The sequence below is a fragment of the Micromys minutus genome, assembly GCF_963924665.1.
Source record: "Micromys minutus genome assembly, chromosome: 9".
NCBI lineage: Eukaryota > Metazoa > Chordata > Mammalia > Rodentia > Muridae > Micromys > Micromys minutus.
The window spans coordinates 40,845,696-40,901,884 of record NC_137978.1 but is presented as its reverse complement, the minus strand read 5'-3'; the positions used below and the strand labels follow the sequence as shown (position 1 = coordinate 40,901,884).

The 56,189-nt window shown below is 46.7% G+C and overlaps 3 protein-coding genes across 6 annotated transcripts; all 3 read right to left on the bottom strand.

Moving 5' to 3' along the window:
* Positions 1-4,685: 4,685 nt before the first annotated feature.
* LSM10 (LSM10, U7 small nuclear RNA associated) lies at positions 4,686-6,682 on the bottom strand. 3 transcript variants are annotated; one of them, XM_080922189.1, is made up of 2 exons: positions 6,633-6,682; positions 4,686-5,441 (listed from the first exon to the last, which is right to left on the bottom strand). In XM_080922189.1, the coding sequence occupies exon 2, from the start codon at positions 5,415-5,417 to the stop codon at positions 5,049-5,051; it is 369 nt and encodes a 122-aa protein (XP_080778315.1). In that variant the 5' UTR covers positions 5,418-5,441; positions 6,633-6,682; the 3' UTR covers positions 4,686-5,048. The 3 variants fall into 3 exon arrangements, with proteins under 3 accessions (XP_080778315.1, XP_080778316.1, XP_080778314.1); XM_080922190.1 differs by lacking the exon at positions 6,633-6,682 and adding an exon at positions 6,564-6,626; XM_080922188.1 differs by lacking the exon at positions 6,633-6,682 and adding an exon at positions 6,453-6,578.
* Positions 6,683-16,985: 10,303 nt separating this feature from the next.
* Positions 16,986-43,047, bottom strand: OSCP1 (organic solute carrier partner 1; the record flags this gene model as incomplete). 2 transcript variants are annotated; one of them, XM_080922155.1, is made up of 11 exons in its annotated part: positions 16,986-17,225; positions 17,807-17,870; positions 18,848-18,987; positions 20,532-20,601; positions 21,523-21,651; positions 22,432-22,535; positions 26,471-26,551; positions 26,981-27,148; positions 30,008-30,162; positions 38,304-38,333; positions 42,936-43,047. In XM_080922155.1, 11 exons carry the CDS (start codon positions 43,045-43,047, stop codon positions 17,109-17,111), a joined length of 1,170 nt encoding a protein of 389 aa, XP_080778281.1. In that variant the 3' UTR covers positions 16,986-17,108. The 2 variants fall into 2 exon arrangements, with proteins under 2 accessions (XP_080778281.1, XP_080778282.1); XM_080922156.1 differs by lacking the exon at positions 38,304-38,333.
* Positions 43,048-45,040: 1,993 nt separating this feature from the next.
* Positions 45,041-54,540, bottom strand: MRPS15 (mitochondrial ribosomal protein S15). Its single transcript, XM_080922157.1, has 9 exons — positions 54,347-54,540; positions 54,075-54,116; positions 52,855-52,933; positions 51,258-51,306; positions 50,364-50,448; positions 48,419-48,477; positions 46,890-47,081; positions 46,390-46,660; positions 45,041-45,172 (listed from the first exon to the last, which is right to left on the bottom strand). Exons 1-8 carry the CDS (start codon positions 54,474-54,476, stop codon positions 46,523-46,525), a joined length of 774 nt encoding a protein of 257 aa, XP_080778283.1. The 5' UTR covers positions 54,477-54,540; the 3' UTR covers positions 45,041-45,172; positions 46,390-46,522.
* Between the last annotated feature and the right edge of the window lie 1,649 nt (positions 54,541-56,189).

Here is a 56,189-nt window from a genome sequence, read left to right as displayed (position 1 = left end):
CTGACGCTACTGTCACAATTCATTTCACTTTAGGACCTTCAGAAACCCCAAAGATGGCCAAGATCATCTTGGACATCCCTAGAATCTTGTCCAGGGAAATTGCAGTGAAGAGTTCCAATGAACGATCTCAACCAGCTGTCTACCTCACTCCCTCCTGCCAGTTTCCGTCCCTTTCTCCTCCTTCAGCAGCCACGCCCTCCATGAATCAGCTTCTTGCACCAGCAGATGAGCCCTTTAAAGGGATTGCATCAGTCTGGTGACTCATTGGGGGCCCTCGAAAATCCTGGCTTCCGTCCACTGCCATGTAGAAACGGCCAGAAGGGCTCGGTGGCAGCAGTACCAGCGGCCATAGTCCTACTCCTTTGTCTCAGAGTTAACAAGTGTACTTGATGATTCTCTCAGCTTTTTTCATTCCTCTCCTGGGTCATTCTGTATCCACGTGTAGATACACGTGGCCACGATTAAGCCCTGCTAGGAGTAAGCAATTATTTGTCACATTTTCACGAGGTATTGCGGGGACACAAGACTGGTCTTAAATGAGGTCCCAGCCTGCATTCTTTCTTAGACCCTTTGAATGCTTGGTGGCCACTCAGCTGCACATAATGCTGAATAGTAATAAGAGCAGCTCCCAAGGCCTTGTTTTATGCAAAGTGAAGCATTTTTAGAGACCTGTTTACAAATGCAGAAGGTAGCACTCAGAGAGAGGGTAATCTTTGCTATAACACTCAGCTAATAATGGTTGGGCTGTGGCTTGAAGAAAGTTTTGGTGGATTCCAAAAGGCTCGTGCTTGAATCTTTGTTGTTTTGCTTACAAACTAGTTAACTTGGTGTAAATCCTGGCTGTCCAAATGGGGATAATACATCACACCAATTCTGGAAGGACCCAAGGAGTTTCACATCCAGTTCACCACACCCTATAAATGCCCACTGGTCTCAGTCAGGGAACCTCTAGAAGGCACATGACCCAAAGGCAGGGCATCCAGAAGCCAGGCCCATTTTGCTCCTCTCTCTGACAAAGTGGGGAGAATAAGGATTCCAGAAGTCCTGCCTTTGACAGGAATGAGTCTTGGGTTTTCCGGATCTCTCAATTATCAGTAAGATGAATCACTGGGCACTGACACCACCATCTCAACTTCCTGGCAGGCTTTCAACGGACTCAAAATATAGTTTTAACAAAGCAGAGGAGGAGAAAGAGGGTAAGGAATAAAAACTAAAAGTGCCAGCCAGAGGAGATAAAAAAAAAAAAAAACTGTCATCAGGACACCAACTCAAGGATCTCTGGGACATGCACGGGTGGTGACAGTCTCCTGCTGGCTCTCCAACTCTGGCTCACTGGCAGATGGTGCTGCCATAACAAAGTGACACCTGTCACAACAGCTCAAGATGGCTTCTTGAAGAGGGACAGGCAGATTGGACTATCGCAGAAGGAGGGGAGGAGATCTCACCCCCCAGGAGCTTCTTCAGACTATAGAACCCCAGCGCTCCCTAGCAGCTGGTTTTTAGTTTCTCTGTGTCCAAGCTTCAAGACCTGACTGAATATGGCAAGGTTTGTGTTGTTTTTGTTTTGGTGCTTGGGACTGAACCTATAGCCTTTTCTGTGGTAGAAGATATTTCACTATGGAATTTCACTGCTTTTGTTTTTGAGACAGAGTCTCAAATAAGTGGCTCAGGCTGGCTCTCCACTCAGTCTACTATCTGGCTTTGAACCTGGAACCTACCTCCACTTGCCCAGCAGCCTGGATTATAGGCCTGCACCAACAGATCCAGTGGTAGATCAAGTTTTGAGTGTCCAACTCACACTGAGGATAAACAATAGAATGCCCAGGGTCCTGGGGAAACAGAGGAGAGCCACAGTGGCTGAAGAAGTAGCCCAGATGGGACAATGCTGGCCCCAGCATGTGTGAAGTGCTGAGTCCCATCCTGAGTATTACAATACACAGCACCGTAACCCCAGTGTCTCCGGAGGTGAAGGCATCCTTCCTTCATAGTAGACTGAAGGCCAGCTTGGACTACAAATGGGATCTGATACTAGAGGAGCCTGACTTCAAATCCCCACTGTTGTTCACCTTGAGCCCATCACTTTATACTTCTGTCTGGTGAAGCTGTTAATACACATACACTGGGTAAGCCTGCAGCTCTGCCCCTTGTGGGACTCACCAAGTTCCCAACACGGGCGTAGCTGACTACGTCTGACCACCATTACGCTGCCCAGCAGCGCTCATTTAACTCAACCACTAGCTGGGGAAGAGTCCCCTCCCTTTCTGGAGTGACATTTAAAAACTTTTTTTTTTCCTTTAAAAACCATGTTTCCTCCAAAGGTCATGCCACGTCTTCCCGCCGCTGGAGACAGAGCCTTGCTATGTATCCCTGGCTTAGAACTCACTCTGTGGAGTTCCAGGCTGGCTTCGGAACTCAGGAAGATCCACCTGCCCCTACCTCTGAGAACCAAAGGCATGGACCACCATGCCCAGCTGACCGCTTCCAGCCCGAGCTAACAGCCATTAAGCTTGTGACCAGAACTAGCTACCTGGCGTGGTGCTTGCCTTGTTGTTGGTAGAACTCTACACCCTTGCAGAATCTAAGCTGCTCTCATCCCTCTTCACGAAATGTACTGTATCTCTGGGTCTTCCTGGAACACTAACGAGAACTTCGAGGGCCCTTGTTACCGTTGCCTACCCTTTAACCAGGGATGCCACACTAGAGCTCACTGGACTGGTGTAAGTGTGCTCAGCCATGCTGAGATGAGGGCGTAGTCTTGTCCCTTGCATGTTTGTGGCATGAGCCAACTTATGTCCATTCAGCATTCTGAATTTCTGTGGTCTCCTCTTAACAAACACTGATTGTGCCCCCCCCCCTCCCACAAACCCTCTTCTCTCCAGGAATGAGAGGTGAGTATGAACAATACTGCTTGAGCCCTCAGTTCTTGGGGGTTCTGCCATCAGCGGGACCCCCACTTTGGCTGGAGCTGCAGGAAGGGTTGATGTGAAACTTGGGCAAATGCCATGGCAGTCTAGACACCGGTACCATCTTGAAACACAATGCCATCTTGTTCCTGGGCCCCTCTGGTTCACAGCTAAGTCACCCCCCATTTGTTACCTCAGGGAACAGAAGACACAACAGAATGCAGAGACTATTTTTAGTTTCTGAATTCCAAAAGCTCAGCCTTCGGGAAGGAATGGAAGGAATGCCTGTGTAGAAACAAATTTAGAAAACCATGGAAAAGGTGGATATGGGAGCCTGACCTGTGTGTGTGTGTGTGTGTGTGTGTGTGTGCATGTGTGAGTGCACATGTGTATGTGTAAGCATGTATGTGTGTGTAAATATGTGTGTGTATGTGTGTGTGCATGCGTGTGTGCCAGCTGGGACTGGGACTCCGGCTGCCAGGAGACAGTAGCTAGCTCATTTGCCTCTGTAAAGCAACAAGACCCTCCCGAGACAGAGAGCTCTGGAGGTGTGGGTTGCATTTGGCCTAATTGATATAAGGTCCTAAGAGGACTGAAAGAGAGCAGAAAAGAACCTGATAAGTCTAATCAGCCTGCAGTGTTACACTCCTGCAACACCAACACTTGGGAGGCAGAAGCAGGAAGATCGTGAGTTCAAAGCCAGGCTGAGATGCATGAGAACATGTCTCAAAAAGTAGCAAGCAAAACTTTAACAGGGCTGGGTGTGGTGGAACTTATCTTTAACCCCAGCATTTCAGAAGCAGAAGCAGTGAGGCCAGTCTGGTCCATGTGAACTCCCAGGTGGCCAGGGATACATAGTAACACTGTCTTTAAACGAAAAGAAATTAAACAAAACCCTGGGCTGGACAGACAGTTCGGCACGAAGAACCTGGCTGCTGCACAGGACCCAGATTCAATTCCAAGTACCTACATGGAGGATCACTGCTACCCATAATTCCAGGGGAACTAATACGTTCTTCTGACCTCTGAGGACACCAGGTATACAGATGACACGTAAGCAAAACACTCATACACATGAAAAAAAGTTACAAAAAAAAAAACAAAAAAAAACCAAAAAAACAAGCACCGTGAGGTACAGCACCTTCTATACTTCCTCAGACCGTTTGTTTCTTTTTTTTTTCTTGTCCTGTTTTTGTTTTTCAAAATAGGGTTTATGTCCTGAACTCACTCCTTAGACCAGGCTAGCCTCAAACAGATATCGATCCGCTTGCCTCTGCCTCCTGAGTGCAGAGATTAAAGATATTCTCTACCAGTATTTGGCTAATAGCAGAGACTGAACTCAAACTCATGATCCCCCTGCCTCTGCCTCCTTCAGTAAATCTTACTGTGTGCACCACTACAACTGGTCTGTTTTGGTTTTTTGAGGCAGGGTTTCACCCTTAGCCAAGGCTGATCCTCGTGCCTTGGCCTCCTAAAAGCCATTATTATCCATGGGAAGCACTATGTCTGGCTGAGATCCATTTCTTGTTAGCTGAACCCTCCAGCCTGTGGGGAGGGACTGGAGTATTTGGACTCTCAGCTCTAGGAAATAGCAGTAAGATGAGAGTTTCAAGGCCTCTCAACAGAAAGGCTGATTTCTGTTAGATTTCTTCACGATAATCTGGAAAACAGGGCTACATTCTAGACCAAGGAAATCCTGGTGTGCTCCCCAACTTGAGACCTCCACCCTGCTTCTATGCAGGAGCCAGAAGCCCAGTATACACCAGGCATCAGGCACAGACGTGCATGTATCCAAGTTTGGTTTATATGAGTAAAGAAACAAATGCCAAAAGAAATGGGATGCCAGAGCTGATTCACTCCAAACACTCAGTAATCCTCACCGTCAGGCTCTGTGATGCATTGGGTCAACCAGTGAATGGAGATTCCAGATACAAATGATCAGAAGAGGGATTGTCACCTACCCCAAGGCCACGGGCAGAAGAAATTCTGGGTCCCAGGGTATGTCTGAAAAGTGGAACCCCTACAAAAAGCAGCTATGACATGTCTGTCAGACACCAAGTCACTGGTGGGGAAGGATGGCCAGGAGTTGGCTCAGAACATTGGAGGTCCCTGAGGTGGTGCTGGAACTTTAATGAGGACACAGTCTCATGGCCTTTTGGAGGGAAATTCTCGACGACCTTGACCCTTGCCACCAAAGTTGCGCACACGGTGGATGATCTGCAGCTGCTGCTCGATAGTAGCAGTGATGTTCACACCATCCGGGATATGGACGTATCGGACATTACGACCTGTCACAAAAAGGTCATCCAACTCCACCTGATGTCCCCAGCGATCAGTATAGGTGACGTTGGCCAGGCGGATGTTCATGAATGCATCAACGTTGTCAATGCGTCCTCGGGCCACGCTCTCATCTCGGAGGTCCACAGTGGTTATCTGGCCCTGGAGGCCTTGTAACAGGATGATCAGGCTGTTCTCAGAGATGGTTCGCTCCTTCACAGAGTGGCTCAGTGCCATTGTTCCACATTGGTTGGCTGCTCACTGTGGGTGGGAGCACACAGATAGATGTAACTCACCTTTGCCAAGCCCTGAAACTCCACACTAGTGGTCCAGATGCCTTGATGCCCTGGATACACTTGGGAAACTTTTGCCTGGTCTCCACATCCCAAACATCCCAGAGATCTTGATTCATTTGCCTGGGGAGGAGAGGCCCAGATTGTTTTGCTGTGGTTTTTAAAGACAGGGTCTTCCTTTATCTCCCTGAATAGGCTGGAACTTGATATGTAAACCAATGTGGCCAGGAACTCACAGAGATCCACCTGTCTCTTCCTCACAAGTGCTGGGATTCAAGGTGTCTGCCACCATATCCTGCAAGGTGTCCTATTTTTAACTGATTTTTGAGACAGGGTTTCTCTATACAGCCCTGGCTGTCCTGGAACTCTCTATGTAGCCAGGCTGGTCTCAAACTCAGAAATCCTCCTACCTCTGCCTCTCCAGTAGGATTAAAGGTGCATGCCACTATGCGTAATTTATACTTAAAAAAAATGCCCCCCAGGTAATTTTAATGTGCCAATCAGCTTGAGAACCACTACAGTAAAGTGTAGTTTATGTATGTCCTTCTGCCAGGCGCTTGTTAATAGGTAATCTAGCCAAGCATGATGGCACACACTTATAATGCCATTAAAGTCTGAAGCAGTAGAAGTCCTCCAAATGCTAAACGGGCCGGAAATACACCGTGAGCTCCAGGTCAACCTGGATTATGTAATGTTTCAAGACAAAACAAACCAAGCCTAGTCGAAATGCATGCATGTAAGTCCAGCACTCAGAAGGCAGAGGCAGGTGGATCTTGGAGTTACAGACCCAGTCTAGTATACAGAACGATCTTAAAACAAAATCCAAAAGGGCAGGCTTTGAGACCTCTAGGCAGGCCCAGCCTTTAGCTACGGCTGGCTCTGCTGCTTCCAGGAAGGGAGGCCTGCGGCTTGCTACTGTCCGTCAAGCTTGTTAGTCCCACCCGGGAAAGCCGGGTGCTGAGTACGTCCCTCTCCTCACCGAGCGTAAGGGGTTTGGGAAGAAGAGTCCGCAGCCAGTGAGTGCGCCAGAGAAAAGAGGCTGCCCGGGTCCAAGCGCGCCCAAGTCCCCGCACTCGACCGCCCGACCCACCGCGTGATGCCTTCCGCCTTCCGCGCGCTACGCCGCCAAAACCCTCTCCTGTCTAGGGGCGCCACCCACCGAGGCTCGGAGAAGCCATGGCAACCGCGGGCGACCCAGCGCATCAGAGCATGCGCCTTGCAGAGTGCGGACTACAAGTCCCAGGAGGCTGCGCGCCGCACGCCTAACCTTCTCCTTCTCTACTTTCCCACCTTTGTAGGCTCCGGGTTTGGAGCTCTGTACCCTAGTGGCCTGTTGAGCTGATGGCGCTGCGTGGGTGAGAGCGTCTGTAAAAAAAAATAATACGAGAAAAACAAAAAAACAGGATAAACGTTCTTCATCTGATTAAAGTTGCGGGAATGTGGCCGGACGTGGAATTAACTCCTTAATTCCAGCAACTCAGGAGACAGAGGCAGGCAGGTAGATCTCTGTGAATTGGAGAACAGTCTGGTTAACAGAGAGTTCCAGGATAGCAAGGCCTACATAGCTACCTTGTCACAAAGAGGAAAACAGGACTATGGAGAGAAGGTTTAGCTGCTAAACTTTAGCAATTAAGATCTCATACTATTGCAAATGGCCTAAATTTGGTACCCAGTTCGCAACTGCCTGTAACTAATTAACAGTTCAAAATAAAATCTAGAGCTGGGCCAATGGTAGCACACCCTTTAATCCTAGCACTCTGAGGCAGAGGCAGGTGGATCTCTATACTTCGAAGCCAGCCTGGTCTAGAAAGCAAGTGTTCCAGGTCAGCCAGAAATCCTGTCTCTAAAAACAAACAAGCAAACAAACAAATCTAGGAAGGTTTATTTTAACTGCTCTGTTTGTGTGTGTCTGTGTAAAGGTATGCTCTGTGTGAGCAGTGCTTGCCCTCAGAGCTCAGAAGGCAGCATCAGTTTCCTGGGGCCGTAGGTACAGCTGCTGAGAACCGAACTCAGGTCCTCTGAAAGAGCAGCATGTGATCTTAACACCCAAGCCACCTTTCTGGCTCCTAAAAATAACATCTTTATTTAAAATGTGAGTGTGTGTGTGTTGGTCAGAAGGGCTAGAAGAGGGTGTCTGATCCCCTGGAACTGGAGTTATAGTTGTGAGGCCATTGTAAGCTACTTGATGGATTTGAGTACTGGAAGCCCAATTTAGGTTCTCTGCATGAGGTGTAGGTGTGTTCTTTCGTTTTTTTGTTTTTTTGTTTTTTTTTGGAGGGTGGGGTGTTGCAATATCCTTTTTAACCCAATTGCCAATTTGTTGCATTTTCCTCTTCAACCTAAATAAACCCATTCAATGAAAACACCACTCAGTAATTAGGAAAACAACCTGTGGTCTATTTTGGGCAGATTTACCACTACACTCTATTCCCCTCCTAAGAAATCCCTCTCACTTGCCATGAACGGTCCAGTCCTCTGGTTCCCTTTTTGTCCTCCCTCGTTCTCTGACCCCTCCTCTTCCATTTTACTCCCTGACTCCTCCTCTTCCTTTTCCTCTCCTTTTTCCCACCTCCTCTTCCTGTCTAATCATGTATTGCCTTAACATAAATCTACAGTGGGATTTGAGATAGGGCCTCTCTCTAGAGACCCGGCTGTCCTGGAACTTGTTCTAAAAATCAGGCTGGCCTCAAACTCGGAGAGATCTGCCTGACTCGGCCTCCCAGGTGCTGGAATTACGGGTATGCATCACCACACTCAGATGGAAAAATAATTCTTTTTAAACTGTGAACTGTTTTTCTAATTTATTTAATGATGTGTATGTGAGTACACTGTACCTGTCTTCAGACGCACCAGGTCATCAGATCTCATTATAAGTGGTTGTGAGCCACCATGTGGTTGCTGGGTATTGAACTCAGGACCTCTGGAAGATCAGTCAGTGCTCTTAAACACTGAGCCATCTCTCCAGCCTATACTGTGAATTGTTTAATCTTTGTTCTGCATTTGGGTCTCCTGTAGCCCATTCTGTCTTGAATTCACTTTGTTCTGAAGAACCTTGAGCCTGATCCTCTGACTCCTGCCTTCCAGATACTGGGACGAGGTACATAGACCCTACTCTCTATTTGATCATAGTTACTAAGGCCTGCTTTGTTCACTATATGTTAAGCCAGTCACCAAAATGATGTGTTTTGGTGGGGGGAAGCTTATTCATGGGGCACCCAAAAATAAGACAAACTCCCCTCTCCCCCACTGTCAAACCTGTCTTCCCCAGACAGGACAGCTTGACCTGTAGGGAAGGCAAGGGAGGGGGGAGTGAGATGATTTGTGATCTGCACAGGGTGATCAGACTTCACCGATCTCCACAGGATATTTGCTTAGAACATTCCAGAGTATTCCTGCTGTGGCATATCTTCATGTCCAACTGGTACTCAGAAATCACCAGGGGACAAAATCACTTAGACTTACCAGAAGTAGATTTTTCTCATTTTTCTGCTGGTTGCTCCTGTTCCCTATGTTAGGTACCTTCAGTAATCACAAAGTCCCTCCTTCCTTCCCATGTACACCTCCCTCCCTCTCTTCACCCACTTTTATATTATACAATTTCTTTTATGTGTATGTGTGTACCTGTGCATGTTAAGTGCACCATTCGTGTGGAGTACCTGAGGAGGCCAGAAGGTGTCAGAGCCCCTGAAACTGGAATTACAGATGGTTATAAGCCACTGTGTGGGTTCTGGGAACCAAACTTGGTTGTCTGGGAGAACACCCTGTATCCAGTGCTCTTAACTGCTGAGCCAGCTCCCCCCACTACTCTGTTCCCTGTCATTTCTCTTTGGAAACAAGGTCTCATGTAACCCAGGCTGTCTCTAAACTTCAGATCCTCCGGCTTCTGACCCTAAGTACTGGAATTATAGGTCCGGCTTCCTATACCCCTCCTGGCTCTTTTGTTTTTAGTGCTGTCGTATCATACTGCAAACCACAGTTGCATGAAGAACAGGTGAGTGTCTGTAATATCTAGGCCAGCCAGGGTAACAAAGTAAGACCATGTTTCCGGTGCCTCCAATTTTAAAAGTTGTGTGCTGAGTGAGGGGGAGGGGGTTGCACATATAAGTGCAGGTGCCCTTGGAGGCCGGAAGGGGGTGTCAGATCCCTTGGAGCTGGAGTTGATTGTGAACTGCCTGACATGGGTACTGGAAACTGGTCTCTTGCAAGAGCAGGATGTGCTCTTACCTTTTGAGCCATCTCTCTAGAACCTAGTCTTGAATTTCTGACCCTCCTGACTTCACCTCTGAGTTCTGGGACCACAGTCCAGCCCTATTACACTCAGTCCAGAGCGAGAGCGAGACCTTGGGGTAGAAGAAAAAGCCTGGCTTGTGCTTTACTGATGTTTCAGAGGCTTCTACAGCCTTGGCAGAGCCAGGGGAAGAAGCAAAGGACTTCTGCAGGTTGCTAAGAAATACTGTGTAAGATGGTCTGTCACTGTCCCTTTTGGTAGAAGATGATTTGATAGATACTGTTTCTGGTCCTTCTTAACTACTCTATGGACTTGTGACCTAAGCTCCTTATGACTTAGCAGACTTTAAATCTGACCAATGACTGCCCAGCAGGGGCTGTTTCAGCTCAGTGCTGACATTGTGAGGGTTACATGTTAATGTGCCTAGGCTGGCATTAGTCCTATGTAGCTGAGGCTGCTCTTGAACTCCTGACCCTCTGGGCCTTTACCTCCCAAGTACTGAGATTACAAGCAAGCACCAGTGTACCTATCTTACCTTGTTTTTATTTTTTTGAAGTCAAGGTTTGGTTGTGTGACCTAAGCTGACCTGGAACTCACAACCCTCCCCTCCTCCTGCCTCAGCATCTTAAATGCTAGGATTAGAGATTGGAGAGGTGGCTCAGTGGTTAAGAGCATTTGCTCCTTATCCAGAGGCCCCAGATTCAATCCCAGCACCACATGGCACCAAACAACTGTCTAACTCCCATTCCAGAGGATCCAATGCCCTCTTCTGACCTCAGTGGGCCCTGAATGTATGTGGTATACAGACCAGACAAAATAGTCATACACATAAAATAACAAAACAACTTTAAAAACTGTTAGGATTAAAGATGTGTGTCACCAACCCCAGCTAAAGTTTTACCTTTAAAAATGGTTAGATATGGGCCAGAGATATGGCTCATTGGTTAGAGCACTGACTGCTCTAACCTGAGTTCAGTTCCCAGCAACCACATGGTGACTCACAACCATATGTGATGGGATCCGATGCCCTCTTCTGGTGTGTCTGAAGACAGCTACAGTGTACTTACATATAATAAATTAATAAATACTTTTTAAAAAATGGTTAGTTTTGTGGATCACTAAAAAAGACTTTCCTTCTAGAAGCAAGGGTTAAATACTTATTCTTTATTACAGCATTCTTTTTTGTCTTTGTTTGTTTGTTTTCAGAGCTGAGGATCGAACCCAGGGCAAGCTAGGCAAGCGCTCTACCACTGAGCTAAATCCCCAACCCCTACAGCATTCTTTGAGCAAAAGTGGTTTGTTTGTTTGTTTGTTTGTTGTTTTCTTTATTATTTACCTGTAGTGTCTCTAACTCTAAAAATAAGAGAGGAACAGTTTTGTTCATTTTTTTATTTCATATACATAAATGTTTGCTTACATGTTTGTTTTTGTGCCTGGTGCCTGTGAAGGCCAGAAGCAAGCCCTGATTCTGGAGTTACAGATGTTACAGACATTTGTGAAATAACATGTGGATTCTGGGAATCGAACTTGGGTACTCTGGAAGCAGCTGGTGCTCTGAACTACTGAGTCCTCTCTTCAGACTGTGCAGTTTAATTGAAAGGAGGCCATGGTCATAAGAACTGAAAGCACAGGAGGAAGCAGGGCAAAGACTGGGTGGAGGGAACCTTAGCCCCCTGTGTCTTGCCTGGGGCAATGCCTAGAATCTGGAGGTTTAGCACATTCACTTGGGCCAGCTGGGTTGGAGTGGGTGAACTAGGTCTCCCTCTTTCTTACAGTCAAGAGTACTGGCGCTTGATGTGGGTAACTGGCCAAAGACAACACAGTTAATTTGGGGCAGAGATGGGACCAGAGCACAGCATCCCAGTTCCCACCAAGATGGGCACTGTATGAGACCCTAGTGACTTTACTTATTTATATGCACGTGTGTGATGGTTTGCATATGCTTGGCCCAGGGAGTGGCACTACTAGAAGGTGTGGTCTTGTTGGAGGAAGTGGGTCACTCTGGGGGTTGGCTTGGAGACACTCCTCCTAGCTGCCTGAGGATGCTCAGTCTGTTCCTGGCTTCCTTCAGATCAAGATGTGGGACTCTTAGCTCCTGCACCATGCCTGCCTGGATGCTGCCATGCTCTTGCCTTGATGATAATGGACTGAACCTCTGAACCTGTAAGCCAGCCCCAATTAAATGTTATCATTTATAAGAGTTGCCTTGGTCATGGTGTCTGTTCACAGCAATAAAACCTTAACTAAGATGACCAAAACCAGCTAGGTCAAACAACAGATTCCCCAGGGCAGGAGTGAGGATTGAAAGAAAAAGAGACAATTAGACAAAACTATAACATGACTCCAGCCAGTTCTGAGGCTGAAGCAAAGCTTTTATATTTCAGTCCTCTTTTAAACCACTTTAATTACATGCAGAAAGATAAGATCAGTTCTGAGTCAAGCAAGCCAGTCATCAAAAGTCCTGTGAACATCTTTCTGGGGCCTAGGTAGGGAGACTGGAGACAAAGGGACTGTCACACCTATGTCCACAGAGCCTGCCCTGAGCTTCAGATGTAAATGTTCCTGAGCCCAGGGCCAGAGTCAGATTCCTGCCTTGACTTCCTTTGCCCTGGTGATGTCAAAATTCCTGCTGCCAACTGTCCAGAGGCGCCAAAAAGCTCCCCACACTAAGACAAAAGTAAAAGGCAGAGAGGACAGCTTTATGAAATGGCTCATCTCTTTCCACTGAGAGGCCAAATCTTTTAAGTTCAGACTCCATTTTAGAAAACCTGACCTAAGTTTGAACTCAGGTATACTAACAAGGCTGGTGGTACCTAGCATTTCCAAGTTTCCTCCCACAACAAAACCTAAGTCTAGTTTCAAACTCTAGGTTAATCCCCAACAAGACCAGCATCTCTAGGTTACACTTTCAACAAGACCAGTGTCTCCAGGTTATTCCCCTAACAAACTTGCATCCCAGGTTACAAGCCCACCCCCTGCCTAATGACCACCAAGGCAGAAGGGAGCAGAAATTAAGTTTATGATGTGACTCCCAGCAGCAGCCAATTATATTAAAGGCCACAGTCACTTTCCAATTAGATGCCTGTACACTTACTCCTTGCTTGCTGCTTATTATAAAGCCTTGCCCCGATAGACATTTGGGGCTTCACCACCACCAAAACCATCCTGCGTGATGGTGGTTTGTGGGGGAACCAAACTAGCTTGAACAGAATAAAGACCCTGCTGTGAGTTGCACCAGATCAGCTCCTATTTTTGTTTTTTTGTTTTTTGTGTGTTGGGGGTGAATCACTAACCCTTCCATGACACTACACCACTTTTACATGCATTCTATAGATTCAACTTAGGTCCTTAGTGTATGTGAGAGAGAGAGAGAGAGAGGGAGAGACCGCCTGTGCCTGCTTAGCTATATTTTGGTTTTATTCTAAATGGAAACTCGTATATTATTTAGCCAAAATTTTAGGTAGAGTTTTTGTTTTGTTTGTTTTGTTTTCTTTGCCCAGTGCCACGGGATTCACACACTTTGATAGATCACCAAGTCACACACTGGCTTCTATTCTCTGCTTTATAATTCCCTTCCTGATTCCCATGCAAATAAACTTGTTTTTCTCAATATTTGTGCAGGTCTAGAAGCACGAAACTCAGAGATTGCTTCATCAGCATAGATGTGTATCTCTTATTTACTTACTGAGGAGGACAGGGATGTTTCAGATAGTTAGCATCTCTGCAGGACAGGTGGAGGGAGGAGGCCCATCTCCTAGCACCAGTCCCAGATGACAGTGACATCTATGTCTGACAGTATGGAGAATCACGGAACCTTCCCCTTCCCTTCTCCAGTCAGTCCCCAGATAGCTTGGAGGCTAAACAGAGTTCACGTGGTATCTTTGTAGCAGGCAATTTAAAGCAATCCAAGTTTCTTCTCCTACAGAAACAGGTGGGTCTAACCTGCAGCCCACGGGATACATGTAACTCATAAATGCAGCCCAACAGAGTTGTACATTTCATTGTATTCTGTAGCACACACCTTTAGTCCCAGTTCTTGAGAGGCAGAAGCAGGGGGATCACTGTGAGTTCAGGGTCAGCCTGGTCACACAGTAAGTACTAGGACAGTCAGAGTTACATAGTGAGACTGTCTCTAAAACACAAAAACAAGGGGTTGGAGAGATGGCTCAATGGTTAAGAGCACTGGCTGCCTTTCAGAGGTTCTGCCACTGTGTGCCTCACTTCCTGTCTTAATGAACTGCCTCAAAACAAACAGGAACATATTTCTTGTTGTTGCTTTGGGAGGTTTTGTTTATTTATTTATTGTTTCAAGACAGGGTTTCGCTGTGTGGCCCTGGTGGTCCTAAAACTCGCTCTGTAGACCAGGTTGGCCTCAACCTCAGAGATCCGCCTGCCTCTGTGTCCTGAGTACTAGGACTAAAGGTGTGTGTCTCTTCCGCCCAGCTAAATCATGATTTAAAAACAAAAACTCAACTGTGCAGTGGTTGAACTTTGTCAAAAGGCTGGACACACCTGGTAGGAAGGGGTGTCTTCACCGGGTGAGAGATAGCAAGTTTATCTGGTGGCTTACCTTTCAGGATCAGAACTATGCCCTGTCTTGGCCAAAGGGCAAGTTCCCTGATCTTGGATGTCAAAACCATATCCTCATATTTCCCCTGGTGACCTCAGTGGTTCTTCGGGCTGGTCCCGTTTCACACAGCGGCCTCACATGTGGTTCTCTGCCGCCTGTGCCATTGAGATATTCTTCTCAGGAATGGACTCCGACCTCTGACAGTTGGCGGGCCCTGAGGGTACACAAGGTTACTGGTCCCGGGAGGGAGCATGTAGGACAAGGGCTCCTGGCCTTTCTGAACTATCTCAGGCAGCCCTGACCTGAGACAGTTCATATGAGTCCCTGGGAAAGGCATACCACATACACACCTCTTAGGCAGCCAGCCTAAGGCTCTGCCTGGTGTTTGATGGGAACCTAGAGGATACAGATGTCCCAGTACACTGATGTCTTTGGTGATAAAGGTAGACTCAGGGAAGGAGTACATGCTTGGAAGAACAAACATCTGACTCCTAAGTGTCCTCCCGGGGCCTAGCAAGCCTGCCTTGCCATTGCCTGGTTTACTCTGCCTCTCAGAGGCGACAACTTCCAATGTGTTGGGAGACTGGGTTGGATGCCTTCTAAACAGAGCCATGACTGACTGTCTTATGATTTCTACTGCTGTGAGGAAACACCATGACTGAAGCAAGTTGGGGAGGAAAGGGTTTATTTGGCTTATTCTCCCTCATCACTGTTCATCATCAAAGGACAGGAACTCAGAGCAAGAAGAACCTTCAGGCAGGCACTGATGCAGAGGCTGTTGAGGGGTGTTGCTTACTGGTTTGCTCCTCAAAGCTTGCTCAGCCTTCTTCTTATAAAACCCAGGACCACCAGCCCATGGTTGGCTCCATCCACAATAGGCTAGGCCCTCCCCATCAGTCACTAATTAAGAAAATGCCCTACAGGCTTGCCTACAGCTTGATCTTCAGGAGGCATTTTCTCAACAGAAGTTCTGATCTCTCCAGTGACTCAAGCTAGTGTCAAGTTGACCCTAGACATACACTGAGGTGACTGCCCTGTATTCTGATTTCAAATTTACCTGTAAAACAAGCTGAACAGAACACTCCTCAGAGTCTTAATCTATCAATCTCTCTCTCTCTCTCTCTCTCTCTCTCTCTGTGTGTGTGTGTGTGTGCAGTTAAGTGTGTGCCAAGGCACTTACATGAAAGCTGAGGTCAACCTCAGGTGTTCTTGCGTCCACCTAAAGACAGGATCTCTGGTTTGCTGCTGTGGACGCCTGGCTAGCTGGCCTGTTAGCTTCCAGGGATTCTCCTGTCCCTGTTTCAACTCTGCCTGTAGGATCCTGCGATTACAAACATGGGTCAAGCATCTGGCTTCATGTGTGTTCTGGGACCTGAGCTCAGGTCTTCCTTCTTGTGCTGGGCATTGTCCACTGAGCCATATTCCCATCCCTAGGGTTTCTTTTCTTCCTCTTTTTTAAAAATGAACTTATTTTATGTATATGAGTACACTGTAGCTGTCAGACACACCAGAAGAGGGCATCAGATCTCATTACCAATGGTTGTGAGCCACCATGTGGTTGCTGGGAATTGAACTCAGAACCCCTGGAAGAGCAGTTAGTGCTCTAACCACTGAACCACCTCTCCAGCCCCCCACCCCTCGTTTCTTTTCTTTCTTTTTGTTTGTTTTTGAGAGAGAGGGTCTCATATAGCTTAGGCTGATCTCGAACTTGAGTCATTTCTGAGTCTCTGGTTTCTGTTACTATACTGCGTACTTCAGGTGATCTGGCCCGCAAGTTTCCAGACAATTCTGTCTCACTTCCCATCTTTCAGAAGTGCTGAGATTATGGAAGTGTGCTACCACATCACTTTCCCAAAACACTTTATTTACTTATGCATTGAGTCTTTGATTCACTGTCTGAGTATATGCCTAAATGCCAGCAGAGAGCATCAGAATCCATTACAGCCAGCTATGGTGGCATAAGCCTTAACCCCAGCATTTGGGAGGCAGAAACAGGCAGATCTCTGAGTTTAAGGCTACCTTGGGCTACACAGAGAAACCCTGTCTTGAAAAACAAAACAGGGCCGAAGAGAAGGCTCAGTGGTTAGGAGCATTGACTGCTCTTCCAGAGGTCCTGAGTTCAATTCCCAGCAACCACATGGCGGCTCACAACCATCTATAATAGGATCAGATGTCCTCTTCTGGTATCTGAAAACAGCTACAGTGTACTCATATAAATGAAATAAATAAATCTTTAAAAAAATAAGTCTTAAAAATAAAAGGGGCTGGGGAGATGGCTCAGTGGTTAAGAGCACTGACTGTTCTTCCAGAGGTCCTGAGTTCAAATCCCAGCAACTAACCACATGGTGGCTCACAACCATCTGTAATGATATCTGATGCCCTTTTCTGGTGTGTCTGAAGACAGCTACAGTGCACTTATATATAATAAATAAATAAATTAATTAATTAAAAAAAGATATGTCTTGTTATGCAGCCAGAATGGCCCAGAACCTCCTCCTGGGTTTTCGGGTGTTTCTCTTTTGTCCTTACAGGCACTCAGGAGATGCTGGTCCCTGCAGGAAAGCTGCTGTGGTAAACCCACAATGGCCTAGGATGCTTCCATGGTCATCACTGAATTAAGAATAATGGGGAATGTCTGGGTTGAGAGCAAGAATATATTTTGCTGAAAATACACAAATGTGTGTGGCTTCAGAAGTGGCAGTTTGTTCCGACTTAGAAATGGTGCAGGCCTCAGTTGGAGAATCCTGCAGGAGCACATGGGATCCCTAGCCATCCGTGTCCCGGGTGGTCAGAAGGCAGTCTCTTGGAGGAGGGCTAGGGCGTGCCCATCTGCTCGTCTATAGCTTGTCCATCATGGCCAGCAAGTCATCTCCTTTGCTTGTGTTTTGTTCTGGCTGCTCTGTGATCTCAAACTCCCCCATGATCCGGGCCAACTCTTCACTCCGTTGCTGGTCCTGTGGGAAGTGTGGGGAGAGAAGGAAAGGACTTGTCTGCAGGGCTCCTGTCCTGCAGGAAGTACTTAAATTATCATGCCATTAAGGGGCTCACCTCTGGGAGAAACAGAATAGGGTACCTTTGGCTATCTTTTTTTTTTAAATTTTTTTTTTGTTTGTTTTGTTTTTTTGAGACAGGTTTCTCGGTGTAGTTCTGGCTGTCCAGGAGCTTTCTCTGTAGACCAGGCTGGCCTTGAACTCAGAGAGCTGCCTGCTTCTATTTCCCAAGTGATAGAATTAAAGGCATGCACCACCACTGCCCAAGTTTAAAAGATATATTTTTAAAATTTTCTGTGTATGAGTGTTTTGTCTTCATGTATGTGTGTGTATCATATGCATGTCTAGTGCCCACAGATCACCTGGAACTGGAGTTACAGATGGCTGTGAGCCACCATGTGGTTGCTGGGATTTGAACTCAGGACCTCAGGAAGAGCAGCCAGTGCTCTTAACCACTGAGCCATCTCATCTTTATGCTTGAAGAGCAACAGTTCTACAAGATGCTGGGGAAGATGGGTAGGGACCCCATGAGGCCCCTCACATACCTGTATAGCTTGTATGCTGATGACTTCATAGGATAACTCCTCTGGCCTAGACAGAGCTGCATGTCTAGAGGAGGCAGGAAGAGACAGGCCTAAGGTTACAAGGTTCATACTTCCTCTTCCTAGTATGGTGAACTACCTCATGAGAACATGGTAACCAGTTTTCTCTGCTTCTCCTGCCACTTCCCGTTTCCACCACCCCCATCCTTATGTTTCAGAAAGTCTTGTGTTTGCTTCTCTGCCGACATGACATTTTCCCTTTCTCTTCGCCAAGTTCTGAGGCCTAGGTCACATGGCAGCTCCTCCAATCCACATTGCAAACCGGCCTTCACTAAGACATTTGTGACCCGGCAGTTGAAATGACTTTAGGACAGCTCGGGGTCCTATACTCCATATTTGTGTGTATTCATGAGTGTGTGTGCACACGGGCCATGGCAAGCACGTGGGAGTCAGGGATGACTTGTGAGTGTTGGTTCTCAATCTGTGGGGCTGGAATGCAGGTCCTGAGCTTGGGGCCTTTAGCTGGTGAGCCAGCTCAGTCCAGTCATCTCCTGATCCTTCTTGTGTAGCTTCCTGTTTGGTATAACTTTAGAGCTTTTGGAGGAGTGGCTTCAGGAAGCCCCATTTGCTTAATCCCCAGGGAGTCTTTAATCAGGCCACCACCAAGTGCTGCTAAGTCACTGGTGGTTTTTATCTGTGCTCATGTGTGTGGCTCTGCAGTTGTCATTGTGTCTGTGTTCTTATACCACGCAGGGGTTTATTTGTGTATTTACACTTGATCTAAGCCATGGAGCTGAGAATTTAGGGCTGGAGAAGTATCTTGGTTTGTAGGGCACTAGATCCAGCGTATGCAGAAGCCCTGGATTTGATCTCATATAAACTGAGCGTGGAGGCACACACTTGTAATCCCAGGACCTTAGAAGCAGAGGCAGGAGGATCGGGACTTTAAGGTTATGTAGTGAATTTGAGGTCATCTGGGCTATATGAGACCCTGTCAAGAAAAGAAGAGAAGAGAAAAGAAAGAAAGGCAGGTGTAAAACGTACTCCTCTTCCTCATCAGTGGTAAACAGATTCAATCGAAATCCCGGTTCAGGGCCGCTCGGTTTCTTGATCTCCATCCCTCCCATCAGCCTGGCCAAGAAATTCAGTTCTTCTTTGGCAAGAGGGTTTGGAGCAATGTTTTCCTGTAGAAACAACTGTGTGATTTGTAGCCATAGAGGGGGGTCACGTTTTCCTGCCAAGACCCCAGAGACACTGGGAGGAATTATACAACAAAGCGAAATAATAACAGTCTAAATTATTTCTGGGTACAACTAATGCACAGAAGGCAAGCTTAGCCAGAATAATCCAGTCAGCAACAGTGGGACGTTAGCAAAGAAGCAAACCACAGACTTTCAACTTTGAAGCTTAGTGGAATGCCCCAGGGACCACACTTCTCAGACTGTCTTCCTCCTTGGAGGAGAGCAGGGGCCTGCTTCCTCTTCAGTCGGGTCCAGTTCCCTCTGCCAAGTGGCTCCTGTCAGGTCTGCTGCTCAAGGGATACCATTCCGGAGGAACTCCAATACTGCCCTCTGGTGGTGACATCCAGGAACACAGTTGGCCATTTCTCTCGCCACCCTTCATAGACTTTACCTTCCTTCTCGACTATGGGCTCTAATTCACTACAGTCAGTTACGGAAAACACATTCTCTTACTTCTGTCTGGCTTGAAACAAAGCCCTTTAACTCCTGCATAAAGAACAAACTGGAGCTGGTTGGTGGTGGTGCATGCCTTTAATCCCAGCACTTGGGAGGCAGAGGCAGTGAGTTTAAGGTCAGCCTGGTCTACAGAGAGCGTTCCAGGACAGCTAGGGATACTCAGAGAAACTCTGTCTCGAAAAACCAACAAAACAAAACAAACCCCTAAGTGGAGTAAGACCTTCTTTAATCTGGTCCCAGAGTCCTGTCTAGCAAAGCCCCTGCTCTTTGGAGACTAGCTGCCTCTCCAAACAAGATCCAGCTTTCCTCGTTCTTCTTGTGCTCACCCCGCCACCATGGCTGGCACCCATTTCTCCTCCTCTGCTCTTTGGAGTCTCACCCCCTCTGGAGCCCAGTTTTCATGCCGCCGTGGTGATCCCTGGCCTCTGCTCCCACCACCAAGGACAGAGCACACAGTCTTCTGGCATAGCCTGTCAATGTCCTTCCATCTTGCTGTTTGCTTCTACTTTTGTCCTTCCCAGGGAACCAAAGCCTTTTCGGGGTGAGACAACATGGATGCCAAGCTTCTGTCTTGGTTCCCAACCCTCAGACACAGTTCCATAAACACTCAATAACTGAACAGTCTGTGATTTGTCCCAATGTCAGCGTGTGGCTAGCTGATGAAAGTTTATAGGAACTCAGAGGGATAAAAACTTCATTTTAAAGGAGGGCAGAAGGTCCTTACATCCAGGAAGCACTCTTGAAAAGGGATGCTTTGATATCTGCCCCTACACACATGTTGGGCCCAGCAGCCACAGGCCTCACAGCTCTGGTACAAAGCTATTTCTCATGTCTTGGTAATTGGCTCCTATTTAATTGTGGTGATGAACCAATCCCCAAATTACCTAATTAGTCAGATCACTGGAAGGCTGAGGGGAAGATGTCAAAAGATGAGGGGAAAGTTAACTAGCTCTGAAAGCCAAAGCCCCGCCCCCATACAGACACCACGGAGTGGGGAAAGAAGCAGGGAGGAAAGGGGAAGAGCAGCTCACCTGTGTCTTCGAGGCTGAGTTCTTTGATGTTGCAGACATGTGTGTTTCCACAGGACGACTTGAACTATACCTGGCACCAACAGAAAATGGTGCTGTTACCCAGCCTGGTCGCTAACTCCCTTCTAACTGGTGAGTACAGTGGTTGTCATTTTGAGATATTTAATTGCATCCAGAAAGATGCTGAGTTTAGGGCTGGAGAGATGGCTCAGTGGTTAAGAGCACTGGCTGCTCTTGCTCTTCCAGAGGTCCTGAGTTCAAATCCCAGCACCCACATGGTGGCTCACAGCCATCTGTACTGTGATCTGATGCCCTCTTCTGGTGTGCAAGCATAATACAGACAGAACATTGTATACATAATAAGTAGATATTAAAAAAGAAGATGCTGAGTTTAGAATACTGCTAGTTGTGAAATGCTCACAATGTGCTTCTTCCGAGAAAAGGCCTCAGAAGGAACAGTACTGAGGACACAGCAGTACAGGAAGGCTGTGTGACCCTCCACAGCAAAGACACTGGTTACTTTTCCATGGTTACTTAAGACTATGTATCTTTTGCCTATGGGGTGTTGCCAGGGATCCTTAGTGCTTGAATATCATGGCTCTGACATGCATTATATTTGGGGGGGGGGTGAATGACTCCAATGATCAATGGGTTTTGTTTTCTCCCCAGACAGGCTCTCAGGTGCTCTAGGCTGGCCTCAAACTCACTATGAAGCCCAGGATGACCTTAATGAACTTTTCATCCTCCTGCCTCCATATCCCAAATGCTGGGAGTGTAGGCTTGCACCATTACACCACTTTATGTGGTGCAGGGCTTCATGCATGCTAGGCAAGCGCCCTATTAGCTGAGCCACATCCTCAGTATAGGCAGTGGGGGATTTCTCAGAGAACTTTTTTTTTTTTTTTAAATGAAGTGAGTGACTCTGTGTATTTGAGTTCACTCACTGGAGGTGACCTCTGTGAGATTGGTTTCACTCAGTGGAGGTCTGACTTACATGTTAGTTCCCAGTTTCAAGACTCGGTCTCCATAAAGCTCGAAGGAACCTTCCTTGTGGGCAGTAACATAGTCTCCGCCATGCTGGAATTCTGTCCTCTTCACCTCTTCGCCTTTGTCATTGAACACTCTGAAAAGCACAGGTGACAGGGACTTCTGGGAGAGGGACAGCCTTCAGGACACTTTATCTTTTGCACACAGCAGGACAAAAAGGGATTTAATCCCTCTTTTGAGAGAAGGATGCTAGGCTGGAGATACAACTCACCACACCTCCATAGCACGTGCAAGACCTTGGGTCCCAGTGCCAGGGAAGCCAACCAAACAAAAGATAAAGACGGGGCTTGAAGAGATAGCTCAGCCATTAAAGGCTAGGCTTACAAAAAAAAAAAAAAAAAAAAAAAAAAAAAGATAAAGACGATCTTGTCTGTCTGACTGTGTAAGCACGGCAGAGTGTGGTCAAGTGTTCTCACAGCAACTACTTAACTGCTGAGGAAATGAACCTGGGAACTGGCTGCCTGGCCCCAGCATCCTCCTTTCAAGCAGCAAAGCTGTGATTGGATTCTTGACCTCCACAGAGCTGAGCTTTACTGAAGAAGGGACAAGTAAGCAGAGCCTGGGAGGCCCAGCAGTGCGGCAGTCTGTGGGGTGGGCACACTCTGTGTTCCTGGTACCTCCATGTGGTGGGCACACTGTGTTCCTGGTACCTCCATGAGGTGGGCACACTGTGTTCCTGGTACCTCCATGTGGTGGGCACACTGTGTTCCTGGTACCTCCATGTGGTGGGCACACTGTGTTCCTGATACCTCCATGGGGTGTGCACACTCTGTGTTCCTGGTACCTCCATGGGGTGGGCACACGCTGTGTTCCTGGCACTGCAAACACTGCTGGCCAGTTACCACAGAGAACTTACCTAATGACTCCAGGAACTTCAGTTCCCCAGGGCACAGGCCCCGACACTGGCAACACAAATCGACCATTAGAGTTCTGAACTTTGTCCTTTAGAAATGTGGACACCTAGAAAAAAAATATATTTGGTGTAATTTTTCTGGTACATTTTCACGGACACAAATCTTCTGAGGATGAACCAGTAAGCAGTGGTTTGTGCATGCTACCTAGTGAGGTACAGGTACTAGAACACAGTGTGTGCACACCCCATAGAGAGAGGGGGACATACACTCTAGACTTGCAGGGCTAGAGTGGCCTCATCCACATGATGGGGATACTTGGTCGCCAACTGAAGGAACTATTTGGAAAGAATTAGGATGTGTGGCCTTGTTAGAGGAGGTGTGGTCTTGTTGGTGGAGGTGTGGCCTTGTTAGAGGAGGTGTGGCCTTGTTAGAGGAGGTGTGGTCTTGTTAGAGGAGGTGTGGCCTTGTTAGAGGAGGTGTGGTCTTGTTAGAGGAGGTGTGGCCTTGTTAGAGGAGGTGTGGTCTTGTTGGTGGAGCTGTGTCTCTGCAGGAAGTTTTGAGGATTTAAAAGACTTGTGTGACTCCCTGTGGGCCTTGTGATCCTGGATCAAGAATTGAGCCCCCAGCTGTTCCTTTACTCTGCCATCACAGACTCTAGCCCCTTGAAACCATTTGTAAGCCCAATTACAGGCTTTCTTTTATAACTTGCCTTGGTCATGGTGTTTTACCACAGCAACAGAAAAACCACTATGACACATTATCAAGCCAGACCTTCCACATAGTAAACCTGAGGATAGCAGCTCCCTGAAGAGAACAGTGACGGGTTGGGGACGTGGGCTGGGATGCTGTTTGAGCTGGAGGAAGCAGATTTTGTGTATGATGCTTCAGAAGTGGAGATGTGCAGGCACAAGCCATATTCTGAGGGGAATGGTCAGAGGTGGGAGAACAACCTTTAAGGAGTTCCTCACTTTTAGATCTTTTGCCTTTCCCAGCCCCTCTCGCCTTTTATAATTCCCAGTTTCAGTGAGCACCACTACTACTCGGCCACCACGCTAGCATCTGAACCACCGTCAGTCACTTTCCTTTATCTCCCTGGCTGCCAGGCCATGCCAGTGTTCTGGCTGCCTCCATCTTCACCCCACCTGGTCCTCACTGCTGACCACCATTTCCTGCTTTCCTTATCTGTGGATCCTGCTCTCCATCCTAGTGATAGAGACATGCTCCTGGATGCCTTAGCAGCCATGTGCCTTCCTTAAAACCCTTGGCTCCCTGTTGCTTGCCAGATCATATCCAGCTGCAGGCACATTTCTGACTCCTGCATTTCCTATATGCAAGTGCTGAAACCTCCCTACCATGGCAACCACTGAGCCAGCATCCTTTGCCTCCCAACCCCTTTTCTTCATGGGCCTGCTGAAAATCTGTCTTGGGGTGGAGGGAAGAGAGAGAGAGAGAGAGAGGGAGAGAGAGGGAGGGAGAGGGAGAGGGAGAGGACTGTAGGTGAGTTACCAGCATGAAGACCCAACTCTTCCCAGAGCCCACGTAACAGCAGATGTGTGTGGTTAGTTTCACTGTGAGAGGAAGAATGCTCAGAGTCCCACTGCTGCCAGGTCCCTGTCCCTCCAAGGAGACACTCAGGACAAACAGATGCTGACCAATTGGCCTACATTTATCATGCCTTTTAACTCCAGATGAAGAGAGGCAGCTCCCTAGAGCTTGCTAGCCAGCCAGTGCAGACTAACTGGCAAACCCCAGGTCCCAGTGGGAATCCCTATCTCAGAAAACAAGATGGAAGCCTGGCTGTGGTGGTGCATGCCTTTAATCCCAGCATTTAGGAGGCACAGGCAGGTGGATCTTTGCGAATTCCAGGCTTGAGTTTGATATGTAGCTGAAGAGGACTGTGGGATGGAGATGGCTGTAGCTAACTCTTGATGAACCTAAATGGAACTGGTTTTAGTGCAGTCTCTGTCCGGGTCCCCAGGGACAGGTCATGATGCCGTGTGTGGTTCATGACATAGAAAGCTTGGCACTGGACGTGCAGGTTTATATTTGCTTTGGTTAAAACAACAACAACAATAAAAATAAATAAGAACAAGAGTTCTTGGTGCAGGGCTGCGTTTTCTTGATTTAGTTGGTTTTGCTAACAAATCTAAAAACTATCAAGACTATTTTGAAAACAGAGAATTCGTATAGGCAATCACACATCGCAGCTGAACAGAAACATGGAAGAGCAGACACGGAAGCCAGCCCAGCTGTGCAGATCACTGGCAGAGGAACGGCAAGCTGTGTGATTCAGCACCACCTCCTGCAGCCCTCCCTCCCCGAAGCCATAGCTAAGGATGACCTTGAACTCCTGCAGAGTGGAAGGGCTCGGCATGTGCACCCATGATTAGCTATGATCTCCATGTTTCCTTGTTTTTCCATTTGGCAATAAAAGCCCAATATATTTAGCGGCATAATGCATTTCAGTGATTTCACTACAGAATTATGATTAGGCATGTTTTTTTCCATTACAATGAATTTTATCTCCTCAAAACCGAGAGATCAATATGGCTGCAAATATTACTGCTGTCCATAAAATATGCCTAAATACATGCATGGTCCTGGTAACACCACTGAATGGAATTTTCAATCTGTTCAAATTGATTTTTAAATCTGCTACATAAGTCTTGCTTGTACTTCTATAATTTTATATTTTCAACCATCAGCATTAGAGATCTTAGTCTATATTCAGATTGTTCTTGCTCCATCCATAGTAAATACAATGACATTGTTCATTAGCATTAAAAATAAAACTGGCATTAGAGCTGAAATCTATTTGTTGTTCCTGCCCTTGGAAGGGAAGCAGATTCAGGCACGAATCACTTTCTAGTCCTCTTCTTGACTTGGTTCTCATGGATGCACATGAGGTCCTGAAGGTGCTGGGGTGCGTCTCTCTGCCCTGTTTCTCCTCCATAATCCTCACTCCCAGGAGGTAGCACCGTGACCACATTCTTGCATGTGTTTTACACTTCTTCAGTGTAGAAGGAATATTACATGTGTTTCCTTCACTGGGTTCTTCCAGTGCACTCCAAATTACCTACCATCATTTCCAATTTTCAGGCAAAGAAGCTCAGATTCAAGAGCACAGGCTCAGTGTGCAGCTGATACTGTCTAGCACTGGGACCAGAGTTGGTTTTGTTGTAGGAAGCCATAGTTCCACATCAGTTGACTGACGCAGTTTTAGGAAGGGACAAAGCCCCATCCGGGAGAGCTGCCCAGACCCACACAAATTCAGAAGAATATTTTTTAAAGTTAGGGTACAGAACTGTTTGGAATAGGCATGGCACAGTAAGAGAAGGGACAACAGCCATCAAGAAATGAATGTAGGGTAAGGGTATAGCTCAGGGGCAGGGAACTTGCTTAGCATACATAGGGACTTGGTCAAGGTCCCAGAAACTGGAAAAAAAGTATGTGAACCCAAGCTAATGTGTCAGCAGCTTAGAGAGAAAAGAAGAACCACAGGAAGAGCAAACCCTATGCACTTTAGAAGCAACTGGACAAACCAAGACTGGAGAATCACAGCGACATTTGTCCTGAGCCAAGCGAGTGGTGGGAAGGAAATGTCCTCAACAGAGACCACAGTGGGGAAACTTGGATTTTGGGCAATAGTTTTGTGGCGGACACGGAATTAATTATAGGCCCAGTAGGTCTGGTCATATGGATTTCAGCAAGTAAGTGAATGGTGAAGGCCAGGGAAGGGTGCATCTCATGGAGCAGGAGAGCAGCCACATGACAGTGTCTGATGCTGGGACACTGAGGATGTGAGCTTGAGAAAAGCTTCATGGTCACACTAGTACCCAGACAACAGTTTTTCTGTAGAGCAAAGAAGCTCAGTGAATCTGGGGGAAAATGGCTTAAATCTATCATGTGATCTCTTATAGTCATGGATTCAAAACATCAGGAGCACCACCAGTTGGGCTCATGTTCCTGGTCTGTTCAGATGACTGGCTTATGGCCAGGGCAGCAGCTGCAGGGGTGGTTTGGGGGGTTCCAGGCACTTACTCGGATGTGCAGGTCTTGGAAGAAGATAAGCAGTGTCTGCCGGATCAGCTGGAACTCCCCAGCAGAGAGATTCCCATATACCTGCCAAGGCAAGGTGGAAGGAAGCATTGCACATTCTTCCATGGGCTGTGTGGTAGGGACAGGCAGGGTTGGAGTGCTCAGGGGTGGGACTCAGATAAGCGGGAACCTTGGCAGCAGGAGTGTCAGCACCCTCCCTCCCAAGTGGAACAGACTCTGCCATTCCACCTTCTCCACAGGCCTGGAGCATCTGTTCTCCACGGCTGAGCAGGCATGCACTCAGCTCTTGGCTGCTGTTTTCCCGGCTACAGCCGAGAGTGGAAGACGATAGCCGCCATTGTAGTAACAAGTAGGCAGCTGTGGGACTTTAGAATGTCCTAGGAGAGTGGCAGGCTTTGACCCTGTCACTGTAAGCATAGAATCTGCTGGGTCTTACAGGTGACTGAGAACAAGGGCAGTGGCGGGAAGATGGCAGGCTGGTGGGCGGCTTACTTCTGTCAGCTGCCGGAAGGTCTCGTCCACCTGATGTATGATGGTTGGAGAGTCCTGGATGAAACCCTTGATGGAGTCTAAATGGTTGAAAGTGACCAGCAGCACATCCTTGGGGCGTGGACACAGCAGCACTTGATATTTGAAAGCCATGGTCATCAGGTCGTAGAGCTGTCAACCCACACAGGAAACAGACGGGAATCATAAAAGCCGACCGACCGGAAGCTGAGCAAAGTCATTTTTGTGGAAAAGCAGTCATGAGCTTGCCACGCAGCTCAGGAGACCATGAGGGTTGTCACCCAAGCCAGAGCATTTCTGAGGATGTGAGGGCTGATGAGAGTAACTAAACTAAGACAACAAGAGGAGCCAGAAGGTCCCTGGGCAACCATGGTTTTCTGGTCATCCTGTCTCCTGGATGGGGCTCACATGAAACCCCATTGGTTGCTGTGAGGTCTGGACTAAGCACTGGACTTGGAAGGATCTGGAATCCTGATTCCCCTTCCTCAGCCTGCCCACTTGTTAGTTGTGAGCCACCACGTGGTTGCTAGGATTTGAACTTGGGACCTCTGGAAGAACAGTCAGTGCTCTTAACCACTGAGCCATCTCTCCAGCCCAGTTTTTAATGACTTTTTTTTTTTAAAGTACATATAGTGGAGCAAGTTGAAGAATAATTATCATTATTGAAGTCTAACGCAATAATTGTCTGTAGTCCTAGAACTTGGGGACAGGGAGGGTGGCTCAGTTGGTAGAACTTTCCTAGCATGCAGGAAGCTCTGTGTTGGATTTTTAGCACAGCCCAGGAATAGTTGTGCGGGTCACCATTCCGGTAGTGGAGGCAGCAGTATCAGAAGTTCAAGATCATGCTCAGCTTCATAGTGAGCTGGAGACTGGCCTGGAATGTGGGAGATCCTATCTAAAAGAGCAATCTCATGAGTTTACTTTCTCCCCAGTATCCTAGATTAGTATGTGTAAGTGTGTACCTGTAGAGGCAAGAGGTTAACCCCCAGTGTCATCTTTAGGAGTGATATCTACCTCTTTGTTTTTTTTTTTTAATAAAGATTTATTTATTTAATGTATATAAGTACACTGTAGTTGTCTTTACACACAAACCAAAAGAGGGCATCAGATTCCATTACAGATGGTTGTGAGCCACCATGTGGTCGCTGAGAATTGAACTCAGGACCTCTGGAATAGCAGTCAGTGCTTTAAACCACTGAGCCATCTCTCCAGCCCCTCATCTACCTCTTTTGAGACAGGGTCTTTCACTGGCCTAGAGCTCACCGATTCAGCTAGGCTTGCTGCCTAGCAAGCTCCAGACGTCGTCCTGCTTCTGTCTCCCAGTGACAGGGTTATGAGCGCATGGCATCATGCCCAGCATTTGGTTCTGAGGACAAACACATGTGCTTGTGTCTGTGAGGTAAGCACTGTGACTGACTGAGTCATTTCCCCGACCCAAATGTCCCACGGCGCTGCAGGATCTTCTCCAGAACAAACTATGGGTTCCTCTTGGCTGTGATGGTTTATTCCACTCTCCTCATTGGTCACACTGACATTTGTTTTTATGTTTAGTCTTATTTGTGTGTGTACAAGTGTATGCATGAGTGTGTGTGCGTGCAGATAGAATGGAAGCTGGAAGAGGGTATCTGATATCCAGGAGCTGGAGTTATAGCCATTGCGAGCCATCCCATATGGGTGTTGAAAACAGACCTCTAGTCCTCTGAAAGAGCAACAAGTGCACTAAGCCACTGAGCCCCACCATGATGGTTCCAAATACTGGTGCTTTAGTTTGCATTTTGCAGCATGTTGATGCTATGTGTCTGCACTTGTGGTTAGACTGGGGCTGTGGGCTTTGGGGAGGAAGACCATAGGTGATGAGCCATTTTCTTCACAGCATGCAGGAAACAGTGTCAACATCCCCTGGGACCTCTGGCCACCTGCACATGAAGCCAATGTCTTCCCCTGGTACACTCTGGCTGGAGGGCATCTCCTTCTGCCTGAGTTTCTCCTTCCTGGACGGCAGGTGGCTACATAAATGTTTCATAACTCTTCTGAACAGATTTGTATGTCCTCTGCTTTTCAGTTATGTGGCATGATTCTTTTAAAAAATCAGAGTGTCCCAGGGGTTGCCTCAGTGGTTTGGAACACTTGCTGCTCTTGCAGAGGACCTAGGTTTGGTTCCCAGCACTGGCAGAGCAGCTTACAACCATCGCTAAGTCCAGCTCCAAGGGTTGTGATGCCCTCTTCTGGCTTCTGCAGTCACTGCACACATGATGCACAGACATACATGCAAAACACTTATACACATAAAACAGAAGAGTAAATAAAAGGAGTGCTCTAATACTTTGTTTTCCAAAGGCATAGATATGTTCATATAAGTAAAGGCTGAATATTTAAACATATACCTTAGGAATACCTGTTTTTTACACGGCAGAGCTGACATTTATTGTAAGGAGGTAGTTTAAAGTTTTTCCTTTTATAAAATAACAACAACAATAATAATTATTATTATTTGGGTTTCTTTGAGTAGGTTTCTCTATGTACTCTTGGCTGTCCTGGAACTCACTCTGTAGACCAGGCTGGCTTCAAACTCCCAGAGATCCACCTGCCTCTGCCTCCCAAGTGCAGGGATCAAGGGTGTACCTAGCTAAAACCTAAGTATTAAGATATATTTATATTAATGGTTTTCACTGTGACATCTGCATATATGTGCACAGTGCTTTAGTCATACTGGCTTTCCTAACTGCTTTCTCTTACCATCCTCCCAGAGGTAAAGGGAAGGGTAGAGTATTTGAACCCGGTGGTACATGTTCATGCCTGTAAATAGGATGTGAACAGCAGGGTTCCCTTTGGGCAGATGAAACACAACAGACGCCTCCAGAGATCCTCTCACCCTGACAACTGACTGCAGCTCAAATTTACTTTTGCTGTTCTCCCAGGATACCATTGCATGTGGCATCCGATTTTACCCCATCAAAGGGCATCCACAACAGGTGCTCGAGCTGCAGCTGAACTGACCCAGGGGCTGCTCACCTTATCCATGCTGGCCTGGTTCAGTCGCATGATGGAGGCATGAGCCAGGCGGTCATACACAGTCCTCAAGGCCTTCTTGGAGTACAGCTCCTGGGGTTTGAACAGTTCCTCCATGAACTTCCTATTGAACATGGTTGAAATGATGTCGTTCAGAACTGTAGAGACAGGAGAGACTCCAGATGAGCCAGGAAGGGACTGGAAGAGGCCTGCCTTATTTAGGAGTTGCTGTCTGTCTATGAATGGGAGCTAGGTGTAGGCAGTGCTGAGACACAGAATGCTTTCTGAAATGAGCCCCTTGGAAAGAAGCCCAGGAGTCCAGTAGGAAGCAGGGCTCAGGAGGGCTCATCCAGGGTAATGTCCAATGACAATATTCTTCAAGATGGTGCTTTACACGTTACACAGACACCATCTGCCTTCATAAGGAAAATTGTTCTTAAAAAAAAAAAAAAGTCCTGTTCTGCCTGGCAGTGGTGGCTCATGCCTTTAATCCCAGTGCTCGGGAGGTAGAGGCGGACAGATCTCAGAGTTTGTGGCCAGCCTGGTCTACAAAGGGAGTACCAGGACAGCCAGAGATACAGAGAAACCCTCTCTCAACAAAATAAAACTGCTCTTCCCAAGGTCTTGAGTTCAATTCTCAGCAACCACATGGTGGCTCACAACCATCTGTAATGGGATCTGATGCCCTCTTCTGATGTGTCTGAAGACAGCTACAGTGTAATCATATAAATAAAATAAAATAAATAAATCTTAAAAAAGAAAGAAAGAAAGGAAGAAAGAAAGAAAGAAAGAAAAAGAATGTGGGCTGGAGAGATGGCTCAGCTGCTAAGAGCAAAGACTTGTACCCAGTTCCCAGTACCAACATGGTGGTTCAGTCCAGTTCTACGAGATCCAGCTCCCTCTTCTGATCTCTGAGGGTGCCAAGCATGCATGTGATATACATTCAGACATATGCGGGCAAAACACGCATAAATATAAAATAAAGAAATCAAAATTTTCCTATTATAAATAAAAAGACTGTTATAAACATATAGAGATTATAAATTAGAGCACACCCTTAAAAAGAGAAATGGCACACACATCCTTCAAAAAAATTTAGGCTGGCCTTTAGAGTGACTTTCAGGCCAGTCAGGGTTACATGTTGAGACCCCCATCTGAAAAAGCAAAAATAAAAATAAAAAATAGGGCTGGAGAGATGGCTCAGTAGTTAAGAGCACTGACTGCCCTTCCAGAGGTCCTGAGTTCAATTCCCAGCAACCACATGGTGGCTCACAACCATCTGTAACAGGATCTGATGCCCTCTTCTGGAGTGTCTGAAGACAGCTACAGTGTACTTATACAAATAAAATAAATAGATCTTTAAAAAAATAAAATAAAATAAAGTCTATAGACGGCTTCATTGTTAGTTTGTGTGGGAGTGTGGCACGGTGTGTGGCCGTGAGAGGACAGCTTTGTGGTGTCATTTCTTTCCTTCCAACCTTTCCAGGGCTTGTGGGCATTGAACTCAGGTTGGCAGGCTGCACAGCAAGCATCTCAGCCACTGAGCCATCTCGCTGGCCCTTTCATCGAATCTATTCTACCTCATTCTTCGTGGATGTGTGTGCACAATGGGGGCTGTTTCCCTTTTAAGCAGTCTAAACCATTTTCAACTTCAAATTAAATTACACACACACACACACACACACACACACACACACACACACAGGTCAGACAAACAATGGCGATTTACTTTTCGTAACATTTTGTGAAAATAGACACACTGCCCGCTGGTTAGCAATTACAGGATCTTTAATGCTTCTACAAAACATGCCATTTGGTTTGCTCCATGTTAGCATGCCTGATCCCTCGTTGATCTATGATATTGATTTCCTGGCACAGGAGTAGATCCCATCCTGTTGGGACAGTTGAGAATTAAGGACTCACACAGACCACCATGACCTCAGCTCTGCTCTCGGAGATATTTTGATGACTCAGCTAAGTACACTATTGAAGGTGTGTGTGGGGGGGTGGGGACTCTGGTATGAGAACAGCAGCAAGTATAGGTATGCATAGACTGTTCTGGATGTTTTTTATATTGTTATTGTGTGTTGTGTATGTGTGTGTGGGGGTATACGTGTGCTAAGGTGCATGAGTGGAGGTCAGAGGACAAGTTGGTGACATTGCTTCTTTCCTGCCACCTCATGCCTATCGCTGTGGGGACTGAACTCAGGTTGACAGGTGTGCTTTGGGGGTGTTATCACTTGCTGAGCTATCTGCTGGCCAAGAGTAGTCTTTAAAAAAAAAAAGGTATGTGTATGTGTGTCTGTGTGGGTGTATGTACATGTACCCTTAGAGGCTAGAGGCCAGAGGGATCCGACTCCCTGGAGATGGAGTTAAAGGTGCTTGTAAACCATCTGACATGGCTGCTGGGAACTGAAGTTGGGTCCTCTGTGACAGCAGTGTATGCACTAAGCACTGAGCCACCTCTCCAGCCCTCCAGATTATTCTTAAGCCAGTTTAGTGTAAACTGGAGAGTATTTGGTTACCAAACTCATCTACTCACAGACAACTGGGTTGCTTAGTTATATATCATGAATTCTTTTTAAAAAGATTACTTTTAAAGATATATTATTCTAATTATGTGTGTGTTTGTGTGTACCCATATGCATGTGGCTTAGGCACGTTTGAGAGAGTGAAGCCAGAAGAGTTGGGGTCCCTGGAGCTGAGTTACAGGCAGTTGTGATCTGCCTGATAGAGTCACTGTAGACTGAACTCAGGACCTCTGGAAGAGGTGTGTTCTTTAGCACCGAGCCATCTTTTGAACCCCTATCTTTCAGTTTTAATTCCATGTACTGTATCTGTGTATGAGTGAACGCAGGTGGCTGTGGAGGCCAAATGAGGGCTTTATCCTGTAGCTGGAGTTTGACAAGGCAGTAGAGGTGCCTCATGGAGTGGGTGCTGGGGACTCGGGTCCTCTGTAGGGCAATGCATATTCTTAGCTGCTGAGCCGTCCCCCAGCCTCTAATATGAATTCTTAATACGCATGCTTGTTTCTCCTCTTCCTCCTCCTCTTTTTTTTTTTTTAAATGTTTTGTTTTGTTGTTTTTAGGGACAGGGTTTCTAGGGTTTCTGTGTGTGGCCTTGGCCATCCTGGAGCTTGTTCTGTAGACCAGGCTGGCCTGGAACTCAGAGATCTGCCTGCCTCTGCTTCCCAAGTGCTGGGATTAAATGTGTGTGCCACCACTACCTGGCCTGAGTGATGTTATTATTATTATTATTATTATTATTATTGGTATCAGGCTTTTAAAATCGGATTTTAAAGTATTTACATTTCAAGAGTGATTATTTCTGAAAGACGCAAACCCCATTTCCCTTTGCTGAATGCACTGGATGTGCTATGCTAGGAGTTTCACTCTGGCTAAACTTTTAAAGAACGAAGAGCAGGGATTTTTTTTAAAAATGTATTTTATGTATGTGAGTACACTGTCACTTGCTTCAGACACACCAGAAGAAGAGGGCATCAGATCCCATTACAGATGGTTGTGAGCCACCATGTGGTTGCTGGGAATTGAACTCAGGACCTCTGGAAGAGCAGCCAGTGCTCTTAACCACTGAGCCATCGCTCCAGCTCCGAGCAGAAATATTTTATTATTATTTTAAGAACATTTTATAGAGGAAAGAGAAGTTGAAGGCTGTACTTAAATCTTTTTCATGTATTTGTTTTTTTAAAGGTAGAGGCCTATATATTCCAGGTTGGTCTGGAATTAAGGCCTATAGCCAAGGATGGCCTTGAACTTCTAATACTCTTTGCCTCTTCGGCCGTCAAAGTGCTGGGACTGGAGGCAAACACAACTGCACTCAGTTGGTAGAGAAGTGCTTCAGATTGGAGGGGGGTATTTTCCTCCCTTACTGACTATGGTGGTTTGAATGAGAAAGGCTACAAAGCTCACATGTTGGAATACTTGGTCCCCAGGTGAAACTGTTTGTGAAGGCTGAACAGGCGTGGCTTTATGGGAGGAGTTTTGAAGTTTCAGAGGCCTACACTATTCTAACCCCCTTCTCCTGCCCCCCCCCTTCTGGCCGCCTTATCCTTCTTATTCAGGATGTAGCCCCCAGCTGTTCCTTCATTTGCCATCATGGCCTCTGATCCTCTGAAGCTCAATTTAACACTTCCTTTTTAAGCTGCCTTAGCCATGGGCGCCTTACCACAGCAATGGGAAAGAAAGATACCAATATTCAGAGCTGATTCTTAAAGAATCACTACACTCACGCTTGACCTTTGGATTTGACCCTCCATTGACTCTCTCCTGTTCCTCAGACAGGAAGAATTAGACCCACAGCAAATGCAGGTGCTTTCACATCTGAGGACAGCTCAGAACGGCCAGAGAACTCTCACAGGGATGCTGAGAGATACAGGAATCCTTCTGGATTTGCTTCAGACAGATAAAGCAAGGACCTGCAACAAATTGGGTTTTCTAACTTTTCTCCCTCACCACAGCCTTTATATAAAGTACAGAATCTGCGAGGAAAAGATACCAATGAAAAGCCACAGGGTCCCCAGAAAAGTAAAAGGGAAGCGTTAAAGTAGGCCATGGAGGAAGGAATCACTGGAGACCATTCCTCTTACAAAGAGCCGAGTCATTTCTCTAGGGTCTTTGAGCTCATTCAGGATCCAGGAGAATAGCTTAGCCTCAAATAAATTGGTTTGAAAAGCGATAAAACCCCAAGGCGATTGTTACTGACTTGGGCAAAGCAAAAAGGAAAAAAGGAAGCTTTTCCCCAGGGACATACAAGTGCTCTGTATCACCATGGCTCCCACATCAGACCTAAGCAATGTTCACCTGTCGAGGACCGAGGGCAGCAAGGTCTGCGGGCACAGCAGGGCACACATGAGCCCCCAGAGAGGAAATGGGCGTTTAAAGGCTGGGCCCTGCACCGGGAGAGTGGAGACACACACCGTTCCCCCTGTTCCTCTGTGTTAAGCTTAGCCCAGGCAGGCGTATAGAATACCAGGCACCAAGGTGAACGCCACATGAACACAGAGGAAGGAGCCGTGCCTCAAGATCCGCACTGCACACACGTGTGCGCAGTGGGATTAGTCAGACACCTGGGCTGCCCTTGTTACCAGGCACTTGGATTTCCCCGTCTTTTTAAAATACAAAAACAAGGAAATTCAACTTGGTAACAGAAAATGGATTTATTTATAGTTTGCCTACACCAAGGAGAAAACGTCTGCTCTCTCTTGTCTCTGCAACATCATAGTTTTATAGAAGAGAAGAAACAAAGGCCGTCGTGTTCATGTAGTAATTTAGCTGTGAGGCAAATGGCCAGAGCTGTATGAAATCTCCTATAAGGCAAGTTCCTCCTTCAGCTGCTGCCAGGGCTGCATAGTCTTTCTCCTCTGCACAGATCGGGATTCTGGGACATCTGAGTACTTTGGAGTCCACTGTCAATGTCAACGGTCTGACAACTGAAGGGAGGGGGAGGGGCACACACGTCTCCGGCTAGAATCTCTCTTCCCCTGCCAGGACCAGGCTCCCACCTTGGCATTTGTTTTTGGCACTGAAATGAGCTTTGCTTTCTTTCCCTGGGGGCAGAATGGAGGGGAGTCAGATTTGGTCATGAAAAGGATGAAAACAGGAGGGGCGGGGTCTTTCATGGGGACATCAGGAGGGCTGGTAACTGGGTAAACATCAGACAGATGACCAAGTCAGCGTCTGCTGATTATTTTTGAACACTTATGTTAAAATGAGCTCCAGCGATCCAATTACACACACAAAGAGCCCTCGAGAGCCACACTTCACACCTGAAATTCTGCCAGGCGTCAAAGGATGAGCCAAAAATTGCTCAAGAGAAGATGGTTGTGGAATACAGTAAAGGCAGCCCGGGACGTCAGTAGGGCTTCTCCGAACCTAGGCTGATGAGATAATTATCTCGATGAAAGCAATTCAGCTTCTATCAATTACCCCTGCTCCAAAACCACTTGTTTATGGAATCGCTCTCGATGGAGCCAAGGTTACACAAGAGAAGCCGGGGAATGTTCTGCAAGGTTACAATAGAATCTCTATCGTGTTCTAAGACATTGGGCTTCAAACTCTACACACATTTCCTCATTTAAGGTCCAAGGCAACTTTGAATTATCCTCATTCTCACATTCCACTGAAGAGGAAGATTTAATCTGGGAGAGTTGGAAATCCAAGCTGCTAACAATGGAGCTGAAATTAGAAAGGGCTTTGTCTTCCTTTATTATTTTTTTTTTAAAGCACTATTTACCTGAGACAGAGTATGTAGCCTGGGCTAATCTGGAACTCACTGTGTAGACAAGGTTGATTTTGAACCCTAAGACATCATCTGCCTGTCTCTGCCTCCCTAGTTTTAGGGTTAAAAGTATGTACCAGAGGCTGAAGAGATGCTTCAGAGGGTACGCACACTGATCACTTTTGCAGAGGACGAAGGTTCGGTTCTTAGCACTTACATGGTGGCTCACAGACATCTGTCATTCTAGCTCCCAACAATCAAATTCCCTCTGTGAACTCTGTGGGCACCAGGCATGAATATGGTACACACACACTTATGCAGGAAAAACACTCACACTCATAAAATAAATCTATAAAGTGCACCACCACAACCAGCCTAATTGTTTCATGAGTGTGTGTTTATATAGAGATCAGAGGACATTTCTTGCTAGGACCAGTTCTCTCCCACCATGTGGGTTCCAGAGATCAAACATAGGTTGTCAGGTTTGGAAGCAAGTGCCTTTACCCACTCAACCCATCAGTGGCTTTTGTTTTTCACTATGTAGCTGGGATTGGCCTGGCTATGTAGACCAGGCTGGCTTCAAACCCACAGAGATCTGTCTGCCACTGCCTCCTAAGTGTAATAAAGGTGTGTGCTACCACACCTATATATATGTATGTATGAATATGGCACACACATATGAATTCAGAATATTGTAGTCCATTAACACATTATACATAGATCCATTTATCAACATTTGCTAAAATGCTTTACCCTATTTGTCTCTGCTTATCCTGTTCCAAATTCCTCTTCATTCCCTATCCTGGCGTTATTTGTTTTAAGTTGATTTTATAATTGTTTCTGATTTCCATAATATCACATTATAAGTAAATGTCATTACAATTAGGAAAGTATTTACAAAGTCAAAACTATTATCTGCCATAATAATGTCAACTTTATGTAATTATACTAAAAACTTTCTTTCAATAATAAAAGAAAACAAACCTACAGCTTTAAATTCAAAATCCAAGATACTAAAATGCTTTCAGTGGGCCTTTTATATTTTAAATATATACATTTTATGCACAAAAACAAAAAATGTTATTATTTTTGAAAGAATTATATTTTATGTACATTGTAGCTGTTTTCAGACACACCAGAAGAGGGCATCAGGTCCCATTACAGATGGTTGTGAGACACCATGTAGTTGCTGGGAATTGAACTCAGGACCTTTGGAAGAGCAGCCAGTGGTCTTAATCACTGAGCCATCTCTCCAGCCCCCCTCCACCCCAAATATTATTAGCATATATTACTTATGCACAATAATGAGTTTTGTTATGACATTTTCACACATGTACATAATACACCATGATCTTATTTGGCCTCATTACGCCTTATGTATTATAAATATACATAACTGGCATATCTTGTGGGATAAGAGAATTTAAAATGACAGGTGTAAACCATTCCCAGGCACCACACCTAGGACATACAGCGACTGAGAGAAGCCGAGGGCTTGTTCTGAGCAAGCCTCTCAACCTTTCCAGGTTTGCAGCTGGTTCTGGGTGAGGGGAAAACCAGACTTAACATAAGGCAACAGTGCATGCATGGTCCCATGCCTTCTGCCCACTCTCCTGGCAGCCATGCAGCCACATGCTTCCATCCTCCTCAGTTGCTCAACAGGTAACTGCGCTAAGGGGAACGGCTCCGAGGGCCACTCAGACCGCAGCAAACTCTTCCGTTACATCATAGGACGACCACCGTACTGAGAAGTGGAGCTTCTGCCCCAGCTGTCCCTGAAAGCTTGGAACACCACCACCACCATCAAAAAGGATGGTGGTGGGGCGGGGTGGGGGTTAGGAGGAGCCCTTCAGATGAAGTGTGGCCCCTTTGCCAGAGCCTGCTGGGTTTTCATCTTACACAATGTGTTTATTCCAAAGTAAGCGCAGTGTCTTGGCTAAAGAACCTCACACCTTTTTCTTACTAGCAACACTTAAAGTGGTCCTGCTTAAAAACCCACTGACGACCGACCGAGTGAACCTGTGAACGAAGACTGAATGCATGCAGCCCAGAAATGGCATACCTCGTTTTCTGTCCACCTCTGTCCATTCATCTATATGAAGCATACAAAGAGAAAACACCAGTTCATGAAGCAAGAACATTAGTCGAATGGAGGCTTTTCAGATACTACATCCAGTTGTCTGCCCTGCGAACTTTCTCTTCTCCATCTGAGTTAAATGTTTTATGTGCACGCTCCACCTTCAACTGGGAGCTTGAAAAAGATGTAAGAGTTGTAAAAACCAGATAAATGACTACTGAAAAAAATTAGTGTAGGAGGAAGCTTGGGAGAACTAGCTACCTGGGGCTCCTCTTAGAAGGCTCCAGAAGTTATGTTCTCCGACATGGCAAGAACATACATTATACCAGGTGTGGTAGCACATGTCTGTAATCCCAATACTTGGGAGGCAGAGGTAGGCAGATCCAGGCCATAGTCTACAGTCAGGCACTGTCTCAAAAAAATTATATATATTAGTAGGCAAGTGTTGTACCACTGATCTCTCCTCTAAGCCCTGAAGATCAACTTCTGCCCTTTCTCCTTTCTTTGGTAGGAATAGTTCAGTGTACAGCCTCCTCCACTTCCTCTCTCCTAGCCCTTCCACTAGAGAGTTCTACACATAATTGCATGTGGGAAACATTTCACAACTAATGGCGTTTTGGGAAACACTTGGTACTATGATGTTTGGAAATGATCTCTGAAGTACAATGAAATTATGCATGTCTTCACCACACACTGGCACAGCCTCAACATACAATATAAACAGCTCTTTTGAGGCTAGTGGAAATCAGTCTCTCTCTCTCTCTCTCTCTCTCTCTCTCTCTCTCTCTCTTTCACTCAAGACTCACAGGGATAGCTGGGCCTTGTAGCACAGGACTGTAATTTTAGCTATGCAGGAGGCTGAGGCAGGATCAAAAGTTGAAGATCTAACAGGGCTTACAGAGTGAATTCAAGGCAACATAGTGAGATGCTAGCTCTAAATCTGGCTGGATGGAGAGGCTGATCAATGGCAGAGCTCTTGCCTAGGAGGCTTTAAATCCAGTCCCCAGTACTGGGGGGTGGGGTTAGCATGGTAAAGTTTTGGAGAGGGAGTAAATGGAGAAGCAGGTCCTGCCTGGCCTTCCTAAAGCAGTTATTTGGTTTTGGGGTCCTGTATCAACATGTGCTGTTTCTCTGTGGTATTAGCATCACATGCTTGCGGTTATTTAGAGATGGGGAGTTTTCATCCTCTTGAAGGTGTGTCTGACCCTCCTTGGTCTGTTGTGGATAAAACACCAGGAAGGGCAGTGTCACTGTAGTCCGCAATAGCACCCGGCGCCAGCAGAGGGCACTAAAGAGCTGTTGGTTCCTTCCCTACTTAACTCTTTAAAATGCCAGGTCAGGTATTCTCCAGATGACTTGTTTGTGGCAATACAGCTTTTTATATTTTGCATGGGTGGGATGTAGGCCCAGGGATTCTGGGGCTGGCTGTTAAATTTGAGCCAGAACAGAACTCCACTGCTATTTAGTCCTTCAGTATTACACAGCTCAGGAAAACAAAACAAAACAAAACAAAACAAAACAAAAAACAAAGGAACAAACAAAACAAAAAACCTGAAAGGTCACTTCACAGTCACGTGCTTATGTGTCTCAGGTTCCTCTCCTGTAATGAGGAAGGCAAACAAGATGCAACAGGGTTTTATGAGGTTAGAAGTGGGGCAGAGGCGGCTTCTATTGCTCATCCCCTGTTGCCTAAAATGTGGGACAATGTTTACGTATGCGACTCTTACAAGCTGCCCCATTAAGAGCACACTTCCTTTCTGTTCAACACTAAACTCTGGCTGCACTGTGGGAGAGGTGGCAATGTCTGTTACTGGCCTTTTGGGAACAGGAATGGCCTCCAGGAGACCAATTAGTTGTGTGAAAACAGCTTCAAGAATTACCATTTCCTTCAAAGCACAAACTCACAGAGATCCACCTGCCTCTGCCTCTTGAGTGCTGGGATTAAAGGTGTGCGCACCACGGCCCAGCCATCATGGTGTTTAAATTAAATGAAGTGTTGATACAGTTGAGAAACTGTTTCGATCGTCTCCAGTGGTGGCCTGTGCCTACAACCTTAGCACGTGGCCTGTTGTGGATTCCAGGCTAATCCGTGCTACTCAATGAGTCTGGGGACTGCTACAGTGTGAACCTTGTTTCAACAAAGCAAAGCAACTACTGTACTGTTGTCATTATGGAGACCGGTCTTGAGTTTTAGAATCAGTTATGGGTTGCATTCATCAGTACCCCGCTTCCAGGGACTGTACAGATGGGCTGGATCCAGTCTCCCCAGAATCTTACGTGGCGTAACATCCGTAACATCCGCCAAAAGTGGCGGAATGAATGAGTGGATGAAAATGAATCATTAAAGGTGGCTGAGACTTCATAAAGCAGAGTCTAGGTAGACCAGAAAGACTGTCATTCTTAACATACAGAATACGGTACAGTAATACACAACTATAATATTAACTCTGAGGTGGTGGGGAAAGGGGGATCAGTGCTCAGGCCAGCCTTTGCTACATAAGACTCTACCTCAGAACAAAACAAAATAGTGGGCATTCATGTAAGAAAAGATAGTATGTATATGTTGTACTTTTGAGACAGGGTCTCATTATGGTCATGCTGGCTGGCCTGAAACTTACTAGATAGACCAGGTTGGCCCAGAACTTACAAGGTAGATCAGGCTGGCCTGGAACTTGCAGGGATCCTCTTGCCTCAGCCCCCAAGTGCCTAGTTTAACGACTACAGCTTGGTATTTAAATTTTTATCATCTTTGATTATGTGTGTGTATCTGGGTATGTGCATGTTCTGAGAGGCCAGAGGAGGGTGTTGGATTCCCAGGAATTGGATTGCAGGTGGTTGTACGCTTCCCAGAGGATGCTGGGGATGGAAAACCGACCCTCTGAAAGTGCAGTAAGTGCTCCTAACTCCAGCCTGGGACTACAGCTCTTAAAGCCAGCCTGACCTCTCACATCCACAGAGCCTTGCCCAGACCACCTCTTGAAAGGCAACGCCCACTACTAATTGTGTGAACAGGGAATGCCCATTACAGCTTCGCCGTTTTATAGGGAAACAGGCTTACAGAGGTCAGCACACTTCAAGATCGTGTAGCTAGCTAAATGCGGGGTCTAGATTTTGTCTTTATGCCTTTAAAGGCCACGTAAATAATGTAATTTGCTAACTGACATCGTCTTCCAAGATGCAGACTACCTAGAGAAATCGAGCCTGTCCCTCCATTAGGGCCATCAGCCTGAGTGAAATCATATCACACAGTCAAGAGATGAAGAAGCCCCCTGAGGACGGAACACAATGGCAGAGAACACTGGCGACTTGTTCAGCAGAGCTTCACTGAGCACGGATTTATTCTGACCTGAGTGTTGAGTGCTAGATGCTGAAGTACAAAACACTTGTAAGACAAACAAGTGGGGAGACACACGCAAACAGTTGGTCAGCAACCCACCCACCCGCCACGTGCTGAGGCAGAACACAGGGAGGATGCTGTGAGACCATAAGCAGATCCTTTTCCTAAGGAGGGAGTCTCCTCAAGGACGAGATCAGGGAAGGAACAGAAGTTAAAGATCTACAAATACACGTTGGCGTGACTAGGACTCAAAGCGTCCTAATCAGAGGGCCCCAAATGTCCTGCCTAGGACTTGGTCTCCCTTTAGACGGGAGTGGAAGGTTGACTGCAGGCTTTAAGGAGAGCTGGTACTAAACGTATTTGCGTTTTGTAAAGCCCTCTGGTAGCTAGAAATGAATGGAAGGAAGTGGTCCAGAGAGTTCTCTTGTCTTGTCTATGAACTTACACAGACTCAGACACAACATCTGAAAGGGCAGGTTGGACATCAGATGAGGGAGGAAATCATGTCCTCTTTAGAGTTCAATTGTTCTTTATATAAACGTTTACTCCTCTACCTAGAAATCCAATAGTTCATACTTAAGCCCAGCAAATTTGGCGAACAAAGCAGTTTGCTGAGAAGTAAGAAAAACTGGCAGCGTGTTCTGGGTGGTCTCTTCTCTCTGAATTACACATGGTATAATTTTGCATTTTACAAGCTTTCCAATAGTATTTTCACAATTGTATTCCCTTCCAACATGTGCAAAATCAAGAAGTATGTTTTCGTTCTCATCTATATTATCTGAGGACTACATTTCTAGGAATCGCTTCTGAAATGAGCATGACCAGGCTTCAGCTTACCTAGGAGGACAGAGACACAGGCGAATCCGCATCTGTTTTGTGGGGGTTAACAGATAGTTATACCTGCCAAAAGTATATCGTAGCTGGGAACTACTTTTGGAAATGGACGAATTTCCAGAGACCTGGAAATCGAGGGATCTTTAAGTATGTCCAATGTATTAGGTTTCTCTGTGGGGAAATGCTCTTGTGGAGAATTTGACTCCCGAGGGCTTCCAACTGCATGGGCTCTGCGTCTTTTGGGAAAGATACCCGGCTGTCAAAGAGAAGTGCGCAGAGGCGTTGGTCTGGCTACTGGGATGCAGGGAAGAGGGCCAAGTGCCGGTCTGCCTGTAGGTATGAGGGCGGAGGTTGGGGGGGGGGGAGGTACTAGGCTGTGGCTTTTATTGGGGACATTTAATGAGGTGATGAAGGGGACAGATCAAGGCTGCGGGGGGGCCTCTTACCTTTGCGGGCCTTGTCTCCCGGGATGTTCTGGGCCCTCAGTCGCTGGTCCAGGACGTAAAGCATCTCCCCGCCCAGGTTCAAGAAGAGCAGCGGCAGAGTCCGCACCGACATGGTGCAGGAAGCCCGCAGGGCAGGTGAATGAAGAGCCCCAGGGTTTTGGGATTTAGCAGCCTTGAGGCCCCTCCGCGTCCATAGCCCGGTTGCTGGGGCAACGCCGCCGAACAGAAAGGCGAACCAATCATATGGTGGATTGATAGGAGGTGGTCCGAAGACCAGCGCTTATTGGGTTAGGTGACAAAGACCGCTCCAGGGGATTGGTCCGAACGAAGGAGCGCGACGTTGGCCTCCGGGGAGCGCTGGATTTGAGTTTTCCAGTCTAGCTTTCTCCTCGCAGGAAGCCTTCCAGCCAGCAGCACGAATCTGTCGCGGCACAGCCAGGCTCAACTTGAACTAGGAAAGTCAGCCCCAGCGTCTTCGGAGCCGCTTGCTTTGTCTAGAGCCCCAGCCCACTGTCGCCTGGTGAGCTGCCCCGGGGCAGATTTGTGTGCCACCTGCCAGAGACGCGCGGAGTGAGGTGACGGCAAGCGCCACGAAGGCCCTCTGTGTTATTATATATCAGTTCCTCATCTCGATTGGATATATCATTTGTCTCCTCCCCAAACCCTCTTGGAAGCGATGTCGCGCCGGATTTACGACTCAGTGAGGCAACCCGGCCCCGCCTTCCTAGCGGCCTAAGTAGGACCCGCACGTTTCTTCTCCATCTTCGGTTGGTCCTTTTCAGATGATTCTTGTAGATTTCAGTGTTTCTGCTAAGCATTTCTCTCTCCAGCCACAGCAATCTTGAGACGAGCTTTGGAACCCACATCCACCTCCCTGGGTCCTATTAATAATCAGCGACTTACTTCTTTTCCTTACAGAATCCTCACATTCCTTAATTCCCTTTTCTATATTCTTTGGTCCCTCCATATCACTGCTCTATGCTGCTGGACTAAATTTCAAAAGGCACCGCTTACAAAATACAGCAGTCCTTTAGTGCCTTCCTTCCTGCTTCTGGCACCCCCTCGTAACACCTTCTAATTGTTTTTCTTTCCTCCTCCTAAAAGACCCAAACATTTAAAAATTGTTTAGTACAACTTGAGCTTTTTGTTTTTGAAACAGGGTTTCTCTGTATAGTCCTGGAACCTCGCTCTGTAGGCCAGGCTGGCCTCAAATCAGATCCACCTGCCTCTGGCTCCGGGAGTTTTGGGATCCCAGCACAACTTGAGCTTCTTAATAGCTCAACCCCTACCTGTAATAAATATCTTTATCTTCTGGAGGGCCTTATGCATTTTGTTACCTGCCTAGCTCCCAAAAGCATCGGAAGTTTAGGCAAAGCCAACTCTTTCTCTTGGACTCTTCCTCTGGGTAGTGTCAGATTGTATTACGTACGGGCTTTAGAATCAAGACAGAGCTAGAAGCAAGGTGTGGTGGCACGTGCCTTTTTGATCCCAGCACGTTGTAAGCAGAATCCAGCCTGGTCTACATAGCAAGTAGGACCCTGTCTTAAAAACAACAAAAATCCAAAACCAGAGAGAGCTAGGTTTGAACCCTAATCAGCTTGTAAATTTGGACAAGATGTCTGCTGGGCTGTGTACCAGAGGCTTTCCTGGGAGGACCCCCCCCCCCACCAAGGTCAGGCCAGGTGGGGTTCAAGGGAAGAGGAAAAGGCACGGGCAGGGAGGGAGAAGTGTCTTTGCCACCTCTGCTGCTGCCACTGCCCCAGCAGCCACTGTTGTTCCAAGATGCTGCACTGGATATGCTGAACTAGGCTGAGTAGGCTGGGGGGTGGGGGAAGTGGGGGCTGGCTAGTCAGCAAGAGCTTTCTCTTCCCAGGCAGCGTTACAGCTCTTGTGACAGATGCTCTCAGATGACAGAGTAATTCCCATACAACTTTATTCCTTCTGGATAGGATCTTGTGTACAGTTTTGGGGTGAGCTGGGGTCTGACAGTAGGTGCTTCCTATTGGCTTGGTCTGAGATGTTAGGAATGCCTCATTTACATGTGGAGGGCTTGGGGGCACTGCCCCTACATGACTGATGGCAATAATTCTCTATGAGGGATCGTGGCTATGTGACAGAGGCCTGGTGTCAGAAGCTCCTACAGTTCCTTCAGGGTCCTTGGGGCTTTAAGCCTTCGCTCGACCTTACCAAGCTTCCTTTCACAGTCACCGCCCCACGGTTGTCCAAGTTTTCCCAGTCTGTTTTCAAAAGAAAGACAATTAGGCTGGGCAGTGGTGGCAAAAGCCTTCAGCAGAGGCAGGTGGATTTTTGAATTCAAGGGCAGTCTGGTTTCCAGAGTTTCAGGTCATCCAGGGCTACAGATACTGTTTGGAACCCTCCTTACCCTCCCCTGCCACATAAAAAAAGGGAAAGCCAGCCTGAGGAATAAAGGGTTAAGTATCAGGCAATATAAATGTGCTCAAGGCAGCATTTGAAACAGTGCCTTTCCTGCAGGCCTGACCCACTGCTGTGCTTTTTCTCTTCACTCTCTAGTGCCCAGAAATCCGGCAGTTGGTCCTGTAGCACAGGACATCTAAATAGGTGTTCACTTAAGGCCCATTTCACCAAGACCTTCTTCAGTGTTTCTGGAGGTGATAACCCAACAGTTTAACCTCATTTTTGATTCTTTCTACCCACTCACTAACTCCTCCATCTCAGGGATGCCCTTGGAAATAATTTTCCCATCCTGGCATGGCCCATTTTTCTTTTTATATTTCCTTGCTTGGCAATTAAACTTTTAGAGAAAGGGTTTCGTGTAGTCGGCTGGCCTCAGACTAGCCATGCAATCAAAGGCAGCCTGGAAATGGCATTCCTGTCAAGTGCTGGAGCTGGTCATTCAAACGCCAAAGCTCAGTATCCATGGGCAAGCACATGCCCAGGGCCTCAGTTGCCTTAACATCTCCCAAACTACTCTGGTTCAGGCCTCTGCCCTCATCTTCCAACTGCTCTTCAGTAGCATCTAACACATCTTTCTCTTAGTGGGGTTCCCCTTCTCCCTTCTCAGAATGAGGGCCAGATGATGAACTGATTTTTTTTTTTTTTTTCCAGAACAGAGTTTCTCTGTGTCACGTTGACTGTCCTGGAATTCACTCTGCAGACCAAGCTGGCCTCAAAGTCTAGAAATCTACCTGCCTCTGCCTCCTGAGTGCTGGGATTAAAAGCGTGCACCATCACTGGCTAGCAAACCGAATGTTTTTATACCTGAGTCCCATTCATAGACTGCAACCCTAACTCCAAAGTTACAGTATTTGAGTTCCACTGTCCTTGAATGTATGCCTCTAGATTCCTTTCTCTTTTAACTTGCAGTTCCTCTGCTTAGATGCCATTTCTCTCTGCCAGTGAATTTCTCCTCGTGCTTTAGGGCCACCCATTAGACAGCTCCTACAGCTGCCAACATTCCCACTCTGAAACATACCAGGTATTGTTTCTGTGACTGCATCCTCTGGGGTGATGGCAGGATGAGATCCCAGACCAAATGAAAAATAAATGTCTCTTCCTAGGCAAAAAAGAAGGCCATCTTTCATCATTCTTCAAGGGAACAGACTTTATTAGTTTTCTTTGGTCTTCTCTGGTAGGGCATTTAAAGGGTTCTCTGGCACCCCCTCATTTTTTTCTTTTTTGGCAGCAGCTGCAGCAGCTTTTAGGGCCCTTCTCTGCTTCTTCAGCTTTTGCACCTCCTGGAAAACCTGGTGGTTGAAAGGGGGTAGGAAAAGACTTTGTAATTTTATGTAAAACCTTGGATTTGGGATAGGTCTGTAGGAACTACCTCAGGGGAAACCTCATTCTTTTTGCATGTGTTTGTTGGTGACCTGAGCCAGTTCTAGGCCTTGGTCAGAAACAGATCATTTCTCTCTTCTACTCTTTGCACCTTAGTCCAGGGAGGGGACCAGAGTGACCAACCATATGAATTCGTACCTGAATGCACAGAGCCTTCTTGGCTAGGAAGCGGCGGTGAACCTTTTGGAAGTGCAGAGGGGGTAAGGTATATTCCACACCCAGCTCCTTGCATGTCTTTTCGAAGACATCATAGTTGGTCTGACGGAGGGTTTTGAGCAGCTTTTTCCTCTGGTCGATGCTCATCAGCAGATGGCGTTTGTGGGCTTTGTCCTATAGAAGAAGCTATATTACTATTTGTTGTTTTGAGACAAGGACTCACTTTGTAACCAGGCTGGCTTCAAACACATGGCAGTTCTCCTGTCTCAGCTTACTGCTTGCTGGGATGACAGACGTAAGCCTTCATACTTACTCTTAATTTCAGTATTTTGTCATTATTAACATTGCTTCCCATTAATGATACATGGTCATTTCATCATTTCATTGAAATGTCCCTACGATCTCAGGCAAACATTACTACAGTTCTGTTGGAGATAGTGTCATTGCTCATGGTTGACAGACAGGAAAATACAGGTTTAGAGAACACATTTGCCTGCCATAGGTCTTCAGACTGTTAACCCTGAGGGCAAGCTTTGAATCTCAGTCTCCCTGTACCAGGGTCCACTCAGCTTGAGAAGGAAGAACCTTATCCTCTGATCCAGGTACTGCTCCATGAGGGGCTCTGCAATGGAGCTGGCATTCTATATCTCAAAGGAGCAAAACCAATTTCCAAAGAGCACGTTCAGCTAGCTCCTGGGAGCACTCAAGGCTAGACTTGTTTGTGTTCACAACTGCACACTTATAAACAACAAACCCCAGACGTAGTTGGGTATGACTTTAGCCTCAGGCAGCTGAAACTGAAGGATGGAGAGTTCAAAATCAGCCTGTGTGGCACAGGGACCAAAACAGCAGCAGCTATTTCTATTTCTAGCAGCTCTGTGCTGCTCAGCTGAGCAGTGACACAGTGGCTAGGAATATGGGCCCCAAGATTGCCTTATGGCATGTGTCAGGCAGTGTCCCCTGAGGAATAATGTCACTCACTCCATGGCGAGATTGCTCCTCTAAAAGATTTGAAAGAAACAGTTCTAAAGGTTACCAGAGATGCCACTAAGAGCCTAGAGATACGCTATGTAGCACATTGACTGCTAGCATTAATTCTTGTAATCCTTGCAGTCCTGTGGCAGGATTCCCACTCTACAGATGTTGAAAACATGGGCTCAAACCAATAGGCTTCCCAAAGTCACCGTGACTTTAAGTAGAAATGACACAGCTATTATCCATGTATTTAAAAACTATTTACTAAGCGCCCACTATGTGTCAGGCAGTGACTATGCTCTACAGTTTACTAAGCATACACTATGTGTCAGCAGTTTTTTTGATCCCTGATGACACCCAGCAGAGTCTGTAAGACTCCTTTTGTCCCTCTAGAGGCAGGATGAGTGTTTTCCTACTAGGGTTGAGTGGCCTCTCTAGTGTCACAGTCACTAGCTTCTTAGACCAAGAACCCTTACTCCCTATGCCCCACTCCCTTGCTATTGTGGTTTAGTTTTGAGTGAAGCCAGGGGGTTTACCTTTCGATGTTTCTGCATGTGTTCTTCATAATTTCGGATCTTGACAGTCAAGGCAACGACTGAAACCACAAACCACAGAGGAAGAGAGCTGGGCATAGAGGAAGAGAGGGCCCATGCCCACCTCCTGTCTTAAGAACCGAAGGAGTAACAACCAGAGCTCTAAATCCCAAAGCACTCTGAGATGCAAGATCTCAAAAACAATGGATCATCTTTCTACCAGAAAAGAAGCTCAAGAAGAGGAAGTACTTCATTCCATAAAGGCCATTATCTGTCACAGCAAACAGCAGTGTGTGTGTATGTGTGCGTGTGTGTCAGAGAAGGTGGGTGACATACCCCATTATGAAGCTCGGTTTGACCTTAAACTTGCTCTGTAGCCCCAACTTGCCTTTCTTCCTCTACCTGGAATTATGGGTGTGCACCACTGGGCCTGGCTGGTAAATAGCACACTCAGTGGCAAAATTGTCCTATTTTTTGACCTTGTGATATAAAATGTTTTCATCTGCAAAACTCATGCCTGAGAACCATGCACTTCAGTTACAAACATAATGGACACACGGGCAGGTAGATCTTTGTGTGGTATTGACAGCATGTTTGCAGGCCAGCTTGAGCTACAGAGTGAAACAGTGTCTTAACAGTGGTTCTCAACCCTGTGGGTCACAACCCTTTGGAGGTCATATATCCTATTTACATTATAATTCATAGCAATAGCAAAATTACACTTATGAAGTAGCAACGAAATAATTTTATAGTTGGGGGTCACTACAATATGAGGAACTGTATTAAAGTGTTGCAGCATTAGGAAGGTTGAGAACCACTGGTCAAAAAGGAAACAAACACCCTAACAACAATAACAAAACCAAGAAAACCCCTCGAATGTTTTAACTAGGTTTATGAGTTTGTGTTGAGCTGGGCTGCATTCGTAGCTACCCTGGGGCATGTGCAGCCTGTCAGCCTCAGGTTGAACACACTTACAAGAGCATTGAGTTCAGGAACTCTAGCATGCAGTCATGGTTACTGATTCACTATTGTACTAGAGGTCTGTGATGGTTTGCATATGCGTAGCCCAGGGAGTAGCACTATTAGAAGATGTGGACTTGTTGGAAAAAGTGTGTCACTGTGTCTGGGAATGAGCTTGGAGACCCTCCTCCTAGCTGCCTGAGGATGCTCGGTCTGTTCCTGGCTTCTTTTGGATGAAGATGTAGAACTCTCAGCTACAGCACCATGCCTGCCTGGATGCTGCCATGCTCCTGCCTTGATGATACTGGACTAAACATCTGAACCTGTAAGCCAGCCCCAATTAAATGTTGTCCTTTATAAAACTTGCATTGGTCATGGCTTCTGTTCACAGCAGTAGAACCCTAAGACAAGGTCCCAGCCAATCCTTGAGATAAAACCCTAAAACTGTCAAGAGGATGTAGAAGGTAGCTCAGTGGGTACAGGTACTGTTGCACAAATGTGACAATCCTGGGAATCCATGGAGGAAGAAAGGGAGGGAGAGGGGAAAGACAGAAGGGCAGACATGTAAAATTGCATAGGCTGACAAGTCACTTCCCTGCTACACCCTGGTTCCATGCAAGAGGCAGGCTGTGTCACTCATACCTAATGAGGGCCACTGCCAACTCCAGCTGGAAACCAGAACAGGAACCTGGAAATGTTCCATGCTCATGGGCTTGACAGCACTCCACAGATGTGAGTCTCACGGTTAGTAGCCTAATTTGTGTTTCTGTCCCCAGCTAGCTCTATCTTCAGACTCCAGAGAAGACAGATGACCTGTTTCCCTTCACACAGCAACGGGCAGGACTATGCTGTTGACTCTAGCATCACTGGACTTGGGATCCAGAGTCCCAGCATGCCTCTCCCCTTCCCAAACCACATCAAGAGCCTAGGCTAAGTACCAGCTAGCAGACCCCCACACCCCCCCACTACCAAGGGCCCCCAGACCAACTTCGAGCTTCCAAGGTTCTGGAATCCTCAGGGTTTTCCGCAATCTTGTTCATCAATTGTTCTTGCTTGATTTTTAACTTCTCTTTCTGTTGGCGACAGAAATTGGGGGAGATTTAAATGGGGGAAATCCTCTAAAGACCAACCTTCCTAACTGGGAGGCTATACTTACAGCATCTAGGCCTAGGAAAAAAAATAGGGCCAGAGTTTCCTGTAATCACTATAGCCTTGGCTAACCACATGGCTGTCTGTAGCCTCGTGAGCCCAAGGCTAGAGCTAAAGTTAAGAAAACTAGTTTGTTAGCTGAATGTCCTGAAGATGTGCTTCCTCTTGTACATATCTGTGATGGTTTGAATGAGAATGGCTCCTATAGGTTCTTGTAGTTGAATTCTGGATCATCAGGGAGTGACACTACTTGAGAGGGTTGGAAGGCGTGGCCTTGTTGGAGGATGTGTGTCACTAGGGTGGGCTTTGAATGTTCAAAAGCCCAAGCCAGTCCCAGCGTCTGTCTTTGCCCATGGATCACAATACATAGTTCTCAGCTCCAGGGTCTGCCTGCATGCTGCCATGCCTGCGCCATGAGGATACTGGACTAAACTTCTGAAATGCAAATGAGCCTCCCATTAAATGCTTTCTTTCATAAGAGTTGCCTTAGTCGTGATGCCTCTTCACAGAAACAACAACAAAAAAGACCAAGACATCTTTACTGCGCACCAACTGTTTATCAGATGTCAGAGGCATAATGGAGAAACAAAACTCTCTTCATGATGCTTGGTTTGGATAGAGAATGATTTTGGGATAAGTGTTCTGACTGGGAAAGCCTAGGATAGATGGAGGGAGGGATGGAGGGAAGGAGCTCCCAGGGAGAAGACTCAGGGTGGCACAGGTACAAACTCACCCTGTTCGCCATTTCCAAAGACAAGATCCTTTTCACAACGTCATCAACCCTGCAAAAAACCCAGAGCAATGAGGCGAGTATGGGAAGGGGAAATGTTCTTTTCTATGAGAGTTTATGTGTTTGTTTGTATGTGTACAGATTATACTCATGGGCACACAGGTAGATACATGTGGAGGCCAGGAGAGGGTGTATGACCCCACGGAGCTGAGCTGTCTGGTACGGGAACAAAACTTGTGTCCAAAACTCTGGATAAGCAGCAACACTAACCACTGAGCCATCTAGCCTGTCCATGCTGTTTTCACAGTAGTTTCAAAGGGAAGAATGGCAGACAGACCTTATCGTAAAGGGGGTGGTGCTGCTGCTGGAGAGAGGGCTCAGTAGTTAAGAGCAATGTTCTTACAGAGGACCCAAGTTTTAAAGTTATATAATGACCTAAAGTGGCTTATAACCATCCATAACTCCAGTTCCAGGGAACCCAGTGACCTCTTCAGACCACTGTAAGCACCAGGCACTCATGTGGTGCACAAACATACACGTGAGCTAAACATATACATAAATAATGTAAAAAATGGAAACAAACAACCAGATAATGAAGAACGGGGATGGGCAGATGGACAAAGGTGCTTTGTGTGCGAGTCTGACCATGGGAACCAAGCTGTAAAGAAGAACTGACGTTACAAAGTTGTCCTCCAGTTTCCACATGTGGGCTTCGTAGGCACCCTGCCCAGTCACACACACATACACAATAATAAATACAAATGAAAGAAAAAGTAGGGACTGGAAAAATGGTTCAGTGGTTAAGAGCACTTGTTCTTGCAGAGGGTCAGCATTTGGTTCCCAGCACCCACAGCAGTTGGCTTACAACCTCCTGTGATTCCAACTCGAGGAATGCCAATGCCTTATTTTGACCCCTGTGGGCACTCACACCTATGGGCACATATACACATGCTGATACACACATGCACATAAATAGAAATAAATTGTTAAGAACATTAAAAATGTAAGAACAAATGACAGTTACTTCTACAAGAAATACAACTCTAGTCTGTTGGGCTGAAGACAGCCAGACAACTGAGTCTTTTGGCTTGAACGATCTGGTCTTGTCTCAGGGAAGGCAAAGGAAGGATTTCTACCTCAAATAGACACAGCCAGACTGCATAGTAAGAAAGGTTGGAGCCACCCCAGCTCCCACTGTACAGAAGCTAAGCAGGACTCTGGCTTTGGTGTCTGTCAGCTCTGGATTCTAGTCCTAACTCTGTCTCTTAGTTGTATAGCACAGAGCATTTATATAAGTAGGACACAATTTCCTCTCTTACAGGGCTTTTGTGAAGTCAAGAGAAGAGAAATTCCTACCAAGACCAGCAAAGCATGTTAGTTCTTTGGCATCTATTGGCAAGTGGTTTTCGCTCGGAGTACCAGAAACAAAAGGGGAGCTGAGCCCATCATATGCATCTCACCAATGCTCACCACATCCAGGGCTCCACATAATCCAGCTTCAAGTACAACAGGCCAAGTCTTTAAGTCATCTCTTTTCTCCTCCCTGTCCATCCTCCCAGGAACTCCCGTACCCACAAGCAGTTTTTTTTTTTCTGCTTACTTCTCCATGTTAGGGATGATGTTCTTATATTCTTTGATGAATGTGGAAGAGGGTGGTTCATCATCTTGCTTGGGTTGGACTGCCAAATACAGGGATAGAAAATACTCAGTGTTAACTCCCATTCTCCCAGGCTCCGCTCTTCCCACTCACTCCCCAAATCTGTGGGAAGTACTTAGGGTCTCAACAAGGCAATGGATACTTCGAAGCTGTTTCTCTTCTGCAAACCTTGTGGGCACCTGCTTCTATACTGCATGTTCAAACAAGGGGCCTTTCCCAAGACATGCACTGTGCCTGGAACACAAACCCATGTGGCTCTACAGTTAGCAGATTCCTCACTGGGATACATTCTCTTGTGGACAGAGGTGAGCTTGGCTTCATTTGAACTCCTCAATTCCCTAGCCTAAAATAAGCACTTAACAAAACTTGATGGTTGATCACATGAGTGAAATAGAGGGTTAGAGGAAGTGGAATGAGCTTTATAAGAATGTCAGCATCCAGTACAGATCACTAGAAGCTCAGCTTTAGTGTGTGCATTCCTACTCTGTCACTGGAAGTGAGGTTGAAGCCTGGAGTCCAACCTAGTTCAGCACAACCAAGATGATCTATCCGCTCAGTTCTGACACTATGCAAAGGACCTCAGTAGCAATAAAGACGATTGTATCACAGTTTATTGTGCACAGGGTTAAGGGTACTTTTCATATGCTGCTATGATTGACTTCTAATAACTGTGTTCCAATGGATCCTCTGACACCCATTTCAGCACTGGTTCGCAAAAAAGCAACCTGCCTCGAATAATATGTGTTAGAGGGCCCTAAGGCATACTAATTTAGGATGAGAAACTACATCCTTCATCTCAAAATAGCAGATTAAAAAGTGTTACATTCCTAGAACTTAATGCTTTCTAGTGTTGCCAGCCAAGCACTCACTCACTGGGTCCAGTCAAACTGGACTGGGTTGGACGCAAGGCTTCGATCTCACTTCCGAAGACAGTAGGAATGCACACACCAAAGCTGAACTTTTGGTGATGTGTAATGTCAAATGAGTGAGAGCTTTCACTCGAAAGCTCTTACTCCAACCTTCTCGTGCACCCCATAAACACTCTATATAACGTGAATGTAGGAGTCTTTTGCCCCCCTCCTTTGCGCACCACCTCTGTCCCCTTTTTTTCATCCCAAGCCTTCGAGGCGGTCTCTATTTTACCTCAAGTCTCAACCTCGTACCTGGTTGCTGGACGGCATATGCACGCGCGGCATGCAGGAGACCTATGCAGAACAGAAATAGCTGAGACTCATTTCCTTATACAGCCCCGCATGACCCTTCTACTACGGACTGCGTGCACCTGCACCTAACTGGCGCCTTATTTCTCTATCTCCCGTTTCGTCACTCCTTTCCTAGTCACCACCCTTCCTTTCTCATCCTGGTACTGCCTTCCTCCGGTCTCCGGGTACCCGGTATCCTCCATCTTGGCCCAGCCCCACGGGACCCTGCTCACTCGGAGGCTGTAGGCCGCAGCGTGCGGAGGGCAGACTGGAGCTGCCTCTGCCCCTCAGCGCAGGAACTGGGGCCTGTGTCACTGCCTGGGCACGAACGGAGCTCAGCGCGCGCCATGCGGCTCGCAGCATGGTGACTCCCAACTCGGCAGCAAAGTCTGCTCCGCGGCGACTCTAGGTTACACGGGCGCAGCCATGACAGTTCAGGCTTGACCAATCGAGGTGAGAACGGGACAAGAGCAGCCGAGGGCTGAGCGAATGGATTGGCTCCGGTTTGTAGAGGAGCTGAGGTGGAGCCCAGGGCCTAGTGGGTGGCCTGTCTCTATGCTTACAAGCCTGAAGCACTGTGTGAACTCTATAAAGTGTCACCCATTGACCTTGCATCCGACCTAAACAGCTTCCTAAATTCCTTGTTCTTGATCTGGTCCGCGGTTCCCAACCTGTTGGTCAAGACACAATTTGGGGTGGTTGAACGACCCTTTCATACGGTTCGAATAGCAGATATCTTGCATATCAGACATTTACATTACAATTCATAATACTAGCAAATTGCAGTTATGAACTAGAAACGAAAATAATTTTATTAGGGTCTCCACAACATGAAGAACTGTATTAAAGTGTCTGTGTTAAGAAGGTCCTAGTTATTTTAGGGCTTCTGTGGGATTGGTCATACCCTCTTCTGAGGCTAATATTCTTTCTTCACCCTCCTCCAGAGTCCAGGGCCCTGTAAGAACCCCCAGGTCCCAGCCTTCTTTTGTTGTCTTTGTATCCCAGTGACTAAGGATGGAGATTTTGGGTGTTGAGCCATTACTATGAGACCCTGTGAGCAAAGTCTACCTTTCTGGGCCACAGTGTACTCAAAACATCAAATGAGAATAGTAGCAGTATCTTTTACATTGTTCAGTCTATTTGTATACAAAACACATTTAGCCCTTTTTCTTTTATTTCTACATGTAAGTATACTGTCGTTGTCCTTAGACATACCAGAAGAAGGCATTGAATCCCATTACAGATGGTTGTGAGCCACCATGTGGTTGCTGGTAATTGAACTCAGGACCTCTGGAAGAGCAGTCAGCGCTCTTAAAGACTGAGCCATCTCTCCAGCCCCAGAACACATGCTTAAATAGTCAGTATTCAGTATTCAGCTGTGATAAAAGTGAAATGAGAGATGTAAGGGCAAATATAAAGGAAATGTAGGAGTGAGGGAAAAGGCCAAGGAAGAAACACTGTCCTAAGCATGAGACCAGGACCAGAGGAAGGCAGACACGGAGATAGGCGAGGCTTTTCTGAAAAGGTCTCCAATAGCACCGGGAATAATCCTGACAAATGTGGTCGCATGTGTTAAAATGATGTTAGACAATTGGAGATGTGGTTTGGTTAGCAGAGTCCCTGCCTAGACTGCAGCCCTGGGTTGGATTCCCCATGGTACATAAAAATTGGGTGTAGTGGTATATGCTTATGATTCTAGGACTTTGGAATTGAAGGCAAGAGGATTGAAAGTTATTCAGGGTCATCCTTGGTTACATAGCAGGTTTGAGCCCAGCCTGGGTTGCATAAGACCCTGTCTCAAAAAGGGGTGGAGCAGGGGAGATGGTTCGGTTGGTAAAGTACCTGTTGTGTAAGCATGAACATGCAAGATCAGATTCCAGCAGCCGTGTGAAAGCCAGGCACTAACTCCAATGCAGGGGTTCAGGAAAGTAGAGTAGGTTGTCCCTGGAGCGTATTGCGCCCTAGGATAGCCGAATCCAGGAGCACCAGGTTCATTGAGAGACTCTGCTTTCAGAGTGGGGTGAGGGCTGGAGAGATGAATGCTCGCTGCTCTTGCAGAGGACATGGGTTTGGTTC

Coding starts and splice junctions, on each gene's coding strand:
- MRPS15 (XM_080922157.1), bottom strand. CDS start 54,476: ATGCTGCGAGCCGCATGGCGCGCGCTGAGCTCCGTTCGTGCCCAGGCA. Junction 52,934..54,074: donor ATATGCCGTCCAGCAACCAG/GTACGAGGTTGA, acceptor TGTATTTGGCAG/TCCAACCCAAGCAAGATGAT. Junction 51,307..52,854: donor ATCATCCCTAACATGGAGAA/GTAAGCAGAAAA, acceptor GGTTTTTTGCAG/GGTTGATGACGTTGTGAAAA.
- LSM10 (XM_080922189.1), bottom strand. CDS start 5,417: ATGGCACTGAGCCACTCTGTGAAGGAGCGAACCATCTCTGAGAACAGC.